Source organism: Megalobrama amblycephala, linkage group LG17, assembly GCF_018812025.1.
Source record: "Megalobrama amblycephala isolate DHTTF-2021 linkage group LG17, ASM1881202v1, whole genome shotgun sequence".
NCBI lineage: Eukaryota > Metazoa > Chordata > Actinopteri > Cypriniformes > Xenocyprididae > Megalobrama > Megalobrama amblycephala.
The window spans coordinates 29229844-29299314 of record NC_063060.1 but is presented as its reverse complement, the minus strand read 5'-3'; the positions used below and the strand labels follow the sequence as shown (position 1 = coordinate 29299314).

Sequence of the window (69471 nt, the reverse complement as noted above, 5' to 3'; positions counted from 1 at the left end):
AGTTTTCTAGATTTTGCTATTCTCTTAGAGTTAACGCTCATTCACACCAAGAAAGACAACTATAATGATAACTGTAACAATATTGGTGTCCACTCCTCCACACCAGGGATGTGCAGAGAGTTCCTCAGGGGCAGGGGCTCAAATGTAAAAAAGGGGCAATGTAAAAAAAGTGTGTATTTTAATATATATATAGTGTAGTGTAGGGGGATAGAATGTACAGTTTGTACAGTATAATAACCATTACGCCTATGGAATGTCCTCATTTTGATAGAAACAGGAAACAGTTGTGCTGCTTAATATTTTTTATAACCTGTGATACTTTTTTCAGGATTCTTCATTAATAAAAAGTAAAAAAAAAAAACAGCATTTATTTAAAATATTACTTTTTTCTAGCAATATACACTACCGTTCAAAAGTTTGAGGTCAGTATTTTTTCTTTCTTTTTTGAAAGAAATTAATACTTTTATTCAGCAAAGATGTGTTAAATTGATAAAACGTAATAGTAAAGATTTATATTGTTAGAAAAGATTTCTATTTTGAATAAATGCTGTTCCATAAATCCTTAAAAAAGTATCACAGGTTATAAAAAATATTAAGCACCACAACATTTTAAAAAGTTGAACTTTATTAATTTATAAATGTGTGAGACGCTGGGGAAAAATTAGTCCGTGTAGCACATATTTACATGGAACAACGTCCTGTGTCAGATGTATAAACAAGAAATGCAGCTGGTGGACATTTTCTGCCTACTGCCAAAAATACAATGCCTTCTTTTCCCCTTCCTCCTCATACAATTGTGCCAAGCTTCCGTCACCTCTGGCAAACTTTTTAAACTTCTTAACAGAGTATTCAAACGCTGGATGATTCATTATATTGTAAATGAATTATTCATCTAATCATTCACTTTCAGCAGAACTCTGGAAAAGTACTGTAATGCTTTTGTAAATCAGGGCTGCTGGTGATACAGGTAGTTTGTCTAGTTTGCTCTGATTCCTAGCAAATGTGATTATTGGTAACAACACACTTTTGTCCTCAAATAGCACTGCTTGAGGGTGGATCTGCATGGTTATGCCTCAAGAACTATGGAAGGTCACATGATGCAAATACCTTGACCATAGCTGTGCTTTGTTTCAGTATAACTCTCCAAATGAGTGGCAAAGTTAAAAAATGAAAACATTAATTATTAATAATGCCTTTGTGAATGTGATAGATTAAACCAGCAATAAGAATCCAAGCAATTTCTAAAGGATGCTATCCAGCAAACAGAACTTTCTCCTAATGTAAGAACTTGTTTCCAATTTGGTTAATTTTGGGGGAGTCAAATGACATTCTAAGAATGTTCTTTTTACGTTTTATTTTTTTAAAAATTTTTTATATATATAACCTTAAAATAATGTTCCCTGAACATTCTGAGAACCAAAAGTTGTTAGGTATAGGGACTGATAGCAAACTGAAGTTGTGTTCCTGAAAGCACTTAATATAGAACAGTAAGTTATCTACAGAAAGATAAAGTGTGATAAATGCTGTTAAAGAGAGGAGAGGTGAACAATTAACCTTACGTCTTCTAGAGTTTTACTTTGTGGGCTATGAACTATATGAAGTAATGTCATTTCCTGTTTATCACACACCTGTTTTTGGGCCGACTGCCAGCACATACATACTGGCGATAAAGTGAGTGAAAGGACAACACTCTCTAAATAGCAGTGTCAGTAAAAGCAAAGCATTTGAGGCATTTTTTGTTATGCGTAAAGAGTCTGTAAAAGCTGTGCTCGCAGGCCTGTCTTATGTAAGAGGCCACAACTATGAAAAATGGCACGGCTCTTACATAATCCCCTCTCAAACAAAACAAAACAGCACTGAGAGGGTTTAGTGTGGTAGTATTTGAACTGTAAACCTCATTTTGTTACTTAGGATTCAGAATACTGGTGATTTTTATTACATTTTTTTTAGATTATAAATAGAAAATACACCATTTTAACTTTGAATAGTCTAGAATGCAGTTCTTGCTCTTTGGCAGTACTGTGTGGTTTCATTGTGAGTCACTACATCCTGTGGCTTTCTACACATAACAGAACCAGAGTTGTACTGAGCTATTCAAATTAAAATTCATTGTAAAGGACCAAAGCAGTGGAGTATATGACATGTTGATTGTCATTTTTTCCATTTTTTTGGGGGGGGGACCATGTTTAATAGGTTTATATACCCTAGAGATGGTATGTGGAGAGGATATGTACCAATTAAAGCATCAGTGAAATAGAAATCTGACAGGATATCAGTACTTGGATACAGCCAGCTAATACAAGTGTAGTACTGGGACAAAAGGGGTACTAGGATTGAAGCTATTGGACATTTTTAGTTATAAAGTAAAAAAAAAGGAACCACTAAATAATAAAGAGAATATAAATTAACATGAAAACTATACATCTGTTTATATCAGGGTTATTATTAACTAAAACTTAACACACTTAAAACACTTATTTTAAGCTAAAGAGGATCTTTTTGTCGACTGAGAAACCAAAGACTGTTATTGAGTTTTTGAAATGAGCGCATGCGTAAGAATTTCGAGGGAACGCCTCCCAAAAATCGTGCACGTTGGCACGTCGTGTTTACCACCGGCATTCGCTGTGTCGTGTTAGTGGATTCATTATGTCGGACTCACCGCATGTAACTCATAATCTGCAGTTGTTACTCCTGTCTCCTGACAAAAACATTGCATGCAGCGCCTGTGGAGTGTGGAAAGTTACTGGAGCGCGCACTGCGCAGCCGCGCTCGTCTCTCACAAGCAACGTCACGGCAGTGATTGACAAGCCAGAGGGCCAATCCGCGCACGTCTCTCACAAGGAACACAACGGCAGTGATTGACAAGCCAAAGGGCCAATCATTTACGCAATGATCGCGTAAACGATTGGCTGATGTTTTTAAGGCCCTACCTCGTGCACAGATGATGTATATTAATATTATTACTTTCAGTGTACCTAATAAATAGTCTTTTATCAGTTAGTAAAGACAGTTTCAAGTAATATTGCAAAAATGTATAAAGCAAAACATCCTCTTTAGCACCTTTAATGTACCAAAATAAAACTTAATAAAAGCTTTTACATATTTGCAAAACTAATAAAAATGACAAAAACACAACAAAATGACTAAAGCTTGAACTAAAATTAAAATGAAAACAGAAAATACACAAATGAAAATGAATTCAGAATATTAATAAAAAAACTACACTCAATGATTCTAAAATAACATTGGTTCATATGGCCTCCTTTTCAGTAATTTCAGAAGCATTATATTTTCAGCTTAGTACAAAAGTAACAAAGCAGTATCTAAAAGTTTCTTGAAATGTCTGATTGAATCCAAGGTCAGTATCCTTGCCTGACCTGGATATATGTGGAAACTTCAAAAGGATCGGTTCACTCTCAAGTCCCCTCATCTCACAGTGACACTGCCTGACCCATTTACCTACAGTGGCTGGCCTGCCCTAATATTACCAGGAATCAGGGACTTCATGACTGGGGCATGAAAATTGTGACCTGTAGGCCAACTGCCAAGTAAATGTTTTACACTAATTTCACTCAGGCACCTGGCATAGTACTCTCTATTACTCCCGAGCGTAATCCTCTTAACACAGCATGTAATCTGCATGAAAGTGATTTTGACATGATGATACCCAATCTCCATTGCTCTGTAGAGTTCCCACACATACAGGCTATAAAATTCCATGACCTTTCCAGTCATGATTAATAATGCTAATGCAGAGATATGTTATCAAGCAGACTTGTCTTTCATGTTTAACTCTTCAGAATCATTAACAAAAACATTAAATCTAACCAGTGAAAAAAAGCAGACCAAAAAATAAAAAAGTAACCTTCCAATAAGATGGATGAAAGTTGAGACACTCTACTACAAGTTGAAATGGTTTATTAATTTTTGCACCATTTTTGTACCAAAAGTAAAACATCAGAAAATCATTTACAAATCAGGTCCAACAAGGTTTTAAATGAATGAGATGAGACATTAACTGGTGTTAAGTGGCATTATCATCATTGGCTTCTTTAGCATAAAGCAGACATAGATAAGCATCTAGGTAAAAACAAGCCTGTGGCACAGATTCATTCATAACTGGAATGTATGCTTGTCAGGTTTAAATATTAGACACTTAGAGAAGTTGTATAAAAATGCTATAAAAGGCAAAAGATGCAATTCCACTGAAGCATTATGGCTCCATTTAAGATAAGCTTTAGCAAAGTATTCTGTGGTCTAAGACTTTCCAACTATACATATATAGATAGCATCTTCAATAAGAAAGGCTATCATCAATAATCACCGTCAAATCATTCATAAGCACTGTGCCTGACTGCGGCAAGTCGTGAACCTTTGCTACAGTTCATATTATAACAATCGAATAAACCTGTTGCCATCATGCCATCTCCATATTACTCCAGGTACAGGCTTTGATAGTGAAACAAAAAAAGAAACAAAAAAAAAAAAAAAAAAAAAGGAGAAAGAAATTTATTTACATAGTAATTATGCAATATGCAAAGGCTTTATGTTGCTTTAGGCAACCCTATATGAGCATCTATCAGAGTTCTCTCTCATCAGCACCTAAACAAACAGATGAACATCAGTAAAACACAATCACATCGCATAATGTGTCAGATTGAGCATGGGATCCCGACACCCTTCAGTTCTTAGTTAACGCCTCTATAAACGGGCTCCATTCATTCTTCTCTGGGTCATACACCTCCATGGTGTTGAGAAACTCGTTACCATCAAAGCCCCCGACAGCACAGAGCACACCGTTCAACACAGCCAGCCCTGCGTTGCTTCGTGCTGACATCATGCTGCCTAACATCCTCCACTCGTTCTTGGCTGGGTCATAGACCTCCACACAGCGCAGAGCATGAGAGCCGTCAAATCCTCCAACCACAAAAAGCTTCCCTGGAATCAATTGGAAATAACTTAATTAAAGGCAAGTTCTGAATTTAACAAGCTTAAGTCATTTTCCAACCAGTGAGAATTTATAACCCTGCTGGACTATTATGCCATCTGTATACCTCCTATTTCAACAAGTCTCCATTTACCTTCATACACAGCCACACCAGCTCCACGACGGGCAACGTTCATGGGGGCCACCAGGGTCCATGTATTGTTTTCTGGGTTGTAGCGCTCTACTGAGTTTAAGCAGTTCCAGGACTCAGCGCCACCAATCACGTACACAAATCCATTTAGCTCGCACACTGCCGCCTGGTGCCTTCCTAAACACAGAAGAGGGACAATAGTCAAACACACATTCAGGTTTGTACAATACAAATCAGTCATTTCAGAATATAAAATTTAATTCACATACTGATGTTGAGGGGTGCGCAGCTGGTCCACATTTTTGTCACTGGGTCAAAGGAGTCACAATTCTTCAAGCCCTTTCGGCCACAGGGATCAGATCCACCCACCACAAAAAGCTTGTTTTGCAAGGAACACACACCTGAGAAGAAAAAAGAGATTATCCACCCCTTAATGAGAACAACACCTTTTTGATATGTACTGTAGTTTAAAATGCAGATTTTTTTTTCCTCAGCCTTTAGATAATATACAGTCACTTTAAATTATGTTTTTACTAATGAACAACACATAATATTAAATATTTATTACTATATTACAATAATATAACATATACACAAATAATATTATAGTAATAAATAAATTTATTATAGTAATAAATACATTTTGCTGTCAGCATGTGACATGAAGCCGATGCTCAGAGCGCGAGGACTGAACTGAGTGCTTTTTGCCACCTAATTGGTCAGGTAAAATGCCCCTAACCACCTAATAAATATATTGCAATATAAATGGCTATAACATAGTATTCAATATAAATATTAGGGATGTGCAACAGCGACCGAATACTCGAGTACTCGACCATGACAGCGACAGCGATCATGTAAATGATGATTGAAATGTATTTTTTTCTTTTTCTCCTTATTGGTTATAGCAGCACGTTGGGCGTCATAATCAATCTAACGCTATTCTAATCACATTTTCATGTTTTCATAGACAGGGTTTCATCTCATTTTTTTTTTTTTTTAACATTCATTTTCCTAACAGTCTTCAGATATTTTCATTGTCTCCATGACGGCCATGGATACATATCTTGATAAAAGATTTGTCATAATCACCCACCCCTAGAGGCATTTGTCTTTCAAAAACATTTAGTATAATTTTATATTATTTTAATTTTACATTTTTATGATTTAATTATTAGCTTATCATTAAACTTACAAAACCCCTGCAGTTCCTTCACAAACACCAGTCTGGGTAACCCTGACGTAATGTTTAATCCACTTCATGTTGTTGATAAAGAAAGGAATATATTTTCTTTCTCTTTGTATTTTTAGATCAATATGGTACAATATTATCCTATTCAAATCAATGTGATAAACGAGTTAGGTCAAAAGTAATCTAAAAGTACCCTAAAAGACCCTCCTGATGACGAAACCCACTGAAGTGTAGCTTCACTTGAACTCAAAACTATTCAACTCGCAAGCAAAGGTTTTAGAGTAGGAAACAATGGCAGCAAAACAGAAAGCAAATTTGTGCATGCGTGATTTCGATTGCATAAAAACACAAAAAAAACTCAATAGAAGCGATGCATACCTGCATTGCAGCGGTTGGTGCGGAGCTCAGGAACTTGAATCCACTCATCAGCCTTGGGGTTGTACATCTCTCCACAGCTCAGCTCATCAGAGTGACCGTTGGAGCCACCCATCACATACAGCTCACCCTGAGAGAAAAACCATTCATTCAGATGTAATAGCAGATGCAGTAAAGCTACTTTAGGACTGGAAACAGTGCACCGTCTTTACCATTAGCACAGCCATCTGGAAGCGAGCTCGTGGAGTGCGCATGGGAGCGATGAAAGTCCAGCAGTCCTTCTTTGGGTCATAACACTCCACTGTCCTTAAGCACTCTTCTCTGTTGTAACCACCTGGACAGATACATCACATCTTCACAAACCTATGACCTTCTCATTTTTCCATCTATGACCATTTATTGTGTCATGCTATGTGGTTCTTTCGTTTTTGTATTTGTTCTTCTCCAGCTCCACCAGTATCAACACTCTGAATGTTTGTTTTGCAAAATTTGCATGAATGACATGAAAAGGTGTACATGACATTTGTGCATGTTCTGCTCTGATAATAAATAAAAACAAAAACAAAACAAAAAAAAAAAAACAGAAAATAGATTTTGATAACAGAGTCACAAACACACAAGAGGTGAAAAAGGTGACATGTTTACAAGATATATTGTTGTTGGGGGGTCTGGGGGTAACATTTGCTTCAAGTAAAAAAAAAAAAAAAAAAAAAAAACATTTATTGACACTAAGGCTGGGCAATGACAAATTTCACAATTGGATTCGATTTTGATTCGAAAGCTTGTGATTCGAATTCAATTCAATTAACTTTGATTCAATATTGATATATATATATTACATGGCAAAAAAACTTGTGCTGTAAACTATACAGGGAACTTGCACATAAGGACATTTTTATAATAACGTTATAATACATTTTTAATGATAACTATGTTCCTACTCATTTTTTTATATTAACATTTAAATGGTGTGTGCCATAAAACTGATTTATTCAAACATTCAATATTGAAGAACACTGAAAAATACAATGAATGTGCAATATAGTGCATATATATAGCTAAATGCTCCTCTCCAAGTTAATTTTTCTTGCTGACAAATGGTTGGACTTTTCTGAGGTAAATGTGAGATTGTTTACAAGCAGTTTTATTGACGCCTTTCCACGGTTGTATCTTTCAACATACCTTCTGATGTTTATTCATGTTTATTTCATGTTGTAACTAGTAAAACCTCAAAGAGACAGACTGCGACAGCTGAAGAGACAGATTGCGACAGCTCAAGAGACGTCTATGGTCTCACTTCAGTCTATGGGAATGTAGCCCATTTTCATACCTGCAGCAATGAGCTTGCTGTCCAGTTCAGCGGTTCCCAGGCCTGAGCGAGCATAATGCATGGGCTTCAACAGCTTCTCCTGCAGATCTTCTGATTGAGTCTCAAAGCTGGGGCTCTTCAGCACACATGGTGTAGCAGATGGGGAAGTATGAGGACTGGTGCGACCATGCAGGGAGATCACACACAGCATGCCTCTCAGAACAGCCAGACACAGGTATGAATTATCTGCAAAAGACATCTAGTTAATTTACACAATAAAAACAGGTTTCTTACTTCTTGTAATCAACAAAAACCCAGGATTTTCTAGTAGATAAGGATAATTTTTATTAAATTAAAATAAATAAAATCAAATTCACAAACAGGAAATTTTAGAGCAGAGTAAAAAGAAAAAATCCACTATAGAAATTTTCACAACTTAATTTTTTGATCCAGGTAACATGACCATTGGGACTCTGCATAAATAACTATGGAAATTTATAGCATAAAAGTTTGAAGCACTATAGACTCACTGGTGGTCTTCTCGGATGCAATGTACTTCCATTCGTGCTTGTTGAACTGGCTGATGGAGGGAGAGAGGCTGCCAGAGGCGCCTGAGCTCATCTCGTCTCTCTCTCGAGGAGGCTTCTTCTGCAAAACCAAACCAGGCAGCTCTAAACCTGCCCAAACGTCACCCCCTATCTCTACTGCATGCATACAGACTTAGGGCCAAAGGCTAAACCCATTCCATCCAGTGCCAATACCACCATTTAAGAGGTCTTCCACAGTGCAAACACAGCTAAGACAGGTGGTAGTTTACAGATCTGCCTTTTACCACAAACCACCTGAAACATTATCAAATGGGAGCCATGCTATTCTACAGCAGCGAAGGCAGTGCACTGGAAGGGGAGGACTGAAAACCAGTCATGTACCTGCACAAACTGGATGTGGTCATCCTCAGAGCTGCAGACCTCTGCCTGCCCCTCAAGCAGGCTCCCATCATGCAGTTTGTGATCTGCTGAGTAGTACAGCGTTTGCACCTGCAACAACAAAACACCAACAAGACCCATGTGGGTGTTTCCATAACAAGAACAAAGCAATGTTCTGCCTTGTTCCTTGAAGCAGTGGAGTCAGCTGCTATGAGGGAGGTCCTTGACAACTGTGTGCTGCCTGGACCTTGAGGGAGCCATGACCTTTCACATGTCTACAGTCACTGTGATTGTAGAAATTGCTGGGAGGAGAGATCATTCTAGCTATAAGTAACTTCGCTTCGGGTCAAAGAGCTATCTAAACAAATGATCGCTGCACAGTGGGATTGGAAAAAAAGCTGCAAAGCTCTCGGGAACACTGCACAGATGGGAGCACATGGCTTTTGGTAGGTTGACTTAGTACCACTGATGGTTGGGATCTTGCATTCTTCTTCAGGGCTGGACAAAACTGCTGTTGATGTGTATACTAAACCTACAGGAGATATGGGGAGATCAATGGGGAGGACCAGCCATTAGAATCAAATTAATAATAGTCCAAAAAGCCCTGTTGGGGAGAAAATGTTAAGTCACAAAGACAATTCAGGTCAATACAGTCAAGGGAAAGAAAGCGAAGGGGGGAAATCAGACTTAACATAGTTTGTTCGGCTCACCTGGAAAACCGTTCAGTTTTTCAGTATTTTGAGGAGCACGTACTGCAAAATTTACAAGGTTAAAGGCAAAACTATGGGGGCAGGGGAAGTGGGGGAACCTGAGTCAACCTTTTGAACAGAAATTCAGGAGACATGAGCAAAGTGAAAGGAAAGGGTACATATAAAGCTATAATACTGACCTCTTCCATTAGTTTCTCCAGGGGATCTCCATTCTTCCACAGGCTGCGCTGCACCCAGCTTATCACCTTTGAGTATAGTTTGCCATTACCAGGCAAGTTCAGGTTCTCCTCTAGCATAACCTCCAGCTATACAGACACAGTTATAAATGGAATTATACAAAAAATAAATGCAAAACACTTAAGTAGTATTTAAAATTATGTTATATTATATTACATATATAGATAGATATACTTTTAGTCGAGGAAGTTTAAGGAAATCATCCTGTTCTGAGATCTCCTGAAGATGGTCCTGGATATAGCCATCAATCTTGCCCAGAAGCCGCCCATCAGCCATGTTACTAGCAAAGTTGCGGTATGAAATGGCACTTTGGGAGTCAATTTTTGATAGCAGGTAATCTCCACAGATCTGCAAAACAGGATTTAGGATATCAGGGAACAGTACTGTAGTGTATACATTAGAAAATTCTGACCATGTTAATGCCTGTACATACCTGTTTGACCCTCTCCAATTTGAGCTTCTTTGCTGCAGAATAGACATCTCTGACCAGATCTTTATCTGCCTTCAGTCTGTCAACAGGAGAATATGGGGATATATGAAACCTGTATGTCCTTGACATTACAAAAGGAGTAATGAAAAGGTTAAATGCCATGTGATATGTACTGCGCTGTGTAGGCATAGTTCAGCAAGATCTCCACAGCATCAGGGTTGAGGTCGTCAAATTTAACCAGTGAAATCCCACCCTGTGGCTCAGAGTCAGCATTGAAGATTTCAAAGAGGCAAGGACTGCAGCAAGCTAGCACAGCCTTATGGGCCATCAGCTCATGTCCACAGACCTGCAGAAGCACCATAATAAAGAATGCTGTGAGTGGGTACAGAGAGCATTATACAAAAGTTTGAGGTCAGTAAGATACTTTTTAAAAAGAAATTTATTTCAACGAAGACGCATTAAATTAGAGCTGCACAATTAATTGTTACAAGATCGCAATCTTGATTCAAACACCCATGCAATCTTTTTCCTAAATGACTGGCTGGGTCTAAACTTTTGTCAAACACTCAAATCTAGGTTAGCGCTGCTGCTGAGCCAGAGAGAGCCGTTGTCATGGTAGGAAACAGTTTCACAAACACTTTTCAACCACACAGTGTCATTATTTCTGTGTTACAATAATTTAAATTATCACAAAAGAAAAAAAAAGAAAAAAAGTTGTAATAGTGTATAGTTCGGGTATAAACACTGATGCCTACGGTCTCGCTAAAAAGAGTAAATCAACTTTTGAAAGTAACGACTTTGAGTAACTTTTAAAGACTTATCAATTACATGGTTACACCAGTAGGTGGTGATGTGTGACTTAAAAGTGTAGAGATTTGTAATTGAATCGTTCATTCAAAAGATTCGTTCAAAAAGCATATTCATCCAGAAGTGAAGCCTTAATGAGGGAGTCATTGAATTAATCTTTAATTTAAACATTTAATTCATTAAAATTAATTAAATATTTTTAAGCAGCAATTAACATTTTGTCAGAACCTCTAGTAAATTACGTTTTGTTAGTTGTCTATTTAGAAATGTGGAAGAATCAAGATCTCATTTAAAAAAAAAAAAAAAAAAGGAAAAATAAATAAATAAATAATTCAATTTCTCCAGAATCATGCAACTCTACATTAAATTGATCAAAAGCAACAGGAAAGACATTTAAAGAGTTACAAAAAAGGTTTTCAGGTCAAATAAAAACTTTTGAATTTTTATTATATTATATTATATTATATTATATTATATATATAAGAATCCTGAAAAAATATATACATATCACTGTTACCACAAAAATATTGAACTGCACAACTTTTCAACATTGTGAAATGTTTCTTTAGCATCAAATCAGCATATTAGATTTATTTCTGAAAGATCATGTAATACTGAAGACAGGAGTTAATAAATTTTTAAAATTGTAATATTTCACAAAATTACTTTTTTTTTTACTGTACTTTTGATCAAATAAGTGCAACCTTCAGAAGTTTGTTAAAAAACAAAAACAAAAAAAAACAAAAAAACCACCTTACTGACGCCAAATTTTTGAACAGTAATACAGTATACGTGTACATGTATACAGTATCACAAGGAAGGCATGTTTATTTTTCCTGAAACAAAGGGGGTCTTACCAACAGTCTGACATCACAAAACTGGCCGCTTTTACGCAAAGCATTCATCTTGGCCACAGTAGAGTCAAGGAAACTCTCATCTTCAAATATTAAATATCCGTTGGGAGTCATTTTGATGGATCTATCAAAGTCAAGGTGGATAGAGGCAAACACAGCAAAATGAGAACTGCTCTTTTAGCATTTACAAATACGTGATGAGAAGGCCCACATGAAATCTGTGCAGTTTTGTACAACACTTTCTGCAATATCTGTGTGGGGATATCTGAGTGGGGATATCTGAGTAATGGCTTTAAACATGGTTTGTGTTAAACTGAGCTGAAAATACTAAGCTTATATTGGAAGATGAGGGCATAAGTAGCCAAATATTTAATATATGAACATGTAAGGAGTGGGGGGATATAAAGAACTCTCTTAGGGTGCTTTCACACATGGTTCGATTGCCTGGTCGCAACAAGAATTCGATTGCTCCCCCTTCCCCACTGGATTGTGTTCACATTATATTATTTGGGTCCGAACCGTGGTGCTTTCGCATCAAAGCAGCAACTGTTTACCCCTGTTGCTTTGTAACGGCGACACCGGAGAAGGCGGCAAAATGCAGTGTTGCTCACCTCACTTTTACATTTTGGTTTTTGAGCTTACACGATTTAGTAGGACTGCATTCATATCAGCAGCGAACCTTACCGGAGTTCACATGAACCGTACCCCAGACCACTCATTTTATGCAGACAAAGGTACGGTTCGCGGGTGTGTTTGGAAAAGAGTGTTTCCATCATCCAAAAGAACCGAAAGTGCTAGTGTGAAAGCACCCTGAAATTCTGCAGAAAACCCCACAGATTGCAGAAGTCTGTGGACACGGATTCCATGTAAGTCTTGTGAAGAAACACACCTACCAAACAGATGTAACAGAAGAACAGTCTTGCTCTAAGGCACTTTAGTAGACCTTTCAACAGAGAAGAAACAGCGGCTGCACCAATCGTGTCTGATGTCACTCAGTGGGTTAAAGAATACAAGTTCTACAACCTTGATTATGCATGATGACCTAGAGAAGTGAAAGAAAAAACACACTGAATTCATCCATGACAATTTAACTACAGCTAATACGAGGAAATGATTCTTGAGCAGCAAATCAGCATATTAGAATGATTTCTGAAGGATCATGTGACACTGAAGACTGGAGTAATGATGCTGAAAATTCAGCGTTGCCATCACAGGAATAAATTACAAATTAAAAAATATTAAATAAAAAACATTTTAAATTGTGATATTAGAATATTACTGTTTCTACTGTATTTTTGATTAAATAAACAGCCTTGGTGGGCACAAGAGACATTTTCAAAGACATTACCGACCATTTTGTTCAGTTTAACATAGTCAGTGGTTCACAAACCTTTTCACCAATTAATTCCACTGAGGTTTCCAGTAGTTTCAGATTTCTGGGAAATTTAACTTTCAGTTCCAACTATAAATATTTTACAGCTGAAGAAAACTTTGTATTGATTATAGAAAGTCCCCCATCTTTCCCAGGCATGGGAAAGCCCAATTATATCACCCTGAGATTTGTAGGTTTTCAAAGGCTGTGGAAACCCTGAAAGGGTTTACCAAAATTGTAACCACCAACTTGGATAAGTCAACCAGTGCTTTTGGTTTACATCAATATTCTCGAGTAATATTGCTTTTAAAAACGGGTAAACTGTAGGCTAAACAACTGCAACATTATATAGAAAGCAAACAAACTGTAGTTTAAAACCTAATTTACTTTCTAAACCTGAAACATTACATTTAATGTCCATAAACAAAAGGAGCCAGGAAAAACAAAACAACTGCTGAACTGACTATACGCTCAGTGGTTTTTATATTTCCGGGTTTAATGTTTGTTCAAGGCGCGAGAGACACGCGACCCGGAGCGCGAGGAGGAACTGAGCTTTCCAGATTAAACCAGTACCGCCGAAACAAACACATGTGACCTCTCACAGCCTTATATTCAAAACAGGTGCAATATAAATATCATATTACAGGTCTGGAGCAAGGTGGCGGGTCACAAGATACTTTATACTTATTGAGATATGACACATTTATTTGAAAAACGAGATTTAAGCAGAACGAGAGCCTCAGTCACCATTCAATCGCATTGCATCGTTTTGCCATTCAACGGAAGTGAATAGTGACTGAGGCTGACGGTCAACAACATCTTGCCTAACATCTGTCATTTTCATCTTTAAATGAACTACATCTTTAACCGTCTTAGAAATCATAAAACGTAACATGGTGTTAAACGGTCAGTTAAAGTAACGTTACTATTATTCCGATCTGTGAAGTCAAGAGCAGATGCTGAGTCTACTAAACCACACCGTTTATCATAATATATAAAACTGGATATTTTATTGATGTTCCTCATCCGAAATTCAAGCTGTAGGACAATCGTTCAGGCAAAACAGCAAGCAGATACTAAAAGTGCCCTTTTCTCAAAACAGGATTTTTCTAGTCACTTCACAAGCTCGACTAACTTTAACACCACTTTAACCTTCCCCTAACCATCAAAAACGCTTTAATTTTACAAACAAAACATGAGAAAAACGTCTTACCGATTTCCTTTGTCTGTTTAAGATCATGAACATCATATCTACTTAGAAAACGAGTGATTATCTGTCCAAAGAACCGCCGTTAACGAGATGTGCCACACCGAAGAGCGCGCGCTTAACTATGCTGCGTCACTGATGACGAGAGCACAGTAGCACACGGTGGGAGGGACAAATAATGACGCTCATCTCTAACTTGCTTGTAATGACACTTTACAGTTATTAAAAAAAGAATAAATGTTGCTAAATGGATGTATTGTATTATATCTGGACCTATATGATAAGAAACGCATTGCATGGAATGCCAGTGTGAATATGCAGTGAGCATGATTGGCTGTATGTCACCAACCATTATTCACTTTAATGAGAGTAGCCCAGTTCTTACCCCCCACCTAGCAACCAACACAGTGCAATTCATTCATGGAGAACAGGTGTGTCCAGACACTGTCTATATCAAATTGTAGGTGTTTACATTTTGGAGCAAGAGCAAATGCTTGGGGTTTTATGATAGTGTTGTTGTATTGTTCATATCTCTTGAGTCTAATCTATACTAGATAGATAGATAGATAGTGCTTTAAATGAGCATACAATTTAACAAACAAAAAATATGAGGCCAATAAAGGAGACTGTAAGGAGTACTGCACAAACAATTAGAAGTAAATAGATGTCATGTTTCCTGTGATGTCATTTTGCATTTCATTCCATTTCCTCTGTGGAGATCCGTATTATGTAACCACCTCGTCATGGGCACAACTGAAGCGCCTCCACCTCAGCCTGCTGTCTCCATGGTTTCCAGCCTCTTAGAAAAAGAAACATGAATATGTGGACAGACATGCCTCCTCCTGCCTTCTCTCTACGGATCTCTCTATGCAAACTTGTTCAGATGAGCATGGGTTACATAAGACACTCAGCTGAACCGTGTTTGACTACATACTAAGTCACTAAGCTCACATCAGTGATGATACAGTCTGCAGATACACTATTAATCTGATGAATGTTTTTTGTGTATAGGTTCGTATCACAGTGTGATAGAGAGGAAGACTAAAAAAAAACATTTGTCAAGGAATATTAGAATGATAGTGAGCATGTTTCTGGCCACCGGAAACAAACTCTCTCTCTCTCTCTCTCTCTCTATATATATATATATATATATATATATATATATATATATATATATATATATCTTTTCTTGCAATGTCTTTATAGTTTGTATTTGTGGGTTGATTTCTGCACCTAAACTTGCTCACTTGAACCTAAAGCTCCCTAAAGCTGGTTTGGAAGTGATAATCTTTATGAAAAATGGAAGGCTATACAAATAAATTTAATTTAAAATTTAAATTGAACATTTTTCTTTTTTCTAATATTGCCATAGATCTAATTAACCCATTATTTTCCAGGTAAAATAAAAATAAGTTATTATACCTTTAGTAGAATAATAAATAAAAGCCAATTACTACATTTCTGGACAAATCTTTATATTAGGTCTGCTTATATTTTACTGTTTTCTATGTTTTATTATTATTATTATTGTACTATTTTTAAATTTTAAGAAGGCGCACCTCTCCCTATTTAGGTTTATTTTGCAATAACGATAGGCCGACTGTGCATTGTCCCGTACTTTGTAAGCAGGGAACCAGTAAGAAGTGTTTTGGTTACACAAGCCATTTAAGTTTAGTAGTATAATTGTGTGAAGATGCTGTGCACTTATGTCTCCATAGCAACTGCCACAAAGAAAACAATGCCAATTCACTTGTACAACACAATGGGCTAATAAAGCCCCTCTGCTGCTTCTGACAGGTGACCCATGATTACTCATATGGAGATCTATAGACATACAGCTTTGGCATGACAACAGAGTATAATAATTCTCAGATAGTCTTGACTCTTGAGCCACACTTCAATAATCAAGACTTCTCAACACTCAGGAATGAGCTCTAGTTTTATTTTTATTTCATTGCTCTAATTAAATTCAGCTGTGGCAGTATTATGACATTTATTTAAGTAGCCTATATTTATTTATATAAAAACACACTACTTTTTATATGTTTGCATGGAAGCAATGACATATTCAGGCTCTTTGTATTAAGTTAAATAATGTTACTCTAAATATAGATTAAAATGTGCCATTAGAAAATGTAAAAATTTTTATTGTCCATATTGATTTTTTTTATATTGACAAGGCACAATTAACTTGTCAGACTATTGTCACTGAGGTATGATGATATTTATATGAGCTTTTTGCAAATGTTGGTAGTAATGTATGTATAAAGTCATTGCCATTTACAAGAAAGAGGTTACCAGCAGTCATTACCTTCCTGTTATTCATACCTAATGTGTGTGATTAAATACAACCTAGTTTTCTTTTTGGGAACAGACTTAAAAGTTTTAATCTTTTTGTTAGAAATCATGTTTGATCATTTGAATGTTGTGCTGAATTTTGTAAGACTGTATATTTAATTCATAGTTATCCACCCACTCCTGCTCTGGTTCTCAGTCTTATATAAGACTTCAGAAATGCCATATTTAAAACCTCTTCTTGCGACATTATTTTCGGATGCACTAGTTTCTAAGAAATTAAAATAAACATGTTATGCCTTTATTGCTGTAGATCAATGACCTGGAATAAGGACAGAGTGATTAATTCCCATAAAAATCACAAACCCATTAATCTTTAACTTCATTATCAGTATTTCCAAAGATATTCACTCTACATACAGTTTCATTGATCTTTGAACTTGTCACATGATACCACTTCTTGTGACCCACATTTGCACTTGCACATTTGTATGAGATGATACGAGTCTTTGCATAAACAAAGTAGAAGCTTGTAAGTGCTGAGAAAACAGCGCCCCCTTGTGATTGCTATGCACGTGCTCGACTCTCATTGTAGGTGTGGTTGCAGGTGTGGTTTCTACTTCAGCAGTATTTAAGGTTCTCTGCAATCTGTAAATTATGCTAATGTTTTCAAATTTTTAATTCACAGATAAAAATGAGCCAAAAAAGACATTTAACTCATTTAAAAATTACTAAATGCCCATGAGAAGGATGCAATACTAGAAATTGCAGTTCAGACATGAACATTGGACAGTGAAATGCTCATTGGGTCAGCAGGGTCAGACAAAAACAGATGGAGAAGAAAAGACACGTTAACTGCAAAATAATTAAGAATTAAGGTGATGAATTACTAAGCGTGAAACAATCAGGAACCCTTTAGTTTTCTGTACCACCATTTTCCAGAACTGCAACCTACCTGTCTAGTCTCCAGAAGTGCAAGGTGTCAGGATCTCAGAGACTTAGGTTAGCTAAAGAATCCTAAAAAAGGACTAAAAATGAACTCCCACACCTTACTATACCAGATTCTGGAAGATAAATTCTTCAAACAGTGGTACAAGAGTATGTGGTGCTGGTCCTTCAAGAGTCACTCTCAATCTGTCTGTCTATAAAAATAGTCTTCATGTATTTCACAACACTTTAGCTTGTAATTCTTATGGGGGTCATTTTTTAGGATTCTTTACCTAACCTAAGTCTCTGAGATCCTGACACCTTGCACTTCTGGAGACTCCAGGTAGGTTGCAGTTCTGGAAAATGTGGCACTGGAGACTAAAGGGTTCCTGATGATTTCACACTTAATTTTAAATTATTTTACAGTTAACATGTGTCTTTTCTTCTCCATCTGTTTTTGTCTGACCCTGCTGACCCAATGAGCATTTCACTGTCCAGTGGTCATGCTTTAACTGCAATTTCTAGTATTACATTAGTATTGCATCCTTCTCATGGGCATTTAATAATTTTTGACTTTTCAGTCTGTTAAATGTCTTTTTTTGGCTCATTTTATCTGTAAAAGCAAATCTAAAATATAAGTAAAATGTACATAAAATATAAGGTGTTTTTCATTTTCAGCCTTCATGAACAATTATATATCACTTATAAATGATTAAATACAAAATTAATAGTATTATTAAGATTAATGTGGTTTGGAATTGGTAAGATGTCCCTAAAAAAAAAAGTCTGGTTATATATATATATATATATATATATATATATATATATATATATATAACCAGGCAAAAGTTTGTAAACATTACTATTTTTAATGTTTTTGGAGGAAGTCTTATACTCATTAAGGCTGCATTTATTTCATAATAAATACAGAAAAAAACAATAATATTGTGAAATATTATTACAATTTAAAACTATGGTTTTTTATTTTAAAATATAATTTATTTCTGTGATCAAAGCTGAATTTTCAGCATCATTATTCCAGTCTTTAGTGTCACATGATCCTTCAGCAATCATTCTAATATGCTGATTTGATACTCAGTTATTATCAGTGTTGAAAATAGTTATGTTGCTTAATATTTACTTTTTTCAGGATTCATTGATGATAAAAGGTTAAAAAGAACAGCATTTATTCAAAATATAAATCTTTACTATCACTTTTTTATCAATTTAACACATCCAAGCTGAATAAAAGTATTAATTTCTTTCAAAAAACAGAAAGGAAAAAAAAAATTACTGACCCCAAACTTTTGAACAAGTGTATATTGTTACAAAAGATTTCTATTTTAAATAAATGCTGATATATATTTTTTTTTAAATTTTTTATTCATCAAAGAATCCTGAAAAAGGATCACAGGTTATAAAATAATATTAAGCAGCAACTGTTTTCAACATTGATAATAAATGAGCATATTACAATGATTTCTGAAGGATCATGTGACACTGAAGACTGGAGTAATGATGCTGACAATTCAGCTTTGCATCACGGAAATAAATTATATTTTTTAAAGTATATTAAAATAGAAAACCATAATTTTAAATTGTAATAATATTTCACAATATTATTGTTTTTTCTGTATTTATTATGAAATAAATGCAGCCTTAATGAGCATAAGAGACTTCGTTCAAAAACATTAAAAATAGTAATGTTTACAAACTTTTGGCTGGTAGTGTATATACATATATATAGTATCACTGAAATACTAGTTACATAAGCTCTTAATATTTTGAGTTAATTTTTTTTTTAGTTAGTTAAAAAACATGTTTTTATGTCTATATAGTTTTTCAGTTAATGTTTATTTTTAGTAACAAAAATGTTTATATGGCTTTGGTTTTAGTTAACAAGAATGACACACAACAGTCAAAAAAATCAGTGTAGAAAACATTTCTTTCTACACACGTCAAATAGGTCTTCTGGTTTGCACATTCAATCAACACAAATGGAAAAAAAAAAGATTGTATTCATTTCATTTATTTTTCAAAAGAACCATACAATATAAAAGGAACATTTTATAAGGCAGTTGGTAAACTAGTTCATAATTTTTGCACTTAATCAAATGATTGACTGGTGTGATGCAAACTCAACATTCACTTAGAGCCGTAAATGAACAAGTAGAGACTTCCTCGCGTTGTTTATGTATGGCTTCAAGTATGGCAAAATAAGTAGACCACAGTGGAAGCAAAATTCTCCATTGCAGCTTGAGCGCTTGCTTCTGTGTTTGGTGGGAATTGTGAGAGTACACAAACACTCATATGTCTCAGAGGTTAGCTATATCATCAGCACCTGACATAAAGTCTGAGTTCAAAGTTAAGAAATAATGTTAATCATGTTCTACGATTGGTAACACAGTTCAAAAATGATGTGATCAAAATATACATAAGCTTTTGTTGGACAATTCGAATAATACTCAGCGTTATAAAAAAATTAAACTCATTGTTTTTGTAAGGAGTACAAAAACACACTAATATTAATCAACAATAAAAACCTTTTTGGCAACTTAAGAAAAGTTATTCCCTTTTTTGTTTCTTAAAACGTGATCCCGGTGTGATATGAAACCAAAGAGAAAATGGAAACATGCGTGAATTACTGAAGGGGTTGTGGAGGAAAATAAACGCTCTGATCACAAGAAATCGAGTTGGAAATCTCCCTCTTGAAAGCACAGGCGTTCAAATGAGGCTAGATTCAACAACCAACTATGAACTAATATATTATGCAGTGCATGCAAGTAGGAAAAAAGAAAATACTGATGTTGGCATGTTCCATAGACCAGCTCTAATTATGCTTAAAAGGGAGCAGACGAGCAAGAGAGTGTAAAGAGAACTTCCTCTACAAACTAAAGCTTGATCACCTTCCTAAAGCTTCAGCCAAAAATAAAAATGCTGTCATCATTTATTTACTCTCATTTTGGTTAAAACCTGTACGAGTTTCTTTCTTCTGTGCAATACAAAAGAAAACAAAAAAAGGACTCAAACGTTCTTCAAAAATCTCCTTTCGTGTTCTACAGAAGAAAGAAAATACAGGTTTGGAATGATATGAGAGCGAGTAAATGATAGAAGTTTTTATTTTGGGGACAACTGTTCCTTTAAGTAAAACAAAAAACAATGATATGACTGTGTAATGATTTAGTCATGTGATTACATGTACTGTTTGTTCTGTTCTGTTGAGACATTACATAGGGACAGGTATGAGAATGTGAAGTACGTGAAGTGGACGAGTAAAGAGACGTTTCCTTTGATAATAGCTAAAATGTCTGTGCTTAATATCTACTGAGGTCAACAAGAACATTTTCTCATCACCATTCCGTTAACATAGATCCAAGGTGCTTATCTTCACTGCAACAAATCCAAATGGGACTGTAATGTTTGATCGTTTTAAAAAAAGATGAGAGGTGAGTGACTGGACATCCTCCACAGTTTGGCAGTGTGGGCAGAAACCAGACCACGAGGGCTTGTGCCAGCCAGTCCCTCCGCCAATGGTGCTGAGGTGCTGAACATTAAACGGTCTTCCTGGCCGTGAGCACTCTGACGATGGAGCCCACGCCGCCTGCTGAGAGAGCCTATACGGACAGAGAGAGAGAGAGAGAGAGAGTGAATATAGCCAGAATTATCATTTTTTATAATATTCCTTTAAAAAAAAGTGTTTACCTTTTCATGCCACTGAAGCAGGATGGCACTACTGTTGTCAGAAGGTTTTTCAAAGCCCTTGTAAATGTACTTCATGAGCAGATCGACTCCAGCCTTATCCAGAGACTGAACAGCCTTTTCTATATCGCTAGCCTTGAATGAGCTGAGCACTTTCAACACGAGGCCTTCAGCCCGGTCCTGCACACATACACGCATATATAATGAGCTACCCTTGAAAATTAATGAATGAATCATTAATCCATTCATTTCAGATGATCATACACCTCCAATTTTATATGGCCACACAAAATTTGAAGTAAATATAGAAATGTCATGAAATGTGTATTTTACATACCTAAAATATTTGAATACTTTACCAATATCTATCTATCTATCTATCTATCTATCTATCTATCTATCTATCTATCTATCTATCTATCTATCTATCTCTATTCCAAAAAAGTTGGGACACTGTACAAATTGTGAATAAAAAAGGCCATTCGCCGTTGCCGGCTAAAACTCTATAGGTCAAAAAAGAAGCCGTATCTAAACATGATCCAGAAGCGCAGGCGTTTTCTCTGGGCCAAGGCTCATTTAATGGACTGTGGCAAAGTGGAAAACTGTTCTGTGGTCAGACGAATAAAAATCTGAAGTTCTTTTTGGAAAACTGGAACGCCATGTCATCCGGACTAAAGAGGACAAGGACAACCCAAGTTGTTATCAGCGCTCAGTTCAGAAACCTGCATCTCTGATGGTATAGGGTTGCATGAGTGCATGTGGCATGGGCAGCTTACACATCTGGAAAGGCACCATCAATGCTGAAAGGTATATCCAAGTTCTAGAGCAACATATGCTCCCATCCAGACGTCATCTCTTTCAGAGAAGACCTTGCATTTTCCAACATGACAATGCCAGACCACATACTGCATCAATTACAACATCATGGCTGCGTATAAGAAAGATCCGGGTACTGAAATGGCCAGCCTGCAGTCCAGATCTTTCGCCCATAGAAAACATTTGGCGCATCATAAAGAGGAAGATGCGACAAAGACCTAAGACAGTTGAGCAACTAGAAGTCTGTATTAGACAAGAATGGGACAACATTCCTATTCCTAAACTTGAGTAATTTGTCTACTCAGTCCCCAGACATTTGCAGACTGTTATAAAAAGAAGAGGGGATGCCACACAGTGGTAAACATGGCCTTGTCCCAACTTTTTTGAGATGTGTTGATGCCATGAAATTTAAAATCAACTTATTTTTCCCTTAAAATGATACATTTTCTCAGTTTAAACATTTGATATGTCATCTATGTTGTATTCTGAATAAAATATTGAAATTTGAAACTTCCACATCATTGCATTCTGTTTTTATTTGCAATTTGTACAGTTTCCCAACTTTTTTGGAATCGGATTTGTATATAAAAAAAGGATAATTCTTTGCTTTTATTATTTTTACTTTTACTATACATTTACTATTACTATCATCATCTTAAATTTTGTATTTATTGTTGTAAAGAAGAGCACATTAGTCAACATATGTTGTTTTTAATGGTGTTATATAAATAAAACTGGCATTGACATTGATATTATATTTTATCAATGTCATTCTACACAATATTTGGGTTTTAGCCTTAAAAGAAATGTATTTTGTGTTACATTGTGAATAAAATCTGTCTCTAGATGTATGGGCATTAAGCTTACACTGTAACAGCCAATTCATTTGTTAAAGGGTTAGTTCACCCAAAAATGAAATTTCTGTCATTAAGTATTCTCCCTCATGTCATCCCAAACCCGTAAGACCTTCGTTTGTCTTTGGAACACAAATTAAGCTTTTTTCGATGAAATCTGAGGGTATCTGATCCACACATAGGTAGCAACGATATTGCACCTTTTGAGGTCCGGAAAGGTCCTAAAGACATTGTTAAAACTGTCAACGTGACTACAGTGGTTCAACCTTAATGTTATGAAGCAACGAGAATACTTTTTGTGTGCAAAACAAAAATAAAGACTTGCGTGCTGCTCACATGACCAGAGCTGGCCAATACTGAGCCCGCATTCAGACATAAACACTGAAGCTCTGCAACGAAAATAGCATAGCAGTATGACAGGGGTCAGGCGAATTTATTGAATAAAGTCATTATTTTTGTTTTGTTTTTGTGCACATAAAGTATTCTCATCGCTTCATAATATTAAGGTTGAACCCCTGTAGTCACGCTGATGGTTTTAACGGGGTCTTTAATAGTTTTCTGGACCTCAAAAGGTGCAATGTTGTTGCTGCTTATTTGTGGATCAGATACCCTCGGATTTCATCAAAAATATCTTAATTTGTGTTCCGAAGACAAACAAAGGCCTTACAGGTTTGGGACAACATGAGGGTGAGTAATTAATGACAGAAATTTTAATTTTGGGTGAACTAACCCTTTAATTGCAATTATTTGTAAGGCAAATATTTGTGATCATGACAGCCATAAGCAAAAGTTTCAACATTTCTACTCATTTCCATAGCCTGAAAAGAAAAAAAAAAAAAAAAAAAAAAAAAAAATCACAATTTTAAAATTCCCTAATACTTTTAAGGTTTTCTGAGACCATGGAAAGCCTGTAAATTGGACTTCTACCATGTAATATGTAAAACTGGTAGACCTTTAATGTAATGAAACCAAACAGGTGCCATATAGAGCAGTGGTTCTCAACCTACTATGGGGACCTCAACAAACTTCTAAGTCTAACTTCAAGACTTCAAGGCAGAAAGGGCTTAGATTAAGCCAGGAGTAAGTAGCTTTTATAAACGTGACTTAGAAAAAACATTACTTGTGTGCATTTTGAGACAAAACAATGAAAAGTTGCTTTCAGTTAAAACAGCTCAAACATGCATTTTAGTCTGGGACTAGCTTAAGTCTTTTCTGTGAAACAGGGCAAAAATGATTTAAATAAGACAAAACAAGCATAAGCTAAAACAATTGAAAATCTAAATATTTCTTATTTAAATGAACAAGGGATCGCACAGTCTAAAAAATTGGGTTTAAAAATTTGATATTTTTCTAGACCTGAAAGTATAACTCTATGTGCATTTTTTTATACATTTTATGAAGATGAATTTTTATAGTAAAGCTATGGTCTAAAATATTCAAGTTGGGGACAATGGGGGGCCTTGGAAGGGGGGAAATGAGAGAACCATTAGTAGGGGATGATTATGTTAAAAGTTTAACATGACTGATACTTTAAGGTCTGGTTTCACAGACAGGTCTTAGACTAAGCCAGAATTAGGTTTTAGTTCAATTAGAACATTTAAGTAGCTTGTATAAACATGCCTTCGAAAAACATTACTGGTGTGCATCTTGAGACAAAACAATGGCACTGACAATATTTTAATATATGTCAATGCAAGTTGCTTTCAGTTAAAACAGCTCAAACATGCATTTTAGTCTGGGACTAGCTTAAGCCTTGTCTGTGAAACCAGGGGTATGATAATTCAGAGTGATTTTGCTTTTACTCACCTTCACATTCTGGTTCTTTGTATTGAGGGGTGGATTCTTCAGTACTGCCTGCAAAGCCCCCATCAGGTTACCTGTATTAGGCACTAAGGAAAGCAACGCTGGACGCCTGAAACCAAATCTACTCACTAATAACATTCACTCTTAATTATCACTATGCATTCTATTATAATAATTATCATTATGCAACTTCTATAATATGTGGATTATATATTATAATTTATAAAGTGTAAAGAATTAATCTTGCAACCGGAAGTCGGTGGCATACGGAAGTGTTTCTACAGCAACATCATTCTAAGTAATTGCCACATCTATTGGAAATAGGTTATGTGCTACACTCTTCAAACATTATTGTCCCAATTTATCGGTTTTTAAAAAACCGTGAAGAGTTGAATCCGCAATGCAAACTTGTGATGACAACGTGAAATGTGCATGTCCTAAATGAATGAAGTGACTGACTACCACACCCATGTCTGGACGAGAGTACAAAAATAATTAATTTTAGAAACTTAACGCCAACACATCAAGTGTTTTTTAAAAAAACGACAAATCAAAATGCCATACTGCAAATAAGCAAGAAATCTATGAAAAGTAACCATAAAAGTAATGGGACTGAAAGGATATGATCTGATGAGAGAATCCACCTCAGCCTCATCCGGACCTATTTGATTTTCTCCGCCGTCCTCCTCGTCGACAAACTTGTTTTCGTCGTACTCATCTATATCAACCTTTCTGAATCGATCGGATACTGTGTTCTTCGACATGGCTGGTTCAATCAATCAATTAGAAAATCCTAGTTTATACAGAATAGTCCCAGCACTTTCAGGAAGCAGCTCGGTGCTTGTTGACTTCCGCATAGAAAGCCCCCTAGTGTCTGTGGCCTGAATTAACACCTAACGTTACACGTGTCATCTCTAGACGGCACCACTTTTTTTTTTTTTTTACAATTTGGTTTGGACTTTGTTGGAAAAGGCGTTTGATGTGTATATTTACAGCTATGTAAAACAGATATTTCCAATTTAATACTCCCCCAACCTTTTTTGACTTCTTTTGACCTCTTTCTTTTAGGTTTTAATCAGTGACATGAATGTAGTTAACTCTTTTTATTCTTAATAATGTTGTCCTGCACTATATTATTATAGTGATGTGTTTTACTGATGTACTGTACATGAGTTAATACTGAATAATTGTGATTTCTCCAGCAGTCCAGCAGATGGCGATATAGGCTAAATGAATGCGTTTCCAAAGTTGAAAAGCGCTCATTCATGCTATCAAATTTGATTAGCAAGCAATGCCAAAATGTTCTACCAATGCAATTAGGGGATCTGAGTAGATAGACATTTGACATTTTAGAATTAACAACCATTAAAAAAAATCAATTCATTATATGAGTCATTCCACGAAACCGGTACGATTTGAGTCCCTCTGACCTTTTTCAGTGTATTTTATCTCCCTCCTGAAAAATCCAGGCTGGTCATAGCTGGTTTTAGAGGAGTTTTGACCTTTGACCAGCTTAAACCAGCTGAACACCTGCTAACCCAGGCTGGGAGACCAGCTTGACCAGCTAAGCCAGGCTGGGAGACAAGCTAAAACCAGCTACTTCCAGCTTAAAACAGCTAAGACCAGTCAACCAGCTTAGGCTGGTTTTAGCTGGATTTTTCAGTCACCAAAATATATTTTTAAAAGCTTTTTGTATTAATTGAAATGTCTCCTTTAATAATGTTTAAAAACATGATACATTTTATGTTTATATTAGAAATTATTTTGCTTTTTTTCAGTTGACACCACCTATTTTGTCATGTCCCTCAAGGCCTTCTATGAAAGTGTACTTGGGATATGAATAATAAAATGAGAAAAAAGATACATTTTGCCATTCCCATAAATATCCATCTGTGATTTTTTGCTGGTAATGTTTTTTTCTAAGTAAATTCATGATTATCCATTAAAATCACATTATTTAGTTCCGTACCTCAGTAACCCCTCAACTCTGTTACACAAACCATTCTCTTATGTGACACCATTAATAGGAAGTGACATCATAGAAGTCTTCTGAACAGCATTGTGAGCAGACATTGGCAAGTTACCACCTTCTTTATGAATTATAACTAAATTATGTTGTAAAATTGTGTTTGTCAAGCTTAAACCCTGTTACATCAATTAAAGATAGAAAACTATTACTTGTGAAAATGATCTTTGTTATTTCAACATTATTCATGATTTCTTAATATCATGCATGCCATGCGCTCTCGATTTATTCACTAGATTTAGAGCAGTGGCCAATTTGGTCTCACTTTTTTTTATTATTATTATTTTTTTAAGTTTTTAAAGTTTGTTGAACTCTGTCTGAAATGTTCAGAGCAATCATAAGAATACTGATTTTAGTTCAAATTCTGAAGTTAAGCCTTTGATCACAAAGGATGAGGTTGCTGGCTTTAGTATAACAAAAGTGTGAGACTTTATGTAACTTTTATATTTGCAATTACTGAATTAGTGTGAGGGTCATCTGATTAAAATGATGATTTTATCACAAATACACAGAGAGCTCCCATAGTGTCCATAACTTAAAATAATGACCAATAATAATAGGGATTTATGAAAATATGTTTTTCTGGAAGTTAAATAAATCATTAATGTTGTGGGGTGTTCAGAAATGTAATACATTTTGGTAAAAAATCTAAAAACGTGCAAGTCCAAATCATACCGGTTTCATGGAATGACTCCATGAGGGTTGGTTTGAGGTGTCATGGATCGAATTTTATTAACTATTTTATTATTATTACGTTTTTGGCATCAAAATTGTTCCCTGGGCAACAGCACTCTTCAAAAAAGAACCCTTCCTAAACTTTATATGTATTGTTCAGCTGCTTGTCACACAATTTTTAGTTCACTCACCAATATGCTGGACCCTAAAAAATGATAGTAAAGTAGGCTACTTGGAAGAGGAGAAGGGAAAGGAAGTCCAAGAACACTGTGTTACTGTTCTGTTCATAAAAGATGAAAGGTATAGGCTATGTGAAAGAAATCTGTGCAGGAATACTTATACCTTGAAATCTTGTCAGCTGATACAAGACTGAGGCAGTATGCATGGGATTTTATAAATTATTTAACATAATTTGTCTTATTTTACATAGGCTAATATATTAACAATAACAACTATACGTTGCTTTTCAGTTGTGAGGATTTGCATTTTAAATTCAGTTTACTGTAAAGTACCTTCAGGAAATTCCTAACAACCGCAGTTTTTCCCAGCAACCAGACATTTCCTCAAATGAGGTGCCTTTTTGCCAAAACTGTAAAAAAAAAAAAACTTGTGTGATTTCCACAGTAAAGTGTTTTGGTTTTGTTTAAATGACCGACAAATGAGTCACATTTTTCATCAAATATATAGCCTATTAACTATTAGTGAAATCATTGCCATATTTTGGAGTATCGTTTTAGAAGTCATTTTCTGAAAGTAAACACTTTGCATAATTCCAGAAGTCCCCAGGCGATTCATGGGTATGAATATCCTTTTATTATTTTTATGCACATCACTACACTACATGGGCTAGTAACATCACTTAAAAGTACATGACACTCATAATTCTGTTGTGTATACATGAATCATACAAACATACAGTATTTCACTTTCAAAGGATCTGACCGTTGTGGCGTTCGCAACATCATAATCAAGTTTATACAAACCCAACCGTACAGACCACAAACAGCAAGGAATGTCTAAAGGATGGTATTTATTTTGGGTTGGGTTAAAGTGCACTCTAACACTTAAGGTCTATTTTTACCATACAACCAGTCTTTCCAGTATCTATACCTTCCAACTTTATCCTACTGACCTGAGTTCAGTTATATGAATGACCTTACCTGATCCACTTTAATCGCTTTATTCCCATTGACATTTATTTCAAATGTTTGATTTTGAAATATACAAACTTAAAAAGAATTTTAAAACATTTAAAAAAAAAAAAAAAAAATTAAGCATACAAATAAATAACCGTGTGTACACTTTCATCATGTAAACCAGAGGAATGACTATGCGGGAAGTTAGATGTTGTATGTCCCATAATTTGCCACAAATATCTGATACAAACAGGAAATGAGGACATTTTCACAACATGTTCCTGACACCTCACAAAGAGGTGGAGTCCTGCGTCGGAGATGTGAGATGGCGTTTCACCTTCTTCCTTTCACCCCTTGGGCAGGAGAACACATTTGTAAGCAAAATAAATAAAAGCAGCTAAATCCAGTTCCTAAGCAATGAATATTTCGTTGAAAAATGAGATGAATCCTGTCCTGAAGGCAAGGCTTACCACCAACCATCTACTGGTCATAGGTACGTCACAGTAGAACCGAATGGAGAACATAAATTGTTTTCTAATCACATAAGGAGCAGCATGTCCCGAGGCTCAAGCCACCACTGAGAGCATAAATTACTCTCAGAACAGTATTTACTGCTTAAATGTCAAGTGAAAACAAAGCTGCCAGTATTTGGCTCCGTAGAGAAGCACACAGCCAGAATTGTAAGCATTTTAACATTAAAGGTGTGGAGAATTTGACCACATGACTTATAAATCATTTTGGAATGAAGTACACATAAAAAAAAAGAAGGAAAATGGTCCACACCGAATCACAGAATAATGGCTCTCACTTACAAAGTGTTTCGTGTCCCCTGCCCATTGAGTACTTGTTTATTAAATTTGGGCTAATTTGATAAGTTTTCAGTGACCTATAAGAGTGCAGTACTCTCAGCTCTCAGTTCAGTTAACACATTTTAACATACTGAAATATATTCCACAGAAATTCTCCCAAAATCAGTGCTGAAATACAAAAAAATGTCTGTAGATTCTGTCCCTGATTCTGCATTCCAGATGTCAGAGGTGGCATAACTTGAATTGAAATTGTCCATTTCCCACCTTTAGATCATTCCAGACAACCAGGATCTCAGAATTGTCCCACCTCTACTTTAAAATAACCAACTGAATGTCACTTTGTTTGTCGCCATCTCGGAAATGATATCAAATGGTGCTTCTCATTGAAGTCAGAGTTGGTACCAGTGTTATTTATTTAGTATGTGTTATTATTTTAGTATTATTGATATAGAGGGTATGCATTGATGTCACTTTTCCACCAGAACATGTCCTCTCAGCCGGACTGAGTGACAAAAGAGCCTGCTGCATGATTGGATTTAATAAGGGAAACTGCGAAAACCCAAGTAACACAAATGATTATCAGTTTAAAGTAAAGGTTGGACTCGATAAAGTTCCTTAAAACTTACCAAAGATCCAGTGATCCATGGATATTGACATGCAGCCAGGAATAGTGTTTCCTGACATGTGCCTGATGTCACATGCATTCCCTCTATATAGTTAACATTTTTAATTAGTTTTAATTTTTATTTTCAGTTTTAGTGATTTTTTGGTCATTTTTATTATTTAAATATTTGTATTAAATTGTATTTCAGTTCATGAAAATGTTGTTTTATGGTTTTAGTTTATGATGATAACCCTGGCTGCTTCGAATTTAATGTGTCTGACCTCAAGCATCTTTGCAGGAGGTGGGAAAATTCAGTATTGTCTGGAATGCAACATAAAAAAATTATACTGTAATAAGGTCAATTCAATCTTGTGTGATGAATCTGCTCACAGATTTTCGTCAAGCACTAGTGGACCAATGCCTTCTCACACGTCAAGGCTTTTGCGTATAGTTGTTTGCATAGCTATCTGTTAGGTGTGTCATTTTGAAATGCTGGTATCTCGTTTCAGGAACTTCTTGTTTTCAATTTCATTGAGTGACAGGGAAACCGAACAGCACGATGGGTTCTCTCGTCTCCGCAGAATGCTGTCTTTAATAGCCTCTTTTATGACCTACAAAACAAAACAGAGTCATGTAGAATGAAGACCAAACACTTAATTGCTTAATTGAAGGTGTTTGAATCAGAGTTTGAAGGAGTAGAACTGACCTCAATGTTGTTGAGCGTGTTGAACTCCATGAGGTCATGAAGCCTCCTGAAGGCCTGGTTGGAGTACTTGAAGTTGAAAGTAGAGAAGGGAGAGGCTGGATCGTCAAATATGTCGAAGTCGCCAAACTCTATATCTTTGTCGGAATCTCTAGGAACTCCTTCAAGAAAACAAAGGAGAAAAAGGAGTTCACATGATCCATAATACATATTTTAATTAGTGACCTAGAAATAGTGCAGAATCTGATTTGATGGTCTCAGACAAACAAACAAAAAATCTTAATGACCCCAAACTTTTGAATGGTTTTAGTTGAGTTATGTGCACTGACAAATAATATATTGACACAACTTTCTATTCTATTTCTATATTCTATAAACAAACAAACAGCACAATTTGAAAGCAAATCACTGTGGTTCTTGTTCATGAATAAGTGGACCAAATTGTTCAATCAGAGTGAACTGAACAATGGAGCCACAGAGTCTGAATCATAAGACTGAATCTGTCAGACGACTCACTACTTTAATCAGTTGGAATGACTCACTTCCTAACTCAACCACAGGTCATGTCTGACATGAAATGAGATGAGAACTGTTTCTGTTACTCATACTTAAAAAATGTTAAAAACATAAATTCCTAAAGGTAGTGAAACTTAAAGGGTTAGTTCACCCAAAAATGAAAATGATGTCATTAATGACTCACCCTCATGTCGTTCCAAACCCGTAAGACCTCCGTTCATCTTCGGAACACAGTTTAAGATATTTTAGATTTAGTCCGAGAGCTTTCTGTCCCTCCATTGAAAATGTATGTACGGTATACTGTCCATGTCCAGAAAGGTAATAAAAACATCATCAAAGTAGTCCATGTGACATCAGTGGGTCAGTTAGAATTTTTTGAAGCATCGAAAATACAGAATATAGAAGACTTGCATTTTTTTGCTCAGCCATATTAATTTGAACCCGAATAGCTGCGTTAGCAAGCGTCTTACATCAGCAGCGTCACTGCGGAGTCGTGAACGCGGATTGACAACAGACCCGGAAGAGAAGACAATGCTGAATAAAGTCGTAGTTTTTGTTATTTTTGGACCAAAATGTATTTTCGATGCTTCAACAAATTCTAACTAACCCACTGATGTCACATGGACTACTTTGATGATGTTTTTATTACCTTTCTGGACATGGACAGTCTACCGTACATACATTTTCAATGGAGGGACAGAAAGCTAAATCTAAAATCTAAATCTAAAATATCTTAAACTGTGTTCCGATGATGAACGGAGGTCTTACGGGTTTGGAACGACATGAGGGTGAATCATTAATGACATAATTTTCATTTTTGGGTGAACTAACCCTTTAAAACTACTATCAGTATTTACTGACTGGTTGTTCTTATACATGTGTAGCATTATAATGTCATTCTCTCACCTGGGGCTTTAAAGTTCCGAAAGTTGATGTTGGCCAAGACAAAATGAATGACTGTGGGACAGTTCTTTTCTCCCTTATTGGGTTTGAACACATAGCACTCTTTCAGACCCTCTCGGTCAAATACTTTCGAATCGATCTTGGGAAACGGCAGCTTATTCATTCGGGCCCATTTTTCAGCCAGCAGTAATTCCTAACACAGACAAACAAGGACATATTTAGATGACAGTTACACTAGAAACAAACACTACCGTTCAAAAGTTTGGAGTGAGTATGATTTTTTTATTTAATTGATACTTTTATTTAGAAAGAACACATTAAATTAATCAAAAGTGACGGTAAACACATTTAAAATGTTCCAAAAGAATTCTATTACAAATAAATGCTGTTCTTTTCAATTCCTCATTCAACATTAATAATATTTTTTCTTGATCACCAAATCTGCATATTAGAATGATTTCTGATGGATCATGTGACTCTGAAGACTGGATTTTTGATCAAATAAATGCAGCCTTGGTGGGCATAAGAGACTTCCTTCAAAAAAAAAATCTAAAATATCTTACCGACCCCAAACTTTAAATGGAGGTGTATATGACCAAGACCCATTCTGCTATTCTCAGTGCAACCACGTTTAAAACACAGGCAAAAACCAATGAAAGTGATATTTCTCCGTCTACTTCCTTTTTACTGACACCACAATCTGCATTGTGTGACATTTCCCAGTTTATCTAAACTTTTCTGATGTAAATCCACATTTGGATATATTCATATTATTCTTTATATGTACGTCATGCACAAGCCTGAGGGCAGACACTCACTTTAAATGGCGGGCTGGAGTCACTGGGCCTGGCTGAGAAGTCAAAGGAAATGATTAGGTCAACTCCTCTCTGAGGTCGCAGAATGATAGGATAGGGAAGGTTAAAGGTCAGGCCGCTGTCCACCACATGGATTTTTTTACTCTTCACATCTAGTGGCTCATAGATTCGATCAAACTCATCAGGATCTGCAGGAAAGATTCATTTGAATGTTACCATTGTGGTTTGTGGCAATAACATAAAGGAACTACAGGATGTCGTCAGTAACATTCACCTAGTTGTTTGTGAGTAATGAAGATTCTATGTTGCAGGTTTTGCAACAATGTCATCATTTATTCAACATTACTGTACAAATTCTTACAAGAGCTTATCTTTTTTCTCACACTCAACTGTTAACAGGAAGTAGACTACTGCTGAGCCACAGATACACTGACAGTTCTATTATTATCATCAGTAATTATCAAGTGAAACCCTGCCTTTACTCATCAGCAAACTAACATGCTCAAAACTGCTTCATTTTAAAATCAGTCATTGATCTTGCAGTGATATGGATGAGTCCAAGATGCTTCCTGTGTGATGTGTTGAGGTATTTCTGTATATTTAACCCCTGGGAGAAAAGTTAATCTGCAGTGGGTGTGTTGGTATTTCTTAGATGTGAGAAGTTTTGAGCTGACTAACTGACATCCTCCCACTCAGGCACCAAATAATGTTTGAAAGCCATCATCAAGTCCTGTGGCACCTGACTAGATTTCAGCCTATTGTTCCACCTACGGTCCGTCACACCCATTTCTTTTAACCGCATACTTCACAAGACCCAGTTAAGTAGAGGTTTCAGGCATTAAGAAAAACATAGAGTAAAATTCTGGACCAAAACGTTAAAGGTTTAAATCTTGCGAAGGATGATCCTTGAATTGTCACTATTGTGCCTTTGAACTAGGCACTTTACGGTCAGTCAGGGGTTTACAAAAAAATAAAAAAATAAAAAAAACCGCCTCTAGAGGTACTTATTCAAAATAAAGGAGTAGCTTGGTGACGCCTTGATTTCGCGGAATCACGGGAGGTGTTATCTTCACATCTACAGGCGGTGGAAAGGAATCCGATGAGACTCTTGCAGAATTTATAAACATGGATGAGCTAATGTATTAAAGATTTATTAACATTACTGTAGTATGAAGCAGGGTGTGGTAGAAAACCATTGGAGCAGAATGAGCGATTGCTAATGAGAGACGAGCGTGACACACAACTCGAGAGCAGTTAAGCTTTTATTATGCCGCAGACGAGTGCTTCCGCTTCTTCCGGTCATGAGTATGTGAGGTAACGCGGCACTGTTTTATTAGGTACATTTGTGTGGAAAGTTGTTATAATGCTACTCTGTGCGCTCAGCAGCTGCTATGAGACCCTTGTTGCACACTGCAGTAAGCTAGATCGATATTAGGCAGGGTAAAACATGGTACTCATTGTAAATCAAGAAAACACGATTTAAACAGTAAGACTTACTGTGTTTAGCTATATACAGCGCCCTCCACAATTATTGGCACCCTTAGTAAATATGAGCAAAGGTGGCTGTGAAAATAAATCTGCATCATTTATCCTTTTGATCTTTCATTCAAAAAATTCACAAAATTCTAACCTTTCATCAAAGAAAAACAATTGAAAGTGGGGGGAAACTCACATTATGAAATAAATGTTTTTCTCCAATACGTGTTGGCCACAATTATTGGCACCCCTAGAAATTCTTATGAGTAAAATATCTCTGAAGTATATTCCCATTCATATTAAATTTTTTTTAGCACACTAGGGTGACTAGGAGCATGAAACTGTCCAGCCATGACTTCCTGTTCCACAGGAATATAAACATGAGGAAACACAAATGCCAAATTCCCGTAATCATTCATCACAATGAGTAAAACCAAAGAATATAGTTCTGATGTGCAACAAAAGATTGTTGGGCTTCACAAAATAGAAAGTGGCTTTAAGAAAATGCCTAAAACATTGAAAATCCCCATTTCCACTATCAGGGCAATAATTAAGAAGTTCAGCATATTCAGTTGTCAGACAAGACTGGAACTTCAAATGGGACCGGCTTCTATGGTCAGATGAAACTAAAAAAAGAGCTTTTTGGCAGCAAACCCACCAGATGGGTTTGGTGCACACATGGATAAAAAGTACCCCATGTCAACGGTTAAATATGCTGCTGGATCTTTAATGTTGTGGGCCTATTTTTCTGCTGGAGGTCCTGGACGTCTTGTTCAGATACATGGCATCATGGATTCTATCAAATGCCGCTTCTGCCGCGTAATTTCCAAAATGACCAACGCAATCTATCAAAAACAGCATAAATTAGCCTCTGGTTTAAGACATGCTTTAAATAATGCGTTAAATAATGGTGCAAATACCAGACTAGCGCAAACCTTAGTAAATCACCTTGCATGATTCATTTAAAGGTGCCTCAAAATTCAAAAATTGAATTTATCTTGGCATAGTTAAATAACAAGAGTTCAGTACATGGAAATGACATACAGTGAGTCTCAAACTCCATTGTTTCCTCCTTCTTATATAAATCTCATTTGTTTAAAAGACCTCAGAAGAACAGGCGAATCTCAATATAACACCAACGGTTACGTAACAGTCGGGGTGTACGCCCCCAATATTTGCATATGCCAGCCCACGTTTCCAACATTATAAAAGGCATTAGACAAGGGCAGCCAGTATTAACGTCTGGATGTGCACAACCAAATCATCAGACTAGGTAAGCAAGCAAGAACAATAGCGAAAAATGGCAGATGGAGCAATAATAACTGACATGATCCATGATAACATGATATTTTTAGTGATATTTGTAAACTGTCTTTCTAAATGTTTCATTAGCATGTTGCTAATGTACTGTTAAAGTTAAAGTTACCATCGGTTAAAGTTAAAGTTACCATCGGTTAAAGTTACCATCGGTTATTACTGTATTCATGGAGACAAGAGAGCCGTCGCTATTTTCATTTCTGCAGTCTGTATAATTCATAAACACAACTTCATTCTTTATAAATCTCTCCAACAGTGTAGCATTAGCCGTTAGCCACGGATCACAGCCTCAAACTCATTCAGAATCAGAAGTAAACAATATAACAGTATACAATACTCACATAATCCGACGCATGCATGCCGCATGCATGACGAACACTTTGTAAAGATCCACTTTGAGGGTTATATTAGCTGTGTAAACTTTGTTAAGGCACTGTTTAAGGCAAGCGTGAGCTCTTTGGGTGGAGAGCACGAGATTTAAAGGGGCCGCACAGCATAAATCGGCTCGTATTTAATGATGCCCCAAAATAGGCAGTTAAAAAAATTAATTAAAAAAAATCTATGGGGTATTTTGAGCTGAAACTTCACAGACACATTCAGGAGACACCTTAGACTTATATTACATCTTTTAAAAACATAATCTTTAAATACATAAAATAAAGTTAATCAATCAATTCATTTAAATACTCTCCTCCCATAAATTTTGTATCTGAAAGGGAAACTCCTACAAATGCATAAGCAACAAGGTCAGCCACAAAAATAGCATGCCTTTTCAGTGCTAATTATTCATGTGTCTTTAGAAAATGCTGACAGATGTTTTTTAATGCCAAAAGAGGATTTGCGCTGGCACAAGCTCTTAGTAAATCTGGCCCCTAATATTACAAAAGATAAAGTTTCTAGATTTTCCAGATAATATTAATCCCTTCTCTACACTAAATATGATCATTTTAGAACAACACAGAATAAATTTAACAACACCAAACAAATGTCTTTATAATATCACACTTTAATAATTTCCCAGATTTTACTCATATAGTATAATGAGGTTGTATATATTAAAATAAATGACTTTTCTATTTATAATAGACTTTCTGTTTTAGGAAGGGGGTCCTCGCAAGGGGATCATCATATTTGACCGTTCTTGGCATAACAATGTTTGTAAATGTGCATAAAAGTGGCAGCTAAATGATTAATTAGTACCTGTAACAGCATCAACCTCCTCATCCACAGAGGTCTGGCTCATGATGCCGGTGAAGGGAGAGAAGGGCAGGGAAGAGTTTAGGTTGAGTCCCAGCATGAAATTGTGCACCTTGCCGGCGCGGCCCTCACGTGTGGTGAACAGGGTGCTGTCCCCCATAATGGAGGTCAACATGCGCTGAACCCAGCTGGCCTGAGCGTGACGCTGCCGCTCATCTTCTGCCTCTGTGGACTCCGTGCCCCCTAGAAGAGAAACAGAAACAAACAATGAGTCTCTTGCTCCTTTTTTTTTCCAGATTTTCACCTACTATGCCAATATTTTCACTGAACCAAAAACATTTTTTTTTTTTTTTGTATTTTATATGCCTCAGAAAGATATACTTATATAGCTTTATATAACTGTATACATTTATTTTTTTAACACTCCAAATTTATTAGTTTTTTTTTTTTTTTTGCAATAATAGCTGAAATTGCAACCAAATGCAACTATAATCAATGAAAGTTATGAATACATTCACACACTTTTACTGGAAAATGACTGCATATGGTGCAAAACATTAAGACAGTTAGATAATGCTACCTTGGTAACAAACAAATAATTAGACAAAAGATTAAACAGTTAGATAATGTTACCTTGGTAACAAACAAATAATTAGACAAAACATTAAACAGTTAGATAATGTTACCTTAAATAAATGCCGTTGTAAATAAATAAGTAAATAAAATATAAATAGATAAAAAATTTTAGACTATTAAATAAATTTACCTTGGTAATGATAGATAGATAGATAGATAGATAGATAGATAGATAGATAGATAGATAGATAGATAGATAATGTTCAGCATATCACAAAAGAAAAAGTTTAAGGCATAAAAACATGTACACGATGAATAAACACAGGATGTAATGATGCGACACTAAATGACAGTCCTGACAACTGGCCCAAAACTCCCCAGGCCAACAGGCCATCCTTATTGTTGAGCCCTGAATTGAACTGAGCATGTCTGTGAGAGAGAAAGTAAAACAGAAAAAAGAGTTCTTTCTCACCTCTTTGAGTTTCCTCATCATTATCTGCTGAATCATCACCCACAATATGCTCTGGCTTAATTTGCTCTGAAAAACAGAAGATGCAAACAGTATTACCAAAACAGCCTCTTTCTTTCCCCGAACTGAGTTTCACACTATGGGTGAACCTCAAAAAAAGGCATTTAAATTTTGCCTAGAAAAAGCATATTTTTATGAACATTAAGGTTTTGTGCACTGTGGTCCCCTGATTATTAATAGCCTACAAATAGCACATAGTTGTATTTGTGAGTGTACATCATGATAGTATTTGTTGTGCTGAATTAATAACTTGATTACAGTAACGAGAGTGTGGTGGAAAATAAAGTGTCAGTGCAGAAAACCTATAACAGCCCTAAAAGTCTTAAAAAAACTTAATTTTATTTATAAACATAAACATACCAAACAAACTCATCTGTTAGTGTTATATGTTGCTTTACTTCAACTTTGAATATTTGCAAGGGGTTTGACTGAGGTCACACATCAATAGTGTGTAGATCCCTGTGTTAATCTTATCATTTCCACACCAACACTGTGCACTCATGTGTGTCAACTGTACGTTTGCACTAGAAGAACTAGTAATGGCACATTTTAGTATGTTACAGGAATACAAACTTGCTGATAAGATAATCTAACTGGTCCAACATTTGTGTTCTCTTGAAATATGGTGCAATTTATTCCATTCATCAAGTTCTTTGGCTCTGACAGCTCAAAGAATAAGAGCAACAATCTTACTCACCCAGCTCCTCCTCCATTGTGCTACTGCTGGTTGTCTCCTTCACCCCCAAAACCCGGTTAAAGAGGATGGAGAAAGCACTCCCCCATACACCTGCAGCACACACACTTGCATCAAACACTTTACAATGCTACAGCAAACAATACATGGAGACCCGGACCTCTGTATTTTTCTGAGGTGTATATAATAATGGTTGTGAAATAATAGAGAATGTAAAGCTGACGTCACGCTGTATTGAGTTCAGGGTAACTGTCTTGTTTAAATGCCGTATTAGGAGGATCGCGCTACCGCTACCCTTCGGCTAGTGAGTTTAGGGCAGTATTTTGATTTTCTGTCATGATTATGAAAAATGTCACCATTGTAGGTCATTCCTGCTGCATCGAGAACAGCCACAGAAACTCACATCATCGTTCAGGGAGAAAACCGTACAATGTAATACGTTTTTCGCCTTTTCTACGTGTAAAAACACCAAGGAAAGCAGGTTGAGAAGGTGACAAGAAGACGTTGGGTAGCAAATCTAGTAATAATCACATTGCTTTGTGTTTAAAATAACATAACTGTTCACAAGCTTCTACAGATTTGATTTTGGTTGTCATTTGTTGAAATAAATATTTAAAAAAAAAAAACAGTGTGTCAGTGTCTGTCAACTGAATGTGTGTCCCACAATTTTATTTTACTAAACTAGTACTTCATATTAATAAACTTTTCTGGTAACAGAAGGCTACATAAACAGAATTCACACAAGTGTTAGCTCAAGTAGAAAAGATCCCTACACAATCAGGTTACCACAGTTTACACACTGATAAACTATTCATAACATGTGAACTCAACTGTTACAGATATAATCTGTTCTAAGATGAGATGTACAGTAAATCTGAACAAGTAAACAGCAAAACATTTTTCGAACTAGTGAACCCAACCCAACGGTTACAGGCATAATAACCATCTGTTTCGCTTCAAGATAATATATAAATTAGAACAAAGCATGCTGCAACATATTTAAAAAAGTTATCTAAATATCGACAATTGAAAAATTACTGAAAACATGCCAGGGTCTAAGCCAATCACAACCAACAGCCCACTAAAATCAATCTATAGGCTTCTTTCTAGATTTTAATATTAAAATGCAAACTGTTTATTGGAATCCTGTAAATCCAAAATTTTAATAACTTCAGACACTATGGTCAACAAAGAAAGTGTGGATAGTCTTTTTTGAGTCGTTGTTGTCCTCAGCTCATTTTATTCGCTTATATTTAATTAACAAAATAAATTTAAAATGTTTTACTCCCTCCAAAGAAACCGTTTTCCGAAACAGGAGTGCATGGTCTTGTTTGCAATAATGACATCTATACAGCTACATAGTTTTGTGAGGTTTTGAACTGAAAATAAAGCTAAAAACTCTCCCTGCCCCTTTCTTGTTTGCCAATAGCAGCAGCTGCAAAGTACAACGTGAAAGTGCAAAGCAGACGCTCTGTAGTTGATTGACACATCCATGAGTGAGGCAGTTTATTGACATTAATTGCATGCCCCCAAACCCCCTAGCAAACTCTACTTTTTGACTCAGTAATTATGAAACTCTGCGTACGGCCCTGGATGTCTAGCTCATACTCTAACTCCTCAACTAAGAAAGGTTTAAGATGCTTGTGCAAGATTAGAGATCTTGATTCAACATAAGATGCATTTAAAAGAGTTGGTCATAGTGAGAATAAAAGTATGAAGAACATGACTATGATCAGTAAATTTTAAAATCAGCTGCACACCAAGATGTATGACATTTAATAATTTTTACTTATATAAACTATTGTAAAAAAACTTTATTTAAATACACTAAGGTTCAAAAGTTTGGGGTTGGTAAGATTTATGAATGTTTTTTAAAAAGTAAATGCTCACAAATGCTGCATTTATTTGATTGAAAATACAGTAAAAATGGTAATATTCTGAAATATTATTACAACTGAAAATAAATGTTTTCCGTTTTAATATATTTTAAAATGTAATTTTGATTCATGTGATGGTAAAGCTGAATTTTCAGCATCATTACTCCAGTGTTCAGTGTCACATGATCCTTCAGAAATCATTCTAACATGCTGATTTGATGTTCAAGAAACATTTCATATTATTATCAAAGTTGAATAATGTTCAAAAGAACAGCATTTAAAAAATAAAAAAATAAATCTTTTGTAACATTATAAATGTTTTACTGCCATTTTTGATTAATTAAATGTGTCCTTGTTGTTGGATAAAGGTATTAATATCTTTAAAAAAAATCACACTGACTCCAAACTTTGAACGATAGCGTACATATATTTTTACTAAAATATATTTTAATATAGAAGAAACTTCTGTGATCATTTTAGTGATGCAAACTGTCAAATTGGTACTGAAATGGTTAATTGGTTCAACTGGTTCATTGAACTAAAGTTTCAATTGCTATTAAAACATCCTGCTTAATGATGCAATACAATCTAAATGACAAAACTAACAGCAAATTAATCATCATGATAGTCACAATGTTGCTCACCTAAAATCAGAAATATTCAATAAATCTGATGGGAAGTATGAGTAATTGTAAAGTACATGAGTGACTGTATTGTAATTTGCATTTAGGGGTCTGAATTGGCAAACCCTTCTGAGGAAATTCAGAGCAGTCTTACCCATAAGGAAATGTAAGGGGTTTTCCTCATATTGTTTCACAACACTGCCCATGAAGAACTTGCTGCCAAACAGCCCCGGAGGCATAAAGGTGCCATATTTTGCCATGCCAATTTCATACGGGCTGAACTCCACCCAGTCTAATTAAGAAAGGAAAAAAAAAAAAACACCCAATATTATTAAATGAAAATGAAACACAAAGACAGTGCCTGACAAATACTTCCACTTAACTATCACACCTGGTTAGTCACATGCTCAGATCCCATTCAGCAGAAAACAACCTACTCACAGCGACCAGCCTCTAAAAATAGTGTGTCTAACACTTGTGGGAGGAGCTGTGGAATTTCAGACTGACTGACAGTGGGTCAATCATTAGGCCCCATAACAAATATTTGCATGTTTTCCACAGTATTAAGCAAATATAAACAAATCGATAGTGTTCAGCTTCCATGGAGGCTAGGACAAGGTGTCATGAATTTTGACTATTTTGTTTATCATGACAAGTACTGACAGTCTTTTTTCATTTCATTTTGATACTACTTATACATTCACACAGCAATAAATAATGGACAATGCAATACAATGTTATTTGGTGGCATTTGTAGCCAAATTAATGTGAACTGTCTCCTTACCAGCAAACATGAGCTCAGAAACATCAGGCTTGACATGCAGACAGGTGAAGAGAGGCATTGGGCTCTGACCTTCATTAATTTTTTCCTGCAAAGCGCTTAGTTTTGTGTCCATTCTCTGTGCAAAACACACAAAAACACACAAAGTAAGCTTAATAGTCAAACTTTTTTCTTTAGGTGTTCACAGCATCTGTGTTGAAGTAAGTCAAAAAAAATTAAATGAACAATACTTTTTTACGTAGCGTTTTCTAATAGGTTGGTACCTCAGGGCTTCTGCATAGTTTTAATACCTTTTTAAGGATTTTTTAAAAGAAAATGTAAGGAATCAATTGAAGAGAAAACAATATGTCAATATGTTCTCTAAATGTAAATGTCTAGGGAGAAACACAATGAGTTGCATTTGCAACACTTCAGAGTATGATAGATGTACATTACTTTTAAATTCATTTTAAAAACCAAAAGTAGCTTGAATCGCTCCGATTCCAACCACTAGATTATGGGAATAACTTTTACTGTACCTTCTGATCGCACTCTTCCTCAGTATTTTTGTCTTGTTTTCCAATGCAATCATCTAAAGATTCTTAAATCAAAACACATTAACTTGAGATGGAAAAAGACATAAAATATAAAGTCTTGTTTTCTGTGAAACTGATCAAAATGAAGCGAGTATATGTTTTAAAACAAGAACAAATATCTGCCAATGGGTTCAGAAAAATCAGCTTATTTCATATGGAAGTTTTCATAACTCATTAACAGATATTCTTGTTTTAAACAAACTCACTTAATTTTGTTATTTTTTAAAGACATTTTAGATTTGCATCTCAAGTAAATCAAAGATGTTTAGATATTTGTATTGGAAAACTGGGCAAAAATTCATTTTTTTCTTTTTTTTTTTTGCAGTGCATGCGACATTTAATGCCACGACTTTATGAATTCAAGACTTTCTGCTCTGATTTAAGACCTTTTTAAGGCGTTAAATTGTGCAAGGGCAAATTAAGACTGTTTAAGACATTTGAAGACCCGCACAAACCATAATACTTAAAGGAACAGTGCATATAAAAAATAAGTCTTATCATCATTTACACACCCTCATGTTGCTGCAGACTGGAACTTTCCATGGAACACAAAAAGATAAATTTTCAAGACTGTGCTAGTCAGACAGGATTTTTCCTCACATTAAGCTATCGTTTGGCTTTAGTACACTATACACTGTATATATATAAAGTTGAATTATTTTCTGATTCTTCATTTATGGTGATTTTGTGTCCTGGTTTAAGCCTACAATCTCCAGTCCCCATTAACTGTAACTGCAAAAACAAAAACAAAGATGTTTTTGTTCCTTGCTGAATAAAATAATTAATTTCTTTCTCTAATAATAATAATAAAAATTACTGATCCCAATTTTATGAACGGTAGTGCCTTCTTATATTGAGATAAATATCTTCCTGATTTACAGGGATGATCCTTTCTAAAAGAGAAGGGTCCATTTGCATTGGGATGCATAATAGAGAAACAACATACAAAGGAGTCTTTGTACTTGAACGGAGTATAAATAGAGTACAGTGGACCGCAGTTCATGCTGCTCTTGATGTCCTGCTGCAGTAAGAACTTTCAATAAACCAGTTTGTATACTTGCACACAGTATCTCACCGCTGGAATAAGAGTCTCTCCTATCAACATCCCGAAGATATCAGTGAAGGTGACAGGCTGTCCGGCCGATTTCTTCTTCCATAGTGCTTTGACGTAGCGGTTGATATTTTGGGGCAGAAGCAGTTTGAGTGGGTTATTGCTGACCCTGCTCATCAGCTCCTTATTAATATCCCCTGGGCCTTTCGCAGGAAACTCAGGGTGCGAGTACAGTGTGGACATATACCTGTGGAAAAATAGCCAATATGGACGTTTATGAGATTTTTACCACTTCTCATGTGAGTGGTGCTCGCTATGCAGAATTCTGTTCAGAATGGTCTATGGGATTTTTCTGAATATTCAAGGTTTACTGACCACGTTGATCCAGAAAGTCCTGCCGTGTATGTTGCACAGTCAAGCACCCCAGATTCATACAGAGCCTTCATCACACCAGAGAAGCCTACCATTGCACGGAAACCTCCTCCAGAGCCCACAATGGCGATAGTGGGAACCTGAGCACAAATAGAACTGCAATCACACTAACACTAACACATCCTCTAACACTAGCCACACAAATTCTTTTTTTAGTACAGCATGTTTCAGAAGGCTGTTTGTGTGGTTTTTGACTTTACCTCTCTCGGTGAGGCTGGAAGGAAGCGTGGGTTTTCCATTTTGAGAAGCTTCTTGATGGCGAGCATAACTCTGTCCCTGCGCGTCTTCATGAAAAGCTTTTCCTGATCACACAGTGCCAAGCTAAAGCGCAAGTCTGTGGACGAGCTGTACAAAAGTGATTCACATTCAGTCACTTATTCATTTTATTTGCTAAACCAATAATAATTAAAAATATATGGATCACCACAAAGGGAGCACAAAAAGGAACTCAAATATCCACTATGTGCAGAAATAAACATTACTTCATACATACCACACTTCTAAGAACAAGTCGAGGAACACTTTGGTCGTCTAGCAAGAATCAGAAGAGAATTATTGTAAACAACATGACACTTTAATTCAGTAACCATGATGTTAACAGGCTCAAAGGTGTAAACCAAAAGTAGCTTTAGGCTTTTACCTTGCCGATAGAGAGGGTCACTTGCTCTGTCTGCCCCGCTTTGAGCTTTGAGAGGCAATATTTAGCTGTGCCCAGAGTTTCATCCATTACATAATTAGCATCCATCAGTGTCATCTAAATAGACAGCATTCAAATAGCATTATAACATAGTGCTGATGTATTTTTTAATACTTCTAAACTGCAATACAACATCTTTATGAATGCTGAATAAACCATATACTGTATAAGCCAACAACAGCATAGACACACTTTTAAAGCAAAACATTTCACAAAAATAAGTTTTTTAGGTTTTAAATGCTAAAAAAAAATAGATGTACACTATCATTCAAAGATTTGGGGGGGTAAGATATTTTAATGTTTTTGAAAGAAGACTCTTATGCTCACCAAGGCTGCATTTATTAGACAGTAATATTGCGAATTATTATTAAAACAGTTATTTAAACTATTTTTTATAATATATTTTAAAATTTAATTTATTCCTGTGATGGTAAAGCTGAATTTTCAGCATCATTCCTCCAGCCTTCAGTCACATGATCCTTCAGAAATCATTCTAATATGCTGATTTGCAGCTCAAGAGACATTTCTTATTATTATTAAAGTTAAAATCATATTTTGAGGGAAACTGTGATACTTTTTTTCAGGATACTTTGATGAATAGAAAGTTCAAAAGAACATCATTTATTTGAAATAGAAATATTTTGTAACATTATAAGTGTCTTTACTGTCTCTTTATCTCTCTCTCTGTCTAGTTTAAAATCAAGACAACAAGTATTCGGGAACTTTCTGGTAATAAAACTTCTCTATGCTTATATTTAATGTGATTAACTACACCTCTCCAAGGACCCTCTATGTAAACTTGAGGGGATCTGACTTCCAAAACATCCCCTAAATATCACCATAACACCAGCTGGTTAAAAGTCGTTGCAAGCTAAGCAAGGTAATTTCACTTTGCTCAGCTTGCAACAACTTTTAACCACCTGGTGATAGGTGTCCCTTGGAGAGGTGTAATTAATCACATTAAATAGTCAAGTAAAAAATCTAGTACAACTTGTCTGCAGATTCCACTTGATCCTATTATCTAATGAATACATCAGTATTTTAAAAGAAAAGAAAATGCTTAAATATATATATATATATATATATATATATATATATAGTCAAACCAAAATGTATTCAAACACCTTGAACATTTCATTCATTAATATAGTTTTTGGTTTGACTGTATATATATATATATATATATATATATAGAAAAAGAGAGAGAGAGTAAATGATAACAGAATTTTCATTTTTGGGTGAACTATCCCTTTAATTTAGTTTAGTTTAGTAATTTAGAGTTTGAATTTTTTACCTCCAAAACATTGGTTTGTTTGGGATCCAATATAAATTCAAATGTTTCGTTCCACTTTGGGTTAATGTCATTATTTATGTGGCGTGTTCGTTTTCTTGACTCTGGTGTGGTTGGAATTGACAGTTCCACATAAGGGTCCGGGGTGTCCACTGTGAACAAACACACAGTCACTGAAGTATGAATGCTCATTTGAGGATTACTTCAAAAAGCGAGAAGACCGCATAAATATACACTCACATAAATCGCCAAATGCTCCTTTAGTCACATTTTCAGCTCTCACCACAATCACCTTCAATCTATGAGAATACTGATGCTCAACCTGCACATTTAAAAGATCCACAAAGGCAGGGATTTAGAGTGGCAAAGGCAGTAAAATGTGTATGAAGGCTATAAAGGAAGCTCATTTAACTACTGATGTAGGAAATGGACAACAGGTGATTCCCAAACAGAATTATGGCTAAACAGAAGATATGTCTCTAATGTCATAAATTCAGCATGTTAGAGTCTAAATGTTAATGCACATTTATAACAACTACAAATAAATTATGACATAAATAAAAGTTAACATTATAGTGACTAATTTATCCTGACTTAAAGCCTCTGTTATGCAAACATATTAATGAAACAGCATGCATGATACTTTAAAACGTTCCTCACTGACATGACGCTTTAAACTTAAAGAGTAACTTACAATGATGTACTGGTAGGGGTCTATGGAGGACATTCTGACGGCAATTTGGAGCTCAAGAAGGCACTTTATCTCAAGACAGTCAAAACATCTGTCAAATTAGACAATAAAAAGAGGAAGAAAAACGCACAAGAGGTTGAAACATGATACTGTCTTGTCGAATAACACACAGTTCAACGTCTTGAGACCCAAAAGTTCGCTCTCAGTTCAGAAGAAAGTATGACAGAAACTGTTGAAGTAGGATTTTGTTGCATAAGTCATTTTACGATTTCACAGAGAAATGAAACATGCAAGAACTTACCATAACTGGTGGTACAGTGATGTTGGACCCTCTCTGACAAGAAAGTCATTTCAGGAAGCCAAGAAGAATGCGCACTACTGGGCGGACTAAAGATGAGTCGTGAAAATGAATCGTTCATTTCTAAGGATTCGATTGAACCGACTCGCACATCGTTTAAATCATCCGACTGTAAGGGAGAATATAGTTTATAATTAAAAAAAAAAAAAAAAAAACATTCGACCGTAAGGGAGAATATAGTTTATAAGTAAAATAACAACAACAAATATGTAGGTGACGTGTTGTAACCATAAACATATCTTTAGATTATCTAGAAAAAACAATATAGGGCCACAAAAGTATGCTAGGCCTACAACGAATACAAAAACGTAATCGAAATTATCTGTAATAATATCAGTATTGAACAAAATATTTATTTAACCACAAAAAAGAAAACGTAAAATGGAACACTTGATCGATCACTCAAATGACTAGTGAATAGGTTACTTGAACCGGTTCAAAGAAATGAATCATTCAAACGAATCGATTCGCTAAAATAGTAACATTTTGGGCGGACGCTCGCAAACTCTTTCCCCGCCCCTGTTCTTCATATTTCACAAGGACTCTGATGGACACAGTTGGGGAATTATTTCAGCGCTAGGCTATGTTGTCTTTCTATGCTTTTCTTTTTCTCATTGGTCTATTGCCTATTGTAAACGTGAAATGTCGTTACATGCGTAAGTGTTTAGGTTTTCAGTTTAAATATTTATTTAATAGCCTAATAATAATAATAATAATAATTCAATTATAACGCATAAAAATAATGCAAAATCCATTCAAGATTACGAATGAATGTAATAGCGATATTTGCTCTAGATGGCGCTCATGAGCTGGAATTGAATGCCCGATTGCCCGTATTATCACTGGAATGCCCGTATTATCTACATTGCCTTGAGGTTTCCTTTTTCCCACCTAAAGCCATATCTATAAAACAATTACTTTACTTTAAACAGATACATCCTATTTTGGAAGGACACACACACACACAGGTTTGTTTTTGTGAATGTGGGGACATTCCTTAGGCGTAATGGTTTTTATACTGTACAAACCGAATTTTCTATCGCCCTACACCACCAACCACCTAAACCTACCCATCACAGGAAACTGCGCACAGTTTTACTTTCTCAAAAAAAACTCATTCTGTATGATTTATAAGCCTTTTAAAAAATTGGGACATGGGTAATGCCCTAATAAGTCACCCTCTCCTTGTAATACCTATGTCATACCCGTGTCATTATACAAAAAAAAAAAAAAATTGTCCTATCTTTGTGGGGGCTCTCCATAGACGTAATGGTTTTATACTGTACAAACTACCCCTTACACTAACCCTACCCCTAAACCTACCCACCACAGAAAACCTTCAGCATTTTTCCATTTTCAAAAAAAAAAAAAAAAAAAAAAAAAAAAAGCTCATTCTGTATGATTTACAAGCTTGTTTCCTCATCGGAACCTCAATAATTATATAATTATAATTATTATATAATTATAATAATAATTATAGAATTATAATTATAGGCTATATTACTTAATATAGCCTATTGTAACTCTGAATATAGCTATAAAAACCATTAAGATGTTTTTATTAGGTTTATATCTATCTATCTATCTATCTATCTATCTATCTATCTATCTATATATATATATATATACCAACGGTTTTTACTAACAGATTATTTCAATTTTATTTAATAATTGAAGACATCTTCCTAAATATAAATCCTTGTTGAATGTGCCACTTGTGGAAAAATGCAGTCTGCTCTTGACGTTACCTTACTTTTTTTTTTTTGGACATCTTGGAAATTGCGCAAGAGTACTTCCTTCCCAACAGCAGTTAAAAGGCGCAGGATCGCATCAAGGCGCACAGAATTTCACGAGCTACCAGAGTACGCGTCTCTGCTTCGGTGTAGGACATTCTAGATAAAACTTCTGGAATGAATAGACTGGTTTGCCTGGTGCTACTTTCAAGCTTTTGGATCTTTCCCGGTGAAGGATGTAAGTCAGCTCAGCTATAGCAGTGTTAGACTGACGAGCTTCTTTCACAGTTTGATTGTTCCATCCAAATGCAATAACCTATAATCATGCATGGAAATAATCACTTTTTTCTTTATGACTGTTTCTTGCAGACGACCCTTGCTGTGCACAGCCTTGCCAAAACCAGGGTGTGTGTTTATCCAAGGGCGCTGATGCTTATGAATGTGACTGTACCAGGACAGGTTATTATGGTGAAAACTGCACTACCCGTAAGTCTGGCTATGGATTGTCTTTACAAATAAACATTTTACATAGAGAAAATGTGTGAACACTCAACACTGTTTTTTTCTTGCCTCACAGCTGAGCTTCTCACACGTATCAGATCAGCTCTGAAACCACAGGCAAACGTAGTGCATCACATTTTAACGCATTATAAATGGATCTGGGACATTATCAACAACATTTCTTTCCTGAGAGATGGTATAATGAGTTACATCTTGACATGTAAGTTGAATTAAGTTGATATCAAGTGTAAAACTGAATGTAATTAACAAAAACACAAAGTTAACTATTGCCTTTTTCTTGTTTTACAGCAAGGTCCCATTTGGTCGACAGCCCGCCGACGTACAATGCAGATTATCACTACAAAAGCTGGGAAGCGTATTCTAACCTGTCCTATTACACCCGCACCCTCGCCCCATTGCCTCAGAACTGCCCTACGCCTGATCTCCCAAATGCAAAGCAGGTGGTGGAGAAAGTGCTGTTGAGGAAACAGTTCATCCCTGATCCACAGAGATCCAGTCTCATGTTTGCTTTCTTCGCCCAGCATTTCACTCACCAGTTCTTCAAGTCTGACTTTAAAAAAGGACCAGCCTTCACCAAAGCCCTGGGTCATGGAGTAAGTGGCATTCAAAGCTCTGTCATTAACCATTTTACATCCCATCTAAAGTGTCTAAAGTGGAACTACAATGCAATTTCTAAATGTTCTCTAATGTTTTAGGTGGACTTGGGGCATATTTATGGAGAGACGCTGGAAAGACAACACAAACTTCGTCTATTTAAAGATGGAAAGCTAAAATATCAGGTTTGTGCTAGAATGAGACAAATGGACATTCTGTCATCATTTACTCATCCTCATGTTGTTTCAAACCTGTAAACACAAAAGACGCCATTTTGAAGAACCGTTTTTGTCCATAGTAGGGACCAAAAAACATTGGACTCCATTGACTTTTTTCAAGACTTCTTCAAAGTATTTTATGTTCCTCAGAAGAAAGAAAGTCATACAGCTCATATTTGGAATGACATGAGAATGAGTAAATAATGACCAAATTTAGGGAAACTCCAGCTTTTAAATGGACACAAATATTGATTGTTGGTTTGATGTGTAAAAGTTAATGAAAAATGTTTTTAACCCTTAGGTTGTGGATGGTGAGGTGTACCCTCCGCTGGTGAAGGATGTCCAAGTGGACATGCACTATCCTCCTCATGTCCCAGAGCAACATAAATTTGCTGTGGGCCATGAAGCCTTCGGTCTGGTTCCAGGTTTGATGATGTATGCTACCATTTGGCTCCGTGAACACAACCGTGTATGTGAGATCATGAAGCAAGAGCATCCTGACTGGGATGACGAGAGAATCTTTCAAACCACTCGTCTCATCCTGATTGGTGAGTCAAGGTCGAATCATCTAAAACATTACTAATCTTCACAATTTTGAACAGGGATTAAATATTCCTGCTTTTTTCTCCCAGGTGAGACCATCAAAATTGTAATCGAGGACTATGTTCAGCATCTGAGTGGCTACAACTTCAAGCTCAAGTTTGACCCAGAGCTTCTCTTCAATCAACGCTTCCAGTACCAGAACCGCATTGCAGCCGAATTCAACACTCTGTATCACTGGCACCCGCTGATGCCCGACAACTTTCAGATCCAGGATCAGGTCTACGGCTACCACCAGTTTGTGTTTAACAACTCTATAGTGACCGAACACGGCATCAGCAACATGGTGGAGTCCTTCACCAAACAGACGGCTGGAAGGGTGAGAAAGCTTCTTGGAGAAGCCTTATGTTGTTCAAAACTTGCTTTCTTCTGTGGAACACAAAAAGAAGATATTTTATAAAATGTTTCAGGTTTTTTTCCCCATATAATGAAAATGAGTGAGATCTTTTTGGATCCCATTGACTTTCATTGTATGGACGAAAAAGTTCTTCAAAATATCGTCTTTTGTGTTCCACAGAAGAAAAAAGTCATACACGATTGAAATAACATGAGTGTGCATAAACGTCTGTCCATCTTTAACTAAACTTTACTGTTTTTGCTAATTTCTCTCATTTTTTTGTGTGAACAGGTATCTGGTGGACGTAACCTGCCGGCTTCAGTTCAGGGAGTGGCTGTTAATGCTCTGGAGCATACCAGACAGATGCGCTATCAGTCTTTCAATGCCTACAGAAAACGCTTCAACATGAAGCCCTACTCATCCTTTGAGGAGATGACAGGTAAGACAAACCGTGAACATCACTGGTGTCAATCCTATAGGCCCATTCACACCAAAGATGATAATTATAACTAAAAAGTATTAATAATCATTCTAATCTATGAGAATACGGATGTCTACGCTACAAATACAATGATAACGACACAGAAGAACTATACTGTAGGAATCAATCACAGAACAAATTTTTCCAGTTGATGAATGATAAAAACTTGACAGCCAATCAGAATTCACCTGAGTTTAAAGCACTTAAACAACTGTGCGCTTAAAAAAAGAGTGTTATCATCTGTTGGTGTGTACATTAATATAGTTATCATTCTTAGTGCCTAAAATATGGCAAAAATTGACAAAGAACTCTTTTTATACAGAATTAGAAATGAGATTATGAAAAATACACCTAATATTAAATCCTAACTTTTTTTGTATGGTAAAACAGGAGACAAGGAGCTGGCAGACGAACTGAAGAAGCTGTATGGTCACGTAGACGCGGTTGAGCTGTATCCTGGCCTTCTTGTGGAGAAACCCAGACCCAACGCTGTATTTGGGGAGACTATGGTGGAGATGGGAGCCCCCTATTCTCTCAAAGGGCTCATGGGAAATGCTATTTGTTCTCCTGAATACTGGAAGCCCAGCACATTTGGTGGGAAAGTTGGATTTGACATTGTTAACACAGCCTCACTGAAGAAGCTGGTGTGCTCAAATATCAATGGACCCTGTCCGATGGTGTCCTTTCAGGTGCCTGATGTGAAAGTTCAGAGTTCAGAAAACACGAATTCAAGCTCAGTGCACTCCACACAAAATAATGTTAATCCAACGGTTGTTTTGAACGAGCGGCGTTCAGAGTTCTAAAATATTCATTGCTTTCACCATGATACTTGATGTCATATTTAATTTATTTATTTGTGTATTTATTTATTTATTTTAATAATTTATTTCAATGATGTATTTATTGCTGATTTTTCATATTGTTATTGACTTGCAACATGCTTTGTAATATTCCTTTTTTCGCATACTTGAAAAAAAAATCATGCGATGTTCTCAGATGCTTTTGTGTAACAAGTGTGGATTTTTCTATCAAATGATAAAAGTAGCTGTTTCTGAAAATTGGATATCCCCATTAATCACAATCCACATTACTGTTGACAGTAATGTGCATTTCTTGAATAAAAACTTTTTTATATTTTAATATGTTTTGTGTCCATTTTTATGGCAATTATTCTTACACAATTAAATATTATATCTACTCATATGAATAGAAATATATACACTGCCATTCAAAACTCTGTGGTCTGTAATGGGAAAGATTTTTAAGATTAAGCATATAAAGAAAGTATACAAAAACACAGTTAAGGATATAACTAAAATAAAATAAAAAACATTTTTAAGAAATGAATATTTTTAGTGACAATTTTATAAAAGATTTTTATTTCAAATAAATGCTGTTCTGAACTTCTACTCATTAGAATAGAAAGAATACTAAAAAAATGTATCACGGTGCCTACAAAAATATTAAGCAGTACAACTGTTTTTTTACAACACTGATAATAAGAAATGTTTCTTGAGCAGCAAATCAGCATATTAGAATGATTTCTGAAGAATCATGTGACACTGAACACTGGAGCAATGATGCTGAAAATTCAGCTTTGCCTTCACAGGAATAAATTACATTTTGAGACATTAAAATAGAAACGAATTATTTTAAATTGTAATAATATTTCACAATTATCTGTATTTTGATCAAATAAATGCAGCCGTGGTGAGCATAAAAGACTGTTTTTAAAAATGTCCTACAAATTTTGTCCAATCTTAAGAAAGCTTGCCATACAACATTTATTGAATGGATACTTGATACTTTATTGGATGCATATGCATTCTGAGGAGTACAGATTATCATAAAATAATTGTTCTACTGTTCTGATTCATTGGATTATGCTAAAGTTATGTTTCATCCACTGTGCTTGGCCCTGTAATTGCTGTAACAGCTAAAACCTTTCTCACATTACTTTTAATAAAAGTCTTTCCAGGGAAATTGCTGAACTCTCTGAACTTGCAAAGCGGTGTGTTTGCCAAAAATGAGGCTGCATGGGGAAAAGCAAAAAGCAAATCAGTGACTCTCATGAGCCAGCAGTGGTAGCAGGTCCAACTTCCCAACTGGCTTTGCATGATGTGATGCATACTGACTGCAATGAACCCAGACAAAATAACACCACCGTATTGACCTGTGTCAACATTCGCTGTCAAGCTCCATAACAATCAAGCTGAAAAAATACACAGCAAACTGCACAGGGTGACGTGCGGGAATGTGCTCATTGTAGGGCAGGAAAATTTTTGCCATGGCAACTCTTCTGGGAAAGTGGTTTAGTGCCTTAAATGTGCTAACTGGAAGAAAAAAAAGAGTTTACTTTTCCCAGACGACAGGAAGAGTTCAAATGCAGAAGACTGCAGATTCTCTGTGAGGAGGGAAGTTTTCTGTTTAAGACGTAGATAAAGGGAAATGTGCAAAAATACAGTGGTTAGTTGAGGGTAGCCTAAATATAATAGAATATTGACTAAAAAGTATTCTTCATGGCTTCTCATTTATGAGGGATAATTTGAAGTTAGGGAAATAAAAGGGTGGAACTTTTTCATTGCTTGAAAAGAAGGAAAGGCTCAGGCAGAAAATATCAAAACAGTTTATTGCACTGCACCGAAAGTGTGTCTGCCCACAATAATCTAAAAAGGATAAAATGTTTATTAGAGAAACTGGGCCATTGTGTTGAGACAATTCTTTGGGTGTTTCTGGGAACTTTCAAGAAAGGCTGTACCAGCACCAACATGCCAAACAAAACCTGCTGAAAAATGTCTTATTCATTGGTGTGGTGAGCCAAATTACCTAAGTGACAGTTGAAAGTGAGATGGATGTTTAGTCTAAGGGAAAGGAAGAGCAAACGTCTCAAAGGCTTGTGTTTATACAACACATCACTCAACAAGGGTCAACTGGGGTTACAAATCACTGATGCAATTAAGGTTACGAAACCCACATGCTCCACTACACGTGTGTTGTATAAGAAACAGGAAAGAGCTGGAAACTGACTGGTTAGAAAAGAAAAGTTGGCCAAGGATTGTGTTGCGCTGACCAGACTCGATTCTAACAGACAGAACTTAGCTCAGGACTTGGCTTATAGCAACTACACTGAAAAAAATATTAACCTAAAATTGTCACGTTTTCAGTTTGTGTTTGGACTTTCTGTTTCTATTTTGATCAGCTCCTTTGTTCAGTTTCCCGCCACTCCTTTGTTTCTATGGTTACCATCATTGAGTTCATTTATCCCAGCGGTGTCTTGTTAGCTCCCCTGTTTGTTCTTGTATTTAAACCTGTTTCTTTCAGTTCCCTCCCTGTGTTCCATTCGGAAGGGCTCATCCCTATGCCCTAATCCCTTCAAAGGGTTTAACTATTTTTTTGGAACGCACACTTCTGCGTCATCTTAACGGGACATTCAAGGATTTCTCCTCTGGTTTACTTTTTGTATTAATACACATTCATTTACTGTAACATTATAAGCTACTGCCGGTCTTTGACGTTAAATATAATGTATATTGTGTCTATGTATCTGAAACATTTGAATTGACTGATAAAGGTAGCATTAAAGCATTTTTGTTGAAGTACAATGTCATTTTGACCATAATAATGTACCAAATCTAACTTGTATAAATATGACAGTAGTATAGAAAAATACTATACATACATTTCTAGGTAAAATCAAACTCCGAGCCTCCTGTACCTATTCTGTGACGTCAAACAACTTCCCCGTGCAAAGGATCATGGGGGCCCGAAGTGTCCATCAGTTGTACCCTTCGAAATCCTTCATTCCGAAGGGCCAGTTTTGAACACTTCAGTTTGGAACGACCCTTCAAAGTTGTTGAGAGTTTGTTTTGAGTTTGTTTGAATAAAGAAGCTGCTGCATCATCCTGACTATATTCCTTTGTGCTGCAACCAGCATCCCTGACAGAAATGTGGTAACATCTAAATTAACTAGCTGAATCATCCTTATACACTAAATAATACCTATTTATAGAAAAGAAGAAAGAAAGGCAACAACTGCAAGTTGCCACTTAGTCTCATTAAATTGATGTTCAGTCCAGACTGAATGAGAAGACTACTGTCTTTTGTCCAGTTGTGAAAAACATACTGCTCAAATTCAGACGATGATGATTAACTCTCTCTCAGCATCTACATATATTTCATAATAAGCTCAAACTAATGCTGTACACTCTTAAGGTTAAAATAGTAAATAGTAAGGATTTTTAAAAATATAGGGCATAACTATAAAATGCGTATTAAAATTATGTTATTTCATGCATTCTAACTTATTTACACTGTTAAAGAGTTGGATTATCATGCTAAACATGGCCAAAGTTTAAAAACACGAGTTGGATGTATAACAGGGTATTTATGTGCCAAAAAACCCTCTTCAGATTGCTCACAAACTTCAGACATTTTTTTCGAGTATGGCCCTTTATTATGTAATAAAGGGCAGAATTCATTGTACGGGCACTTCTCCAAGAAGAGCGTGCGCGCACACATCGACCTGGGCTGCGTTTCCCAAAAGCATCGTAAGCCTAAGTTGATCGTAGCTCCATTGGTTTCAATGGAGCTACGATCAACTTAAGCTTACGATGCTTTTGGGAAACGCTGCCCAGAGCGAGACAGCAAGAGCATGCTCATCAACGTGCTTCGTCCGGCTTCATTGGCGACGCTGCACAGGACTTGCTCGAGAAAGATTTGTCACTTTGTTTTTAGACCACGTAATCAACAATGTCACCAAAGAAGTGTGTTTTTGGTTGTGAGGGAAAGATAACCTTGCTTGAACCCCGTGTTAAGTTGAGCTGAGAGATTTGTGCTCATGCATTACATTGATGCGCTCTCGATATTTGTTATTAAAATAACCATAGAAACTGATAGTTGCAATCACTTTTTTATTGGTTAAAATGAATGGAGAATGTCGTGTTTTTCCGTGGCTGCTCGAGCCCTCAGGATCTGCGCTTATGGTTTCAAAAACAAGGCCCAGTTCTACGCTGGATTTACAGATCGTTTGAAACTGAAAGATGGAGCGGTCACAGCGATAAAAACTGCAGGTGGTGAGTAAAACTGCATCAGATGTCTGTTTTGTTGGCTATAGACCTTATGTAGCCCCGCCCCTTTTCAGCGCTGCGCTCGTTGTCTTTTGACTTCCGGTTTGTATTTCCACAGCGATCTTACGTATTTATGAATGAACTGTTCATTTTAAAATCTTCCCGGTCTACTGACATTTGTTAAGACACCTGCTTTAAACATAACAGTGCTAATGATAACTTTCATTAACTCTACAACAGGTAAATCCACTTCACCAGCTAATTATTCTTCAACAGCGATGCCATAGAAATATACAGAGCTACCGCAAAACGGAAGTTCAAAGACAATATTCTAAAGATGGCGGCACACTTGTTTCTCTGGTAAATAAGACCACTTTGGAGCAGACGTCACAATTACGTCACTTGCAGCTGCGCGCGCATACTGGTTGCAGAAAAATAGCGGTAGCAATTGAAGGAAAATGTGCAAAATCCACAGGATAAGAGAAAAATGTTTTGTTGTGCCTCTGGATGTTGGAATCGGAATGCAAAAAATATAGCCTTCATTTTTAAAGAAAACTATCGCTGAAAACGTCCTTTGAAGATAAACAGAGACGTTTCACAGACTTGACTGATGACACCTGCAAGGACTATTAAAGCAGGAATTTGATGTAAACAGTAAGTCTACATAATTCACATATGCAGTTCAGAGGACATACATACATAGCAGTTACACGGCATGAAATAATTATAATTAAAATAATTTAAACCTATAATATTTTACATAGATAACTTTTAAACATAATAATTTTTATTTCACAATTCTACTTTTTTTTACTTGCATTTGCGTGTTTATTACTCCCAGTTCGGACTTTATAACTCGCAATTGTGAGTTTATTTCACAATTCTGAGGGGGAAAAAGTCAGAATTGCAGGATAAATTGCAATTCAGAAAAGACAGAATAACGAGTATATCTCACAATTCTGTTTTTCTTTGTAAGAAATGTGAGATGTAAACTCAGATTTGCGAGAAATAAAAGTCAGAATTGTGAGATATAAACTCGAAATTAACTTTTTTTATTCTTTAATTTGTGGCTTCCATAGACTTCTACTGCTCAACCGTCATTTTCTGCAACCAGCTAGGCTCCGCCCACAAAAAACGTCATCGCTGTTTGCAAACACAACACGAACGTAGTGAATTCATAAATTCATTATTCATCACTCACTATACGCTATATTCATTATAGTGATTCAAAAGTTATCCAGGGATAATGTGAAGGTGTATTGTGTGTGTTTAAATACATTTGTTTAGCTGACCATTGATAGCTTGCAGATGATCACTACGCAAAAGTCACTCTCGTCACTCTTTAGCTCCGCTCACACGGCACGCCTCCAGGCGCTCGGCTGTTTTCGGAAAGACTGGGTACAGCGTATGTATCTTTTATAAATATGATAAAACTAAAGACTTTTCGGAGATATGAAAGATGCATACTCTATAGGTACTCAAGATTAACATGAGATTGGCAGAAACTGTGTGTGATACCCCCCTTTAAGAAAATATATAAAATGCAAATGTTAATTGACAATTTGTTAACTGACATGACTTTTCCAGGTCTAGAAAAATCTATAATTTTATAGTATAAAGTATAATTTATAGCATATTTTCATTTTTTTTTCAAAAAACAAATAAACAAACAAACAAACAGTTGAATTAAAATAAGTAATCTCTTAATCTGTAGTTGTTATTTTAATGCATGTTTTGTCTTATTTTAAAACATTTTTAAATAATCTTTGTCAGGATTATTGTCTTTTTGTTCCATTGTCTTTTTGTTAGTGTCTGCTGTCCACACGAACACGGGTATTTTCAAAACAGCACTGTCGTGTAGACACTGAAACCGGAGATTTTGGCCAGTGATATTGGAGTGCGCAATTTTATCTCCTTTGTTTGACGTCAGATTGTGCAACATTATCTCCTTTGTTTACATGAGACAAGTCTATGCAATGAAGGACGTAGCCAAAATATTGCTGCCAATAACTGTGCTAACAGGGCTTATATACAGATACATGCACAGTTCTCCCATTATATTGCAGAACAGAGGCATCAGAATGCAATACTATGCAGGTAACTGCTTATGACAATGTTTTTTTTTTTTTTCAATTTGAATGAATATGCCTCATTGTATTGTTCTGGTTTATGGAATGCTTGATAAAATGACAATATTGTTAGCCTACCAAACCCGGTAATAAACTTTTTTCCCCAGGCTTCTGATTGGCCGACATGGCTTTTGACAGTGCTTCATAGCGTGTTTTTGCATTTCATGTGGACGTGATTTTTTTTTTAAAGCGAAGGAGGAAAAACTCCCATGTACGTGTGGACTAGACCAGTGTTTCTTGTCTCCTTTCTGTTTAGCCTTGTTGTTTCCTTAGTCACTGATTAGTTTCACCTGTGTCTCGTTTAGCTTCCTTTTTTTGCCCCTTGAATATATATAGCCCTGTGTTGTGTTTGTTGGTACTTGTCTTTGATTTGTGGTGGTATACTTTCCTGTAATTTTCCTAAAAGCTCCTAAATATTTTGGTTTTGTGATTAATGACTGTTTAAAATAGGATTCCTTGCTTGTGCGTGTTGTTTTCCGCACCACAATGTGACAAGCTTGAGGGCCCCTTATAGATGTAGAGGGCCTCCTGGTTATAGAGGGCCTCCTGGTGGAGAGCTACTGCTTTAGCATAATTTTAGTGCCCATTCATACTATAAACATTTTCTAATTAATCTAGACAATTTCACCTGAAACCCACTCAATACACTACAAATACTTTGCATAAAGTATAAAGTGTACGTCATTCAGTTGTGAATAAACACATTGATATGAGACCACAACACATATGACAAATTGATGATTAATGCACCATTGAACAAGTACAACATGACAAGCAGTGACAGACCTGTCATTAACACATACAGATCGTCTAGATAGATTTCAACATTGCCATCACTCACTACACTGCTGTGACTGTGTAAAGTATAACAGGTGAATCTACACGTCATTTAGTTTTTATTGGCATTACAGGACCACAACTATGAACAACTCATGATTAATGCTATATAAAACTGTCAATACAAAACAAGCTTTGACAATTCTGGCATAAATGAATTTGGTTAACAAGAGGTGTGGGATGACATTAACATATTTTAATGAACATTGTCTAATTTTTTTTGTAAATTCTAGTTAATATGTATGGTATTTGATATCTGTATGGTCTAGATAATAAAATTCTAGTTAATATGGTCTTTGATATCTGAATTTCCTACGTATCGGTTGCAGGTCACCAGCAGGTTTCATCTAAAAATGAGATGAGTTCAACTCATATAATGTCAGATGATGACACTGAACTAGACAGTTTTCTCAATAAAAGAATTACACAATACTTTTTAAAAACAAAAAAACAAAAACTAAAAAATTGCTTTTAGCAACATTGCTATATCATTGCCAGTTAACTGACAGTCATATGGTTTATATTTCAAATCATTCAGTCACATAATACAGTTCAGGGGGACCCAAGTGGTCTGGGACCACTTTGACAATCTGAGGTTCAAAATCTAATTAAAACCTTGAAATAAACAGAAAGTTTTAGGATTTTGAACAAAGCAAAACAACAAACAAACATTATGATGTAAAATCAAAAGAGAAAAGTGTAAGATTCAACATTAAAGGCACATTATGTAAATGTTCGCCGCTAGAGGTCACCTATACAAAACAAAGGCATAGGTTGATGATGCCGAGATTGAGCGTGGAATCTTGGGAATTGTTGTCTTCACCTCACAGCCGGTGGAAAAGAATCAGGACGGAACTCGTCCTGAAATCTTATCCATGAAATCATGTTCATGGATAAGATTATTAACGTACTGTAGTATGAAGCAGAGTGATGTTGGAGTTGAACAAGGCCGCTGGAGCAATTGCTAATGAGAGACGAGCGCGACACATGCCGTGAGAGCAGCGGAACTTTTATTATGCCACAGTCGCCAGACTCGCCATTTCTGCTTTTTCCAGTCAAGCGTATGAGGTAACACAGTGCTGATTATCATTTTAGATACATCTGAGTGAACATCTGATCAGCGGCTGCTGTGAGACACTTGTTGCACACTGCAGTAAGCTAGATTGATATTAGAATATCATATTAATAAATGCTGGATAGCTAGTGTTGATAAATGGCATGCGTAATTTTAAAAAAGTAATTTTAAATCGTATCGTATGACGGAAAAAATGCTGTATTACTGTAAAACTAAAAATAAAGCTGCATCTGATTATGCTATGTTAGCCACGTGACAAAGTAGAGTTTTTCTCTAAGGCATGGTGCAAACATGCAGTCGAGGAAAATCAAGAAAACGAGATTCAAACAATAAGACTAAACATGTTGAGCTATAAAACAGTCATTCGTTTTTTGTCTATATATGTAAACAAACAGTTGTTCTCTCGTCTCATAAAACATAAAATATTAAAGCATCTTTGTGTTTCCATGGTTTCTACAAAATAAAACCGGAAGTCAGGTAACGCAGGTATGATGTCATTGATAGATGACACACGGACATGGTCCGTGTCCTGGTTAAAATTGCTTATTTCTCCAGATTTAAACATTCTTGGAAACATTTGGGATAATGTAAGTACACAAGTCAACAAAATATATAACACTGTTCTAATGGTTTTTGTATATTTTAATCAAAAAATTTTACTTAATAGTGCCTTTAATTTTGCACTATTAAAATTCACATTATTATTATTTTTTTTAAACAAACTATATATTGATAATACGTATCATGAAAAACCAAAATAAGAACCACTTTCATATTTAAGGTCAGCTGGATGGGGTCATTTGAGAGTTTGTTATTTACAGCTAAGTTTATATTGTTTCTTACGTTGAAACACAGGAAATTTCCATTAGTATATCACCACCGCACTGTTTATATACCAAATAAACAGAGTGACGCAAAATGAAACAAAGTGATCTAATGACCCCTGCACCTGTATATGCATCTCCTATCTGTTTATATACATCCTCTTCACATCCTTTCATATAATCAATGAAGTCAGAATAAGATAGTGGGCAGCACTAATTTTCCAAATTTTAGTTCCAAATTTTAGTTACTTTGTCACTATTTAAAAATGAAATTCTTAGTTCATTATGGGCATTTCTGATCTGACTCATAGAAGTAAAAGCTTAAACATCTGAAGTAAAGCTGCCACAGTCGACAGGTGAGTAGGTGTGTATTGACCGGATGTGTTGTACTTGTAAGGGTGAAGTTAACTATACTACCAGATTCCTTGTGCTCACATTTTTTAAATCTCTTAGGCAAGGCCTGTTGCTAAGGACACAGGGCTGTTTATTTGTTTTGAGCGGGGTGTAAAACTCAAAACTTCTTCCGCTGATGATATCAGCTCATACTGTCACTGCCCAGCTCATAGTGATGTCAAAGACACAGACAAACATATAAGAGAAATATAGTTTCTCACCTTTTATCGACAGTTTTGAGAAGTATGAATCGGGTGTCTGGGAATGCACATATTTGCTTTACTTCACCGACTGCTTTCTTTACTTCCTTGTAAAGGAAAAAAAGAATCTTAAACACGTTTCTCCCACTGACTCATGGTTTGCTGTAAACCGGACTGTAGGCACTATAATACTTGATTTTGTAAACCCATATTTAAAAAAGCAGCAGAAGACTGAATGATTCACTAAACCTGGTGGTCTGTGCGTGTGGAGCAGGAATTTCTGTATTAGAGTTCTGTCTCTGTCTACGCATTTTGGATGCTCAAGAGGCGTCTGGCACAAAAATGCGAATGGAAATGTCTATGGATGAAAGATAACAAATGAAAGTTCAGACCACCTATAGAGAGGATGATTATGCACATCAGCGATCATATGACAAGAAGTCTAACTTGTAAAAAAACTAAAATACAAAACAAAATACATTAGTATACAAAATAATAGTATTGATCTGTTAGTTATTGTTTTGTAATATCTGTATTGTGTTACATTTTATTACATTATATACATACGTCTATACACACACACACACATACTATTTGTGTATCTGTGTATTGTAGGCCTATATAGTATTTTGAATAAGCTACTGTTCTCATTCAACAGTCAAAAAATAATCACAATCTAAACATTTTTACATCTTTCCACAATAAGTCTTCAAAATATAAGTTTTGATACTCACAAAACAAATAAGGAAAACACAATTCAATTTGCGTGCTTTTTGTGACTTTTCTGGTGTATATAGGCAGATGATTTCCTACTTGCCTTCATTGTGAAACCAGAGACAAATTCCTTTAAGGGCACTGTGGGAATAGGTTGTTCACAACCAAATCATTTCATGAAGCACCATTTACATCATTAAATCCTTCTTCCAAAAATGTGTTTTTGTCTTACCCTGATTCACTCTGGTTGTCTCATAGGGGAGACTTCTGTAACTCACTGATTTTTTGAGCTAGAGTGCTCAAACTTGCATACAAAGTACCCACATTTGTTTACTACAAAATGCACCAATTCAAACCTCTGCATGAATATTACAGGCCCTATAAGGTAATGTAAAATCCATGGTGTGCCTTTGTTACAATCTACCTGGGTAGGATGACTCGGAAGTTTGTGTACTGTAAATAAGTCTACTAAAACAAACTTCCTTAATGGTATTTATACTTAATGAACACTTGGATCCAGTGTACCTGTGTAAAGAACATGTATAAGTCTTTAAAAAAAAAGAAAAAAGAAAAAAAACGTCAATGTGTGTGTGAGTCAATGTGTGTGAAACTCCCAATCGGAGTCACAATGGTGACAAATTAAAGGTGCCGTAGAAATGTTTTTTTAAAAGATGTAATATAAGTCTAAGTGTCCCCTGAATGTGTCTGTGAAGTTTCAGCTCAAAATACCCCATAGATTTTTTTTTATTAATTTTTTTAACTCCCTATTTTGGGGCATCATTAAATATGAGCCGATTTAGGCTGTGGCCCCTTTAAATGCTCACGCTCCCCGCCCACGGAGCTCGCGCTTGCCTTAAACAGCATAAACAAAGTTCACACAGCTAATATAACCCTCAAAATGGATCTTTACAAAGTGTTCATCATGCAGCATGTCTAATCGCGTAAGTATGGTATTTATTTGGATGTTTACATTTGATTCTGAATGAGTTTGATAGTGCTTCATGGCTAAAGCTAACATTACACACTGTAGGAGAGATTTATAAAGAATGAAGTTGTGTTTATGAATTATACAGACTGCAAGTGTTTAAAAAATGAAAGTAACAACAGTCTTGTCTCCGTGAATACAGTATGAAAGTATGATGATGGTTAACCACATTTAGCAGTACATTAGCAACATGCTAACGAAACATTTATAAAGACAATTCACAAATATCACTAAAAATATCATGTAATCATGGATCATGTCAGTTATTATCGCTCCATCTGCCATTTTTCGCTATTGTCCTTGCTTGCTTACCTAGTCTGATGATTCAGCTGTGCACATCCAGACGTTAATACTGGCTGCCCTTGTGTAATGCCTCGATCATGGGCTGGCATATGCAAATATTGGGGGCGTACATATTAATGATCCCGACTGTTACGTAACAGGTTTAGTTTGTATTTGTTTGTAGCATTGATCAGCGGTTTGCAGAAGTAGCAATGGCATCGAGCGATTTTTGCAGGTTGTGCAAAAAAAAAACATGAAAGTGAGTGGTATTTACACCCACTCGAGCGATTTGTTTGCTAAACTAAAGAAGTCATTCAGCATCCTGACAAGCGATCTAACCAATCAGAACGAAGAATCCGCCATCTTGTCCAACAAGCAGGCAGGAGTTAGATAGAAGATTAACCTCGGTGGAGTTAAACTTAAAAAAAATTGTATATTGACGTCTTTCCACGTTTGAAACAACATTCATTCTCATGTTCATTCATGTTTATTTGATGCTATAAATGGACTAAGAGATGATCGGTTTACGAGCCTCTTGAGCTGAGGCGCTACAGCAATCTGTCATGACACATTAAAGAGCCACAAAACGGATTTTATTGTTTGAATTTCTTAAAAAAACTGCACAGTTTGAAAGCTGGGACTTTGTTTAATATCATAAGTAACCTGCTTTGTCTTGTCTGTCGATGTGTTGTCAGTATCCTCTTTGCTCTGCGATGTATTTTTCACTGCGTGTGGCGTGACAACGCCACGGCTTGTCGGACAAAGCAACAGTAACTAAGGGGGGCGGGTCTTTGCGAAGGGTCGTGCTTGCCGTCGCTTCTCTATCGTCATCGTGTTATACCCGCCAATAGCGAGCAAGGTGGATAAGCCAGTCTGTGATTGGTTCCCGCAAAAGTGTAACAGACGCAGTAGAAATGAATGCACGGGTTTCCAGACTGAGTTGCCGGGCGAAATCAAATCGCCGGCAGATCAGGCTGGGTTTACCCAGTCTATCATTTGCCTGCATATGTGGACTCATTTTGTCATGTCATTTTACTGTAAATTTTCATTACTCAGAAACAATACTTCATGCCAAATATGCCACTATCACTATGAGCTCATAAGTAAAGAGATCTGACCTGCAGGTGAACTTTAAGGGACAACACGGTAATATGCTAGTATACACTAATGAAGGGAGTAGTGGACAATAATCTTCAGTCATCACTATCCGAATAAATTATATGAGAGTTGCTCATGTAGTGGTTTTTACGACATTTCTGGGAAAGCCCTGGTCATCATCCAACAAGTATAAAAGAAATTATAGTAATAACCGAGGAACCAAGTCCAGAGCCACAGTCATCGTATTTCCTGGCTATGAGTTTCCATGCTGGTTTAGGCTGGTTCTTTTTGTTAGTAATGTATTGTATAGTAATGTAATTTGTATTTATACCTTGTGTTTTGTTATGTTTTTATGTTTGACTTTTAGGTTACATTCTGCCCTGTTCTGTTCATGTGCCACATGTTGTAGTCCTGTGTAATTTTCTCTGTTAATTAGTCTTTGATTGTTCCTAGATGTGTCTCACAGCTTGTTACCCTGTGCATATTTAATACCCAATGTTTCCTGTGTTTATTGTCAGGCCTTTCCAAATTGGTAAGTTTTTAGGTCTGGTTTTCCATGTTTTGTTTTCTTAGAGTAAGTTTACACGACAACAATGTACTATGTGCAATATAGTACTTTTTCCTTTGCATTTTTCGTGTACAGGTGACGTTTTCAAAATGATCCCTGTTCACACGGATCCACAAAAACGACTAAAAATGCTTATGCATGCCAGGCCAGTAGTTAGCGATGTCACTTTGTAAAGGAACACTACGCACCTATAGATTAAACACGTAATACGCATGCACATGGCATCACATTTTTCGTGTTTTTATATTATAATACAGAGACGATAAAAAAATCATATTCAAAAACTTGTCCTCTGAAACCCGTTTTCAATAGTTTGCATTTTCAGGCCCCCAAAACATTGTTGTGGTGTAAATAAAAGCCCAAAACGCATAAAAGTTTTTCTGTTTTTAGTTGAAAACGGTGTCGTGTAAACGGCCCCTTAGTCATTTGTATTTTTGTTATTTCTAAACATTCTTTGAAATTGGATCCTACTCTCCCTCATTTCTGGGTTTCACCCAATGTTACAAGTATACACAGGAAATTTGATGGATTGCACAGACTAACATCCTAATGGAAGCCATGCTGACTCAGATATGAGGCGCTGATATAATAACAAACATTCATGCACAGACATGCACCACCTGCTCATTCACATTACTTCTGCACCCTCTTTATTCACACTGGCTATGCAATATTTTCCAAACTTTAATTCTGTTTCTATGGCAAACCAGTGTCCAACAGATATTGACAGAGAACCAGTAATGTTCACACCGGATTCTTGGAAGAAGTTTTTTTTTTTCTTGATGGTAATCAATACTTACCTGTTGTAAAATGTGTTAGATGGATGTCCTTCTGTTTCTGACTCCCAATGAGTGTACAATTATGCATGTGATTGGAAGATGAAAGTGGACAGGCCTGCTCAATATGTCATGCATTGCATTATTTATCTTGTGTTTCAGATTAAAATTATGGAATACCAATGGTATCAAGCAATGTCACTGAACCTCTCAAGATCCAAAAAGGCACTAAAAACATATTTAAAACAGTTAATGTGACTACAGTGTTTCTACCTTAATATTATAAAGAGACGAGAATACTTTTTGTGCGCCAAAAACAAAATAACGACTTTTCAACAATATCTAGTGACAGACGATTTCAAAACACCGCTTTGAAGCTTTACGAATCTTTTGTTTTGAATCAGTGGTTCGGATCGCATTAACAAAGCCTTGTTTACTGAAATCATGTGACTTTGGTCCTCAGAACCACTGATTCAAAACAAAAGATTCGTAAAGCTTCGAAGCAGTGTTTTGAAATCGCTCATCACAAGATATTGAAATGTCGTTATTTAGTTTTTTTGGCCCACAAAAAGTATTCTCATTGCTTTATAATATTAAGGTAGAACCACTGTAGTCACACAAACTGTTTTAAATATGTCTTCATTACCTTTCTGGATCTTGAGAGGTTCAGTGACATTTCGAAATACCACACTTCTTGCTGCCAACAGGTGGCGCTTTGACCATAACCAAATATTGTGATATAGATGTGTTCAGGCCAGGACAGTTATCAAACACGTGAAGTTTGGAGCAGATCGGACATCATATGCCTGAGTTACAACAACTTCCTGTTTCATGGTGTTAATCGCATACATTATCACTTAGCCAAGTGTTGCATTTAACGTGTTTCTAGTATGTTTGGTACTTTGTGGCATATTGAAATATGATTCTGGGAGGGAATTACAGTGTAAAGCATGCCATTTCCTGTTGCCAGCAGGTGGCGCTACGACTAACTGAATATTGTCATGAAGATGTCTTCAGGTCAGGACTCTAATAAAACATGTGAAGTTTGGGGCAGATCGGACATTGTTTGTCTGAGTTACAACAACTTCCTTTTTCATGGCGAAACATCAGACTTTGTCATGCCGCCACGGACACGCCCTTCAGCGAAAACTCTAGATCTTCGCAATTTAACGTCACAAAGGCCTTTAGATTAGACTGACCAAAAATGACATTGATCTGATTAAATCTCTAGGAGGAGTTAATCACAGTGTAAAACATGTCATTTCATGTTGCCTACAGGTGGCGCTATGACTGAAATTGAATATTGTCATGAAGATGTCTTCAGGCCAGGACTCTAATAAAACATGTGAAGTTTGGGGCAGATTGTTTGTCGGACATTGTTTGTCTGAATTACAACAACTTCCTGTTTCATGGCGAAAACATCAAACTTTGTCAGGGCGCCACGGACACGCCCTTCAGTGAAAACTCTAGATCTTCACAATTTAACATCACAAAGGTGTTTAGATTAGACTGACCAAATGTGACATTGATCTGATAAAAGCTCTAGGAGGAGTTCGCTAAAGTACAACATCTGGAAAATGCAAAAAACGGTGAATTAATTCAAAATATCTGACTTCCTGTTCGGTTTCGGATTTCGCTCCAAGAGACTTTTTTGTCAACCAACCCCTTACCATGCTAACAATAAAATGTTAATAATTTTTGACTATATGGTCTGAATATTCTAGTAGAATATCACAGTGGTTCACTCTGTGTTATGGTTCAGTCATACAAAAGTAAGCATTCCTGACAATCCAACACTGAGCTGTGTAATTTCCGCTTCAAGTTATGATAAAACCATATGAGGTCAGCATGGGAAACACACACGTGTGTCGTCGCTTCTGTGTTAAAAACAAAAGTAGAGCAAGCTTTCCTGCCGGGTCTGTTGTAAGACTGGAGATTCATGCTTCCTCAAAACTTTCACTTCTTACACAACAGGCTGGCTGACTCCTTTGGCTACGCTGTGCCAGGCACTAACACACTGTTGTGGAGGAATGTAGTTTACATTCAGAAAGGTCAGCTTGTATGAACTAGAAAATCTGAACTTTCGATGAACCTATACACATTTAAAAGTCCATTCTTTAGTGTCACAGGATCCTTCAGAAATCATTATAATATGCTGGTTTTAAAGGGGACATGTCATGAAAATCTGACTTTTTCCATGTTTAAGTGCTCAGGTCCCCAGTGCATCTACCAACCCAGAACATGTGAAAAAGGACAACCCAGTAACTTTGTTTTGGTAAGTCTTTCTCTGCAAGCATGTGTAAAAACGAGCCACTCAGATTTCGCTCCCCTTTCGCTCCCCTTGTGACATAGGAAGGGGATCTTATAATATTATAATATTATGTTTCCACCCACGGCGCCGCCATTTTGTTTTCGCAAGTGACAACGGTGTTCCAGTAACACTGGTCCTGGAGTGCAGCTGTCCTGCACAGTTTAGCTACAACCCTGATCAAACACACTTGAATGTCTTCAGGATTACTAAAGCTACATGAAGGCAGGTGAGTTGGAGCAAAACTCTGTAGGACAGCAGCACTCAAGTACAACCTATCCCTGAGCTCGTGATATGTCTCAGCTATGTAAAAATTATCACTGATCTGTTAATGGCTATAATAGTAAACATACAAGTCTTCATAAACTCCTGGCATCTGAGCCACTAAGAACGCAGTGGTGTAATTTAATTTATTTATGAAGACAATGTGTCCAAATAAATTCATAATACCAGTATGTGCAAGTCATTTTACACCAGACTGCTTTACA

The 69471-nt window shown here is 36.1% G+C and overlaps 4 protein-coding genes across 4 annotated transcripts; 1 reads left to right on the top strand and 3 right to left on the bottom strand.

The window, feature by feature from the left end:
• Positions 1-3901: 3901 nt before the first annotated feature.
• ivns1abpb (influenza virus NS1A binding protein b) lies at positions 3902-14659 on the bottom strand. The gene is made up of 15 exons (XM_048162989.1): positions 14504-14659; positions 12812-12960; positions 11922-12042; positions 10431-10603; positions 10261-10336; positions 10002-10175; positions 9770-9895; positions 8884-8991; positions 8485-8602; positions 7976-8200; positions 6858-6979; positions 6649-6775; positions 5348-5479; positions 5082-5255; positions 3902-4938 (listed from the first exon to the last, which is right to left on the bottom strand). The coding sequence occupies exons 3-15, from the start codon at positions 12030-12032 to the stop codon at positions 4682-4684; spliced, it is 1923 nt and encodes a 640-aa protein (XP_048018946.1). The 5' UTR covers positions 12033-12042; positions 12812-12960; positions 14504-14659; the 3' UTR covers positions 3902-4681.
• A 5073-nt stretch (positions 14660-19732) lies between these two features.
• On the bottom strand, positions 19733-25776 carry arpc5a (actin related protein 2/3 complex, subunit 5A). The gene is made up of 4 exons (XM_048162515.1): positions 25516-25776; positions 24895-24967; positions 21422-21598; positions 19733-21333 (listed from the first exon to the last, which is right to left on the bottom strand). Exons 1-4 carry the CDS (start codon positions 25653-25655, stop codon positions 21271-21273), a joined length of 453 nt encoding a protein of 150 aa, XP_048018472.1. The 5' UTR covers positions 25656-25776; the 3' UTR covers positions 19733-21270.
• Positions 25777-28382: 2606 nt separating this feature from the next.
• On the bottom strand, positions 28383-47338 carry pla2g4aa (phospholipase A2, group IVAa (cytosolic, calcium-dependent)). Its single transcript, XM_048162514.1, has 18 exons — positions 47187-47338; positions 46889-46976; positions 46435-46516; positions 46198-46346; positions 44847-44960; positions 44700-44737; positions 44407-44551; positions 44150-44286; positions 43799-44021; positions 42152-42266; positions 41522-41659; positions 38871-38960; positions 38117-38182; positions 37072-37311; positions 33082-33266; positions 32267-32456; positions 30848-31005; positions 28383-30752 (listed from the first exon to the last, which is right to left on the bottom strand). Exons 2-18 carry the CDS (start codon positions 46919-46921, stop codon positions 30621-30623), a joined length of 2235 nt encoding a protein of 744 aa, XP_048018471.1. The 5' UTR covers positions 46922-46976; positions 47187-47338; the 3' UTR covers positions 28383-30620.
• Positions 47339-49053: 1715 nt separating this feature from the next.
• On the top strand, positions 49054-52868 carry ptgs2a (prostaglandin-endoperoxide synthase 2a). Its single transcript, XM_048163405.1, has 9 exons — positions 49054-49214; positions 49346-49462; positions 49554-49697; positions 49787-50091; positions 50194-50277; positions 50612-50858; positions 50943-51229; positions 51539-51686; positions 52119-52868. The coding sequence occupies exons 1-9, from the start codon at positions 49154-49156 to the stop codon at positions 52529-52531; spliced, it is 1806 nt and encodes a 601-aa protein (XP_048019362.1). The 5' UTR covers positions 49054-49153; the 3' UTR covers positions 52532-52868.
• The last annotated feature ends 16603 nt before the right edge of the window (positions 52869-69471 follow it).

What these genes read in the sequence shown, in the direction of transcription:
- pla2g4aa (XM_048162514.1), bottom strand. Translation starts at nt 46,921, where the DNA reads ATGTCCTCCATAGACCCCTACCAGTACATCATT. An exon ending in TTCCAGCCTCACCGAGAGAG is followed by an intron (nt 44,287 to 44,406) that starts GTAAAGTCAAAA and finishes ATTTGTGCTCAG; the next exon opens with GTTCCCACTATCGCCATTGT. An exon ending in GGAGGTTGATGCTGTTACAG is followed by an intron (nt 33,267 to 37,071) that starts GTACTAATTAAT and finishes TCTTTCCTGCAG; the next exon opens with ATCCTGATGAGTTTGATCGA.
- ivns1abpb (XM_048162989.1), bottom strand. Translation starts at nt 12,032, where the DNA reads ATGACTCCCAACGGATATTTAATATTTGAAGATGAGAGTTTCCTTGAC. An exon ending in AACTATGCCTACACAGCGCA is followed by an intron (nt 10,337 to 10,430) that starts GTACATATCACA and finishes TCCTGTTGACAG; the next exon opens with ACTGAAGGCAGATAAAGATC. An exon ending in TGGTGTGGCTGTGTATGAAG is followed by an intron (nt 4,939 to 5,081) that starts GTAAATGGAGAC and finishes AATTGATTCCAG; the next exon opens with GGAAGCTTTTTGTGGTTGGA.
- arpc5a (XM_048162515.1), bottom strand. Translation starts at nt 25,655, where the DNA reads ATGTCGAAGAACACAGTATCCGATCGATTCAGAAAGGTTGATATAGAT. An exon ending in GTGGATTCTCTCATCAGATC is followed by an intron (nt 24,968 to 25,515) that starts ATATCCTTTCAG and finishes AGTGCCTAATAC; the next exon opens with AGGTAACCTGATGGGGGCTT. An exon ending in TGCTTCAGTGGCATGAAAAG is followed by an intron (nt 21,334 to 21,421) that starts GTAAACACTTTT and finishes CTGTCCGTATAG; the next exon opens with GCTCTCTCAGCAGGCGGCGT.
- ptgs2a (XM_048163405.1), top strand. Translation starts at nt 49,154, where the DNA reads ATGAATAGACTGGTTTGCCTGGTGCTACTTTCAAGCTTTTGGATCTTT. An exon ending in TGGTGAAAACTGCACTACCC is followed by an intron (nt 49,463 to 49,553) that starts GTAAGTCTGGCT and finishes CTTGCCTCACAG; the next exon opens with CTGAGCTTCTCACACGTATC. An exon ending in CCAAACAGACGGCTGGAAGG is followed by an intron (nt 51,230 to 51,538) that starts GTGAGAAAGCTT and finishes TTGTGTGAACAG; the next exon opens with GTATCTGGTGGACGTAACCT.